The 55,354-nt window shown below is 44.2% G+C and overlaps 2 protein-coding genes across 2 annotated transcripts; both read right to left on the bottom strand.

Moving 5' to 3' along the window:
* Nucleotides 1–18,711: 18,711 nt before the first annotated feature.
* LOC130869255 (uncharacterized protein C2orf78 homolog) lies at nt 18,712–25,032 on the bottom strand. Its single transcript, XM_057761262.1, has 3 exons — nt 25,026–25,032; nt 22,312–22,587; nt 18,712–20,585 (listed from the first exon to the last, which is right to left on the bottom strand). Exons 1-3 carry the CDS (start codon nt 25,030–25,032, stop codon nt 18,712–18,714), a joined length of 2,157 nt encoding a protein of 718 aa, XP_057617245.1.
* Nucleotides 25,033–39,671: 14,639 nt separating this feature from the next.
* LOC130870330 (ribonuclease P protein subunit p29-like) lies at nt 39,672–51,346 on the bottom strand. Its single transcript, XM_057763008.1, has 7 exons — nt 51,113–51,346; nt 47,958–48,010; nt 46,151–46,371; nt 45,024–45,101; nt 44,811–44,872; nt 43,224–43,325; nt 39,672–41,429 (listed from the first exon to the last, which is right to left on the bottom strand). The coding sequence occupies exons 1-7, from the start codon at nt 51,117–51,119 to the stop codon at nt 41,293–41,295; spliced, it is 660 nt and encodes a 219-aa protein (XP_057618991.1). The 5' UTR covers nt 51,120–51,346; the 3' UTR covers nt 39,672–41,292.
* Nucleotides 51,347–55,354: the final 4,008 nt, after the last annotated feature.

Here is a 55,354-nt window from a genome sequence, read left to right as displayed (position 1 = left end):
CCCTCTCCTTAGTTGCCCAAGGTACCAGCTGGGGACATATTCCTGGACACCTGCGAACCCCTCAAGAGTTAAGTCTCTTGCCAACCCTAAGATGGCTCCCTTAGATAGGGTATATACTTCGCTGCTCCCGTATCAATCCTTCCTATATCCCAACCATCCCAATCCCCCGAGCTCCTCCCATCCTCCCCTTCTCATGTTTCTCATCCCATTTCCCCTTTGCCCCATGCCACCTCACCCGCAAGTTCCCAGTTTTTGCCCTGCAATCTTGTCTACTTCCCCCTCTCCATGCGGATGACTATATGATTTTCTTTGGGTTCACTTTCTTATTTAACTTCTATAGGATCACAAATTATATGCTTAATGTCTTTTATTTATGGCTAGAAACCGATTATGAGTGAGTACATCCCATGTTCCTCTTTTTGGGTCTGGGATACCTCACTCAGGATAGTGTTTTCTATTTCCATCCATTTGGATGCAAAATTCGAGAAGTCATTGTTTTTTACTGCTGAGTAGTACTCTAATATGTATATATTCCACACTTTCTTCATCCATTCCTCCATTGAAGGGCATCTAGGTTGTTTCCAGGTTTTGGCTATTACAAACAATGCTGCTATGAACATAGTTGAACAGATACTTTTATCATTTGATGGGGCATCTCTTGGGTATATTCCCAATAGTGGTATTACTGGATCTTGGGGTAGGTTGATCCCAAATTTCCTGAGAAATCGCCACACTGATTTCCAGAGTGGTTGCACAAGTTTGCATTCCCACCAGCAATGAATGAGTGTGCCTCTTTCTCCACAACCTCGCCAGCAAAGGCTATCATTGGTGTTTTTGATTTTAGCCATTCTGACAGGTGTAAGATGGTATCTCAAAGTTGTTTTAATTTGCATTTCCCTTATCGCTAAGGAGGTTGAGCATGACCTTAAGTGTCTTTTGGCCATTAGAATTTCTTCTGTTGAGAATTCTCTGTTCAGATCAGTGCCCCATTTTTTTATTGGGTTCATTAGCATTTTAAAGTTTAGTTTCTTGAGTTCTTTATATATTTTGGTGATCAGACCTTTGTCTGTTGTAGGGTTGGTGAAGATCTTCTCCCAGTCAGTGGGTTGCCTTTTTGTCTTAGTGACAGTGTCCTTTGCTTTACAGAAGCTACTCAGTTTCAGGAGGTCCCATTTATTCAATGTTGTCCTTAATGTCTGTGCTGCTGGGGATAAACGTAGGAAGTGATCTCCTGTACCCATATGTTGTAGAGTACTTCCAACTTTTTCTTCTATCAGGTTCAGTGTGTTCAGACTAATATTGAGGTCTTTAATCCATTTGGACTTGAGTTTTGTGCATGGTGATAGATATGGATCTATTTTCATTCTTCTACATGTTGACAACCAGTTCTGCCAGCACCATTTGTTGAAGATGCTCTCTTTTTTCCATTGAATACTTTTAGCTCCTTTATCAAAAATTAGGTGTTCATAAGTTTGTGGGTTAAAATCAGGGTCTTCTACTCGGTTCCATTGATCGACTTCTCTGTTTTTATGCCAATACCAAGCTGTTTTCAATACTGAGGCTCTGTAATAGAGTTTGAGGTCAGGGATGGTAATGCCTCCAGACGATCCTTTATTATATAAGATTGTTTTGGCTATCCTGGGTTTTTTGTTTCTCCATATAAAGTTGATTATTGTCCTCTCAAGATCTGTGAAGAATTTTGATGGGATTTTAATGGGGATTGCATTGAATCTATAAATTGCCCTTGGTAGAATTGCCATTTTTACTATGTTGATCCTCCCTATCCAAGAGCAAGGGAGATCCTTCCATTTTCTGGTATCCTCCTCAATTTCTTTCTTCATTGACTTAAAGTTCTTGTCAAATAGATCCTTTACTTCCTTGGTTAGGGTTACCCCAAGATATTTTATGCTATTTGTGGCTATCGTGAATGGTGATGCTTCTCTGATTTCCATCTCTGCTTCCTTATCCTTTGTGTATAGGAGGGCAACTGATTTTTTGGAATTGATCTTGTATCCTGCAACGCTACTAAAGGTGTTTATCAGCTGAAGGAGTTCTTTGCTGGAGTTTTGGGGGTCGCTTATGTACACTATCATATCGTCTGCAAATAATGAAAGTTTAACTTCTTCCTTTCCGATTTGAATCCCTTTGATCCCCTTATGTTGTCTTATTGCTATTGCTAGAATTTCAAGCACTATATTAAAGAGGTATGGAGAGAGTGGACAACCTTGTCGTGTTCCTGATTTTAGTGGAATAGCTTTGAGTTTCTCTCCATTTAATTTGATGTTAGCTGACGGCTTGCTATAAATAGCTTTTATTATAGTCAGGAGCGACCCTTGTATTCCTAATCTCTCTAAGACCTTTATCATAAAGGGATGTTGAATTTTGTCAAATGCTTTTTCAGCATCTAATGAAATGATCATATGGTTTTTTACTTTCAGTTTATTTATATGATGGATTACATTGATAGATTTTCGTATGTTGAACCAGCCCTGCATCTCTGGGATGAAGCCTACTTGATCATAATGGATAATTTTTCTAATGTGTTCTTGGATTCGGTTTGCCAGTATTTTATTGAGTATTTTTGCGTCGATGTTCATGAGTGAGATTGGCCTGTAGTTCTCTTTCTTGGTTGTGTCTTTGTGTGGTTTTGGTATCAGAGTAACTTCAGCTTCATAAAAGGAATTTGGCAATGACTTCTCTGTTTCAATATTGTGAAATACATTAAGGAGTATAGGTATTAGGTCTTCTTGGAAGTTCTGGTAGAATTCTGCATTGAAGCCGTCTGGACCTGGGCTTTTTTTGGTGGGGAGGTTTTTTATAACAACTTCTAATTCTTCGCGACTAACAGGTCTATTTAGATTGTTCACCTGGTCCTGGTTTAACTTTGGTATATGGTACTTATCTAAAAAAGTGTCCATTTCTATAACATTTTCCAATTTTGTGGCATACAGGTTTTTGTAGTAAGATCTAATGATTCTCTGAATTTCCTCTGAGTCTGTGGTTATGTCTCCCTTTTCATTTCTAATTTTGTTAATTTGCGTATTCTCTCTCCGCCGTTTGATTAGTTTGGATAGGGGTTTATCAATCTTATTGATTTTCTCCAAGAACCAGCTTTTTGTTTCATTGATTCTTTGGATTGTTTTCTGTGTTTCTATTTTGTTGATTTCAGCCCTCAATTTGATTATTTCCAGTCTTCTACTTCTCCTAGGTGAGTCTGCTTCTTTTTTTTCTAAAGCTTTCAGGTGGGCTATTAAGTCTCCAATGTGTGCTTTCTCCGTTTTCTTTAAGTGGGCACTTAATGCTATGAATTTTCCTCTTAGCACTGCTTTCATAGTGTCCCATAGGTTTGAGTATGTTGAGTCTTCGTTTTCATTGAATTCAAGAAAGACTTTAATTTCTTTCTTTATTTCTTCCTTGATCCAGGTGTGGTTCAGTAGTTGACTGTCCAGTTTCCATGAGTTCATAGGCTTTCTGGGGATAGCATTGTTGTTGAATTCTAACTTTAATCCATGGTGATCTGATAAGACACAGGTGGTTACCGATATTTTTTGTAACTGTGTAAGTTTGCTTTGTTACCGAGTATGTGGTCTATTTTCGAGAAGGTTCCATGAGCTGCAGAGAAGAAGGTATATTCTTTCCTATTTGGGTGGAATGTTCTATAGATGTCTGTTAAGTCCATTTGATTCATTGCCTCCCTTAATCCTCTTATTTCTCTGTTAGGTTTCTGTCTGATTGACCTGTCCATTGGTGAGAGAGGAGTGTTGAAATCTCCTACTATTAGTGTGTGTGGTTTGATGACTGCCTTGAGTTTTAGTAACGTTTCTTTTACATAAGTGGGTGCTTTTATATTAGGGGCATATATATTCAGGATTGAGATTTCATCCTGGTGAATTGTTCCTGTTATGAGTAAAAAATGTCCATCTCCATCTCTTTTGATTGATTTTAGTTTGAAGTCAACTTTCTTAGAAATTAGTATGGCCACACCTGCTTGTTTCTTAGGTCCGTTTGCTTGATAAACCTTTTCCCAGCCCTTTACTCTGAGTAGATGTCTGTCTTTGTGGTTGAGGTGTGTTTCTTGTAAGCAGCAGAATGTTGGATCCTGTTTTCGTATCCAATCTCTTAGCCTGTGCCTCTTTATAGGTGAGTTGAGTCCATTGATGTTAAGTGATATTAATGACCAGTGGTTGTTAACTCCGGTCATTTTTCCTTTCTTTCTTTCTTTCTTTCCTTTGGTAGTAGAGTTTGTGTGTTTTCCTTCTTCAAGTTGTGCTGGTGAAGGGTCATTAGATGTCTGAGTTATTGTGGGCATTGTTGGACTCCTTGGTTTGTGATTTTCCTTCAATTACTTTCTGAAGGGCTGGATTTGTAGCTACGTATTGTTTAAATTTGTTTTTATCCTGGAAAACTTTGTTTTCTCCATTTATAGTGAACGAAAGCTTGGCTGGGTATAGTAGTCTGGGCTTGCATCCATGGTCTCGTAGTTTCTGCAGTACATCTATCCAGGACCTTCTGGCTTTCATGGTTTCCATAGAGAAATCAGGTGTAAGTCTGATAGGTTTACCTTTATAGGTAACTTGACCTTTTTCCTTTGCGGCTCTTAATATTCTTTCTTTATTCTGTATGTTTTGTGTTTTGATTATTATATGACGAGGAGATGTTTTTTTTTGATCCAGTCGATTTGGTGTTCTGTATGCTTCTTGGACCTTCAAAGGAATATCTTTCTTAAGGTTGGGAAAGTTTTCTTCTATAATTTTATTAAATATATTTTCTGGACCATTGAGTTGTACTTCTTCTCCTTCTTCTATCCCTATTATTCTTAGGTTTGGTCTTTTTATTGTGTCCCAGATTTCCTGAATGTTTTGTGATGAGAATTTGTTGGTTATGCTGTTTTCTTTGATGAGAGTGTTTATTTTCTCTATGGTATCTTCAGTGTCTGAGATTCTTTCTTCTATCTCTTGTAATCTGTTGGTGGTACTTGTCTCTGTAGTTCCTGTTCGTTTATTCAAATTTTCCATCTCCATCCTTCCCTCGGTTTGTGTTTTCTTTATTACTTCCACTTCATTCTTCAAGTCTTGAACCGTTTCCCTTACCTGTTTGATTACTTTTTCTTGTTTCTCTTGGTTTTCTTGGGTATCTTTGAGATATTTATTCATTTCCTCTACCTTTTTGTTTGTAATCTCTAATTGGTTGTGGCAGTTTTTCACCTCCTGTTTAAGGTCCTCTATTATTTTCATAAAATTCACTTTTGAGTCGAATTCTTCTAATTCTTCTGAATTAGGGTGTAGACTTCTCATTTCGGGATTCCTGGATCCTGGTGGTGTCACGTTGCCTTTCAAGTTGTTGGGGGAATTCTTGCATTGGCGCCTGCCCATCTTTTCCTTCAAATGGAGCCAGGAGAGGCCTGATGTCTTGGACCAGTCTTTGCTGTGACTAACTCTCTAGGTGTATCTCCTCAGTGTAGTGGCAGGAACCGTTCCCTTCCAGATGAACTCCTCAACACCAAAACATGGATGCGTGGTATTCCAATGACCCGCGTAAAGAAGGCCGGATGCAAGGGGTCGGGCGGGGTCCAGTAGAACACAGGCGACACTGCAGTACAAGCTGGAGGTGCCTGTGCTCCCTTTCGAGGGTTGCTGAGGCCTGCCCGCTAGGCAGGCACTCACCGCTCTGGTTGGGTAGCCTTAGTGTAGGGGCGTTTGTGCTCTCTACCGGGACAGTCCGCCCCAGGATAGCACACACTCACCCGTCCCGATGAAACTTCTCGGCACCTACACAGGAACTCCTGGATGCCCCAATGAGCCAGGGACTAAGGGAAGTAGGGCGCAGGCAGAGCAGGTCCAGCAGATCACAGCAGAGACTGCAGCCCCAGCAGCGGGGGGGCCGCTTTCCCTGGCGGGGACCTTGAGGCCTGCCCTCTAGTCAGGGACTCACTGCTCTGGGTTGGTAGCCTTAGTGAAATGGCAGGAAACTGTTCCACAGCTAAGGACCTTGCAGACAAGGCAGGCTTGGGGGTGGGGGTGGGTGCGGGTGTGTAGGAGAGAAAGCCCTACAGCAGGTGCTGGGGGAGGGGCGTTTGTGCTCTCTACCGGGACAGTCCGCCCCAGGATAGCACACACTCACCCGTCCCGATGAAAGATGAAACTTCTCGGCACCTACACAGGAACTCCTGGATGCCCCAACGAGCCAGGGACTAAGGGAAGTAGGGCGCAGGCAGAGCAGGTTCAGCAGATCACAGCAGAGACTGCAGACCCAGCAGCAGGGGCCCGCTTTCCCTGGCGGGGACCTTGAGGCCTGCCCTCTAGTCAGGGACTCACTGCTCTGGGTTGGTAGCCTTAGTGAAATGGCAGGAAACTGTTCCACAGCTAAGGACCTTGCAGATAAGGCAGGCTTGGGGGTGGGGGTGGGGGCGGGTGTGTAGGAGAGAAAGCCCTACAGCAGGTGCTGGGGGAGGGGCGTTTGTGCTCTCTACCGGGACAGTCCGCCCCAGGATAGCACACACTCACCCGTCCCGATGAAAGATGAAACTTCTCGGCACCTACACAGGAACTCCTGGATGCCCCAATGAGCCAGGGACTAAGGGAAGTCAAAGGGTGAGATTCTTCACACAGTCGGAGAGGCACTGGGGATCCCTTTGTGACCTGGAAAAGGGAAAGGAAGAAGGGCGAGAGTGATGACTCCAGCTTTGTTGGGGACTTCTGGAACTCACTTTTCTTCTCACTTAGATGAGAAGACACTTAAGAAGGAGATAGTGTTCTGGCTCGGACGTTGATGGCACAGTACTTCATGGTGGGGAAAGCAGGGACAAGGAGTGGGAGCAACTGGTAGCGTTGTGTCCACAGTCACACATCCTGGACTGAATGTTGATGCCCCCATTGTTTTCTCAGTTTCAAAGCTGGCAATGCTTTGAATCATCGCACACATCACCTCCAGGATGGGTCTTACTAACTCAGAGACACCTCTTCCAGAAAGACCCTCAGAGCATGCCCAGATATCTGCCTCTTAAGCAAACCTAGAGCCTGCTATAGTACCCAGAGCAGGTTCAGGTCTGGGAATCCAAGGTGCACTTAAAGAGAAGAAATAAAGGACGAAAAAAATCACTTCAGGTTAAGACACAGGAGGGCTTACAGAGGGTAGGGGAGGGCACAAAAGGTAGATTTGGAAAAACTCCAGAGGAATTGAGTCCGGTCCCACCAGGGAAGATGTTGCTGAGAGATACACTGTGGATAATAAGTACATCTTGATGCTGGAGCCACCAACTTCTTAGAGCCACTGTTACTTCTCAGTCAGCAGGATGGGAAGGAAGTAGACTGAGAGAGGGCAGGAGTACTCGTTGGTTTCTGTTAACTTGACACAAATGAGTCACAGGGGAGAGGAAACCCAACTAAGAAATTAACTTCCGTCACTTTGTCTTGTGGGCATGTCCATGAGCCGCTTTCTTCATTGTTGGGCAATGCCAGCCCTTGTCAGTGGTCCTGAGTCATATGAGAATGTAAGCTGAGCAAGCCGTGGAGAACAAGCCATGGAGAACAAGTCAGTTATTTTCCCCCAAGGCACTTGCCTCTTCTCCTGCTTGAGTTCTTACCATGACTTTCCTCAGTGATGGGCTTTGACTGGGATTCACAAGCTAAGTAAACCATTTCCCCCTTAGCTGCTTTTGGTCATGGTGTAAGACAACAAGCAGCTGAATGGTGGTTCCACCATTGCTGAAACAATGAAGGGCCCTAGTCCATTCCTTCAGGACAAAGTGGTGCAGGAGAAGGCCTCTTGTTCATTCCCGGTGTCCGGCTAACTTAGCCCTGAAATAATCACACAGAAACTGTATTAATTAAATCACTGCTTGGCCCATTAGCTCTAACTTCTTATTGGCTAATTCTTACATATTACTTCAACCCATTTCTATTCATCTTTATATCACCACGAGGTTGTGGCTTACCAGCAAAGTTTCAGCATATCTATCTCCAGCAGTGGATCCTGGCATCTTCTGACTCTGCCCTTCTGTCTCCCATCATTCAGTCCAGTCTTCCCCGCTGACCTAAGTTTTGCTCTATCAACAGGCCAAGGCAGTTTCTTTATTCATTAACGGTAATCACAGCACACAGAGGGGACTCCCACATCAAGGAGGTGAGGTCTGATGGAGAACATGAGCAAGAGAATGGGAAAGATGGATCACGACAGAATGGTCATTTTACTTTGGTCTCTCAGTTCCCACCAGGCATTATGATCTAGTTTATGTTTGTCTCAAAGACAACAAGTTCTCACTTCCTCCTCTCCTCCCAATCCCTTCACACACCCTCCTACCTCACCCCATCCACTCAGAGAGGGTAAAGCACATTGCTTTGGGGGAGGTCCAAGGCCCTTCCTACAGTATCCAGGCTGAGCAAGGTATCCATCCAAAGAGAATGGGTTCCCAACAAGCCAGTACAAGCAGTAGGGATAAATCCTGGTGCTACTGTCAGTGGCCCCTCAGTCTGTCCCAGCCATGCAACTGTCAACCACATTCAGAGGGACTAGTTGGTCCTATTCTCGTTCTTTCCCAGTATGGCTGGAGTTGGTGAGCTCCTATTAGCTCAGGTAGACTGTTTCAGTGGGTGTCCCCATCATGGTATTGACCTCTTTGCTCATATTCTCACTCCTCCCATTCTTCAACTGGACTTTGGGAGCTTAGTCCAGTGTTCTGATGCAGGTCTCTGCCTCTATTTCCATCAATTTCTGGATGAAGGTTCTATGGTGATAGTTAAGATATTCATCAGTTTGTCTACAGGGTGAGGCCATTTCGGGCACTCTCTCCTCTATTGCTTAGAGTTTTAGCTGGGGTCATCCTTTTGGATTCCTGGGAATTTCTCTAGAGCCAAGGTTTCATACTGGTCCCAGAATGGCTACCTCAATCAAAATATCTCTTTCCTTGCTCTCATCTCTGACTTTCCTCCATCTAGACTATCCTATTCCCTTAAGTTCTCCTCACCCCTCCCCTTCTACTTTTCTCTTCTCCTTCCATCCTTCATTCTCCCCTCTACCCCTATATTCCCAATTTTGTCAGGTGATCTTGTCTTTTTCCCCTTCCCAGGTGAATCTATGTTTTTCGTAGGGTTCACCTTGTTACTTAGCTTCACTAGGATTATGATATATAGGCTCAATATCCTTTGGTTATTGCTAGTATCCACTTATTTACATATATACATAGTGAGTACATACCATATTCATCTGTTTGGGTCTGGGTTACCTCACTCAGGATGGTGTTTTCTAGTTCCACCCTTTGGCATGGAAATTTCAAGATGTCATTCATTGGTTGAGGTTGTTTCCAGGTTCTGGCTGTTACGAATAATGCTGCTATAAACATAGTCAAACAAATGTCTTTAGGGTATGATTGGACATCTTTTGGGAATATGTCTAAGAGTGGAATTTCTGGATTCTGAGGTAGGTTGATTGCCAATTTTCTGAGAAACCACCATACTGATTTCCAAAGTGGTTGTACAAGTTTTCATTCCCACCAGCAATGGATGAGTGTTCTCCTTATTCCACATCCTCTCCAGCATAAGCAATCATTGGTGTTTTTGATCTTAGTCATTCTGACAGGTGTAAGATGGTATCTCAGAGTTATTTTGATTTTCATTTCCCTGACTGCTAAGGATGTTGAACATTCATATTTATCCCCATGCACAAAACTCAAGTCTAAATGGATCAAAGACCTTAATATAAATCTGACCACACAGAACCTAATAGAAGAGAAAGTGGGAAGTAGTCTTCAATGCATGGGCACAGGAGACCACTTCCTAAATATTATCCCAGTAGCACAGACCCTGAGAACAACAATAAATAAATGGAACCTCCTGAAACTGAGAAACTTCTGTAAAGCAAAGGACACAGTCAATAAGAGAAAAAGCAACCTACTGAATGGGAAAAGATCTTCACCAACCCCACATCAGACAAAGGACTGATCTCCAAAATATATAAAAAACTCAAGAAATTAGACTTCAAAATTTCAAATAACCCAATTAAAAAATGAGATACAGACCTAAATAGAGAAATCTCAGCTAAGTTGGTACAGGATCAAGTGTCTTCCATGTTATCCTTTACAGACCATTGTCTAAGCAATCCAGAACAGGAGACCAAGGCAGTACATTGAGATTAAAGGTAAATCAGAGACCACAGGGGATTTCTCCTTACTGGCACTCTTTAGATTTTCTCAGCCAACATTCTTACATATTCCAAGTCCAACTGTGTTTGTATAGTATTGCCGAGCATAGGCTAGGTCCTTCTGTGTCATTTGTTAATAAAGATCATTTTCCACAATGAGTCCTAGAGACTACTTCAGGGCAGCAACCACTGAATTGAGCTATCCTCTTTCCTTAGGATCCTGGTTTGTTTTATGCTATATAAGCTAAATAGGAGTGTGTGCATTGGTACTTGAAGTCGTCACTATTGCCCCTTTGTTGTATCTCAGTTGTGTTCTAAGTAGCGTCACAAAGGAAGCATTTTTCTGGCCAATTTGTTCATTATTATTATTCAGTTTTGGGGTTCCCATTAATAACATGGTCTGATAAGATAACAAGGGCCAGAGGTGTCAATGGAATAGTGCATTGTGGGTGATCTCTGATGTCTTTCTTGTGCTTTGCCTATAAATGGATGGGCCTGTGTTCCTGATGGTTTTAGGAATGAGATTAATTCACCAGGGACTATGGGAGAATTATAGGGCTTTAGAAACATTGCTCTTCCTGTTGGATTGTTATGGTCATTGTAAGCGGTGGGGGGCCTTGATAGTAATGAGTGACTCAATCCAACATGCACATTGGTGATGTAAAGGAAAAGCAACCAAGAGAAGCAGAGGAAGCCAAGGAAGCAGGCCCATCCCTGTTTGTGGAGCAGCATCTCTTCCACAGTGAATCTTTCTTTGTGAAGGAGGAGGAGAATTATGAGACTCAAAGCAGATACATTCACAGTTCTAGGGAAACTGAAGTACAAAGTGCACAGGACTCCTCCCCAAGCTCATAGACATTTCATTCATTCCTAGGGGAGACTTTACATAGCTGTGTTGCTGGCTTCCATTAATGAAAGAGCCCTAAGGACTTTGATTTCCTGTCCTATATACCATATCCATGTGAGTTTTTGCTTTATTTTATGCATCTACATCTAAAAATGATGTCCAGTGTATGTAACCCAACATAGGTCATTACTGTTGACTTGGGTGGAATTATTTCTTTTCTCTATCACTCGTGCTCGTTTGTTCTCCCCTTCTGTAGGAATGTACGTTGTTAGGGAGACACACATGTGACATTACTTATTCTGACTGCATTTTATGAAAGAAATTGACTGAATTCCACATACCCTGTCAATGAACTCCTGAAGTCTTTAACTCAGAAATGACAAAAATCTTAATTGTGCCAAGTGTATAGGTGAGCGCAAACTAAAACATAGACCATGCTGTGTTCAGTAATACACTAAAGTAAATTCAATAATACATTCAAGTGGATGGGTATATGATGGCCATGTTCTGGTCTTTGAGTCAGTGTAAAAAGATTGGTTTGATATTACCAGATGCGTAAGAGCTGTTATAATGTGCAATGGCCCCTTGAGAATCCTGAAAACTAGGAGCTGAAGGGACTTGTTGTATTATCTACAATACAAAATTCCAAGTGAGGGGATCTTTGCAAGCTGCAGTGGAACAGACTGCCCTCCCTATCTACAGAATCTGCTTAGTGTGTGACTTTGCACAAAGGCCATCCCCTGATAGAATTGGCATTGGCAGGTCTGCACAGAGCCTGCTCACATGTGTACAAAACATTTCTTATCGTTGGTGGTACCATGGTATCGTCACAGTGCCTGAAAATTATGGATAGCGTCTCCAAGGAGAGCAAAAGTAAGTTAGAGAAGTTGAGAAATGGGACCCTGAATAAGTGGAATATGGCACTCACTGAAGCCATATGCCTGCTATATTCTACGTCCCAGAAGTGGTCTTAAGACTCAGGAGATGTTGGTCAAGAAACTCTTCAAGACCTCCCAAAAGATGAAGGCTCTTTGGATCCTTTTATTTGGTATGAGTAAGAAGTTGACGATTGTCCCTCTGTTTCAGTTGTAGGATATCCAGCAGTCAGACTTGCACTGAACTGTAATCTCCCTTTCTGCTAGCAGGCTGGCTTTCATAGAAGGGATTTTTTTTTTTTAGTTTAAATGAAAAGAAATCTCTTTAATGTTATGACAACATACTCCCAAGAATCTCGTCTTCAGTTAGTATACATTTCAATAAAATAAAGGGTAATGAATTAAGTGGAAGTCAGCTTGTGAAATCTTTTTTTTTTTAATATTTATTTATTTATTATGTATACAATATTCTGTCTGTGTATATGCCTGCTGGCCAGAAGAGAGCACCAGACCCCATTACAGATGGTTATGAGCCACCATGTGGTTGCTGGGAATTGAACTCAGGACCTTTGGAAGAGCAGGCAATGCTCTTAACCTCTGAGCCATCTCTCCAGCCCAGCTTGTGAAATCTTAAAAATAAAACTCTGACTCTATTAATCCATGCCAGTTAAACAATGTAACTAAATTTCCAAGTGCAAAGGAGATGAAGCAGTCAGTGATCCCTTTTGTTTAACCAGCCAAAAAGAATGCTTCCTAGGACACAGCAGGCAGACTGATCTAGAACACAGTGTAGTAAGTTCACCTCAAATTGTGCTAAACGCTCATCATTAGTGTGGCACATTTGGTCCATGACGTAGTTTAATGTCAAGACATACCACAATTTGTTACAGAAACACTTAGTGAGCCCAATTACTGCTACCGCTGTGGAAATCAGGCTGCTATCATGGAATTAGATGACACTTTAAAATATTCTTTTCTTCAGTTTGACCCAGCACCTCGTCGTGGAGAGCCTCATGTGACCCGGCGGAACCCAGACTACTTCCTATAAATTCCTCCCCAGGACCTTTCTTTGTATGTGGAAGTATACCTGGCTTTTTTAAAATATATATATATATATATATATATATATATATATATATATATATATATATATAACAGTTATCTATGTGTTTCTGTAACATAGAAGGGAATTTTTATGTTGTACCGTGATTCACAACAAAATCTCCTGTGACTCAGAGGATCACAGGTCACAGGATCACAGGAGTAGGGAACTCCTACTGTTTTATTGAAGGGAATGGATGGGCCTCTGCATTTCCCTTCTAAATCTTTGTGCTTCTGCTGAGATTAGTGTAGCTGCAGGTGTAGATGGAACTGCTCCAGTCTGCCTCCTTTCTCGACTTCCTTTTCTGTGTGCTTTGATGCTGATGGAAAAATTGTAAAAGTTTTGGCTGTTGATACTCAGTGGCTGTGGCTGCTGTTGGGGTGAGATGCCAAAATGGATCATGCACAATGCAGTTCATCCAAATATCAGGGACTGTCATGGAAGCAGGAGTGCAATGGTTTGTGTGTAAGAGCTAATGCACTCAGGTAGAGTAGTGTAGCCTGTTTTTTTTTTTTTCCCCCATAATAAAATGACTATCCCATTGAGATATTTTAGCTAAGATCACTTGGACTTGATCTTTCTAGATGGTACAGAATATAAGAAGTGGAGAGTTATCTGAAAATTGGGGACTTCCAAGTATTGCTTCCATAGGAGCAACAAATCAGTTGGTGGGTGTAGTGTGAAGTGTTGTACCTTCTGTGTATTTCAATATATAGTGTCTTTAAACACCAAACCAGGTCTACCACTCCTCCTGTTCATAGTGTTCCAAGGTGTTGGATGGATTATTGCTCTGCACATTACTGTATATTGCAGCCTTTTCAGGATTAGGATACCTGTGTTAGGGCCTGAACTTGGTGTCCAGTAGCAGAACAAATGATAAGAAATATGTGATGTCTGCACACAGTGGAACTCGTTACAGTAAAAACAATGAATGCAGTCAAGGTGATTGCAGGAGAATTCTTGGAACTCGAGATAATTATGTTGTACCAAATGTATCCAGACCCACAGAAATATCTTCTTATCCTGTCTCACTATGTGGATCCTTGGTGACACATTTCTACATATATACATTCATGAAATTGTAAGCAATACTATAAAGCAGAAGAACATTGCCTAAGATTTTTGGTGAGAGCTAAAAAATGGCTAGGTAGTGGGAACTGAGTGCTGTGGTCAGTATACAATATACAGAATAATCTGTTCATTGAATAAATAGTACAATGAGAATGAAAGTCCATGAGAAGAATTCATTACAAATACATCATTTTGTTAATTGCTTTAATATGTAAAATAATTCCTGAGCTTTGTTTAACAAGTGTTATTCTACAAGACACTTAATTTGAAAACATAAAGATTAAAATAATAATCTTAACATTAATGTATATCCATTCAAATGCCTTTCTGTTTTTCTGAGGAGTACAGTGAAGCACAGTAGACTCATGGAGTCCCAAATTCTGTAGTTAAAAAACACAGAGAGAGTGATCAAACCAGAGACCTCCCTAAACTATTGCTTTCCATTGTTCTCTTGTAGTCAATCATGCCACTGTCAGGATGTTTGGATACAGGTGGTGGGATCCTTTCTTGCTGGCCTTGTTATATTTATCTAGACCAGTGACTCTGGACAGCAACTAGGCCTTGTTAGAATGGACAGTATTGTGTCTACACAGTAGTTGGGGATTACATAGTGAGAAAATAGAAACACCATAAATATCTAAGGACAGGTTGAATACATTCCTTGAGTCAAATCCAGATGCTGTACTATCTGGAAGTAGACAGGCATTGTCCGAAGTTCAGCCTACAAGTGAAACAAAGGTACTGTCACACAAAAAGAATCTGAGTTGAGTTGCCATTGTAAATACATGCAGCTAAGTCAATACATTCAGTTAAGTCTCTTGTTATTTTAGGTCAGTAGCAAGAATCGCCTTGGCCTACACATGGACTCTTCATTAAATCATGCTGGGAAACCTGGTGATCCACATGTACAGAAAGAATCTTGATTCTATCTGGATTGTTGAAGCATATCTTTAGTCCCAGCACTCTTGAGGCAGGGACTCAAAAGACAGAGGTAGCAGCAGAGGCAGAGGCTGGCAGATCACTGAGTTCAAGGCTAGCCTGGTCTATGATGTTAGTACTAGGACATATAGGGCTTTGCTCTCTCAAGGAACTAAAAGAAAGTGAATAAATAAATGAATCCTATTTTCTATGTGTCACCCTGCAGTTATTCAATGCCACTTCCCCAGAGCTCAAATTCAATAACTCTTGTAATAATAGAGCAGAGAGTAGCAGAAAAAGTTGACAAAGTTCAGGGGAGTCCAGTTTTCTTCTCTCTTCCCCCACAAGAGGTGAAAGCCCTTCCCGGACTCCCGCGTGTGCATGCTGGGGTGGGTTCGAGGCTTTTTAAAGCTGTGGTGGCTGAGCACAGGTGGATTCCTCCTCCTTTTGGTCCTGGGATGTTGGGCTTCTCCTCTGACTTGACTCTCCCTACACTGCTCCAGCTCCTCTGTTTTCTTGAAGCTGTTTTCTCTGGTCCTCTTGGTTTTGTCTTGCTCATGAGCCCCAGCTGATTCCCTCCTGATGACTATGGAGTCTTTGGATAAGGATGCTGTGCATCTCTGCATATGTTTAATACATTGAGTTATTTGAAAAATTGCAGGTGAATATCTGGCCTTGGTGTAGTCTTGTCAGCAAAGTCTATGCTGGAGCCCATCACTTCTGCTTTCCCCAGGCTCATGATGACCAAAAAGGTGCTGCTTAGCAAGGAGACATGATCAAAAGCAAGCTTCTGCCTCAGGGTGTTAGTGTCAGTAAAGCACAGTGTGTGCTGCAAGTTGGGGTGTGCTAAAGGGACAAGCGATGGGACTAGGTTTCCTGTGTGCCCTTAGGGGGTCCTTAAGCACTGATAGATTGGCTGCCATCTCATTCACATTGTTTTCCTTTTTTCCCCCCTAGCAAGAGAGCTGTTGGCAAGGCCAGGAATTTGGGAGACCTTTGGATGGGGGCAGTCAATGACCTGTCCTTATCAACAGGTGGCATCCTCATCTGTGAATCCAGGGTGGAATACTAGCAATATTGTGGACTGCAACTGATGGAGTGTCTGTCCTGAGGTGTCAGTCCCAGGGACTTCTCCCTTTCCACCACTGAAAAAGAGTCAAGGAAGAAGTTAGTGACTTGTAAGTGAGATGCTCCCCTCCTTCTGTGCCCTCTGCACTTAGGCCCTTATAGTAATGGGGAAGGTGTTCCTATGATCTCTGTTTCAGTAGCAATTTTTCAGAACAATGAATCTGTATTGAATTACAGTTGTAAACGCAAGCAGTTCAGCCTCTGTGACTTTTGGTAGCTATCAAAAATGTACTGTTACTAACATACATCCTCACATAATCATGGTGGGGAAACCCACGATCCATATATACAAAAAGAACGGTGTTTTCACCTGGAATATTGGTGCATTCCTTTAGTCCCAGCACTCTTGAGGCAGGGACACAGGCAAAGGCATTACAAAGGCAGTGTCAGGCAGATCTTTGTGATTTCAAGGCTAGCCTGATTAGTGAGGTCAGTTCCCGAATATTCAGTGATATGGAAAGAGATACTGTCTCGAGAAACAATATTCATATATAAATTAATTCTATTTCTTATGTGTCACCCCATAAAAGGTTAATGCCATATGCCTCAGGACAGTCTGTAACAAACCCTGAAATGATTAGACCACAGAATAGTGCAAAGAGTTGAAGATTCAGGGACAGGTCAGGCTGGAGGAAAATATCAGGCAATCAAATATCAGTTGATCAGTGGTTGCTCAGGGAAGTAAAGGACTCTTTGCCAGCAAGAGAAGCCATTCTTTGAGGGGTTGTTCTTGAAAACCAAGTGAAATCTTTGCTACTGGTACCTCAGTTAGAAGATTAATATCTAGATGATTTAGACTTAAATGTGTAAATCATAAGAAAGAAGACAACACAGGTATTCAAGGGGAAAGAAAGAGACTGTTCTCCCAGACTTTGGAAAAACTGAGGGTGAGCACATCCAAATGTTCTGATTCAGGAGAAATCAGGGAAATGCATAGGTAACCTCCACTGGATGCCATTCAAGGCCGACTAGAACAAAGTGACAAATGCTGCCAATGGAATTCACAGAGAGGAATGCTATCCACTGCTGCTGGGGATTGGACGTTTTCCACCCTGATTGGCTGTCAGTGTTCCGGGACCACCAAAGCCTGCATCTGGCCCACCGCATGATTCATGTGTACCTTCCCAAAGAACTTGGTATATTAGAGAGGCACTTGCCCATCAATGTTGATTGCAGCACTGTCTACAGTACATCAGGGAACCTAGCGTGGTATCCAACAGCAGCGTTTCCCTGGGTGAAGAAAATGCGATGTACGTAGACAGTCAAGTCTTTGCAGCCATAGAGAGGCTAAGGTTATGTTGTTTCCATTATGTGTACTCAACTCGGGTTCAATGAGATGGCTCAGTAGACAAGAACACTTGATTTTCTCTCAGAGTCCCCAGGTCGAATTCAGAGCACCTCATGATGGTTTTCAATCTCTCTTAATTCCAGACTCCAGAGACCTGATGCCTTGGCCTCTGTGAGCACTCCACACATTTGATACGCGGTAGTTCATGTGGACAACACAGACACACACACACACACAAGAGAAATGAACATGTTAAATGGATAATTTCAAAGAATGATACAATTTGGGATAAACCCAGTAATCCAAATCAACCCATCTCAGAAAGATACTCTGCCTTGTAGAATTTCTTTCAAGGGAGGATCTTGATTATGCATACATGGACCCTATGTTTCATATCATGAAAATGCAGGCAGATCTCTATCGCAGAGTACTGATGTTTAAAGGGCTTGTGTTTGAGGTTCATAACTGGAGGAAGTGTGGTGACAGCAGGAGTGTGTTCACTTTACAGTATACAATCTAGAAAACCTACCATGTTCAGTAACTCTGACCCGAATAATCACACAGAAACCACACTAATTACAGTACTGTTTGGCCAATGACCCCCGCATATTCCTGGCTAACTCTAACATCTTAATAAAGCCTATTAATATTAATCTGTTATCACCATGAGTTATCACATGACCTATTGGCAATGTTCTGGCATTCAGGCATCTTTCTCCTTCAGCAGCTACATGGCATCTCTTTGAGTTTGCCTGCTTTCTCTCTATATCTCAGTTCGAATTTCCTACCTGGCTTTGACCTGCTCAGTCATTGGCTGGAACAGATTTACTCATTAATGACCAATAGTAATAAAACATATTCACATCATACAGAGGGGACTCCCACATCATCCTAGAATCCTGAAAATTAAAGTCCAGGAAAATAATCTTATTGCCACTAGAGCTTTTTGCTAACAGCTTTAACATTAAATAAGAAGTACCGCTGACTTATAGCATATGATGTATCTATATAACATATATTATTACATAATTTGGAAACATAAATTAATAATAGTAAAGTTCTAAGGAAGACATCAAAGCCCTCTCTATATACTCATAGATGAAATAGCAGTCTTAAGTTTCTACAGTCAATTATAGTGTCTTCAAATATTTATAAATTTATAAACTATGTCTGTCCATTCAAAAAATATATATGCTTATATCTAGATATTAATCTGCATCCCTATATATGTACCTATATGTCTAGACATTCAGCTAAGTCTTTAAACTTCACATATGCATGAATATCTGTATCTACATTTTACCTGTGTATGTTGAATAGCATTGTGTTCCAAATGTTTGGGGAGCACTTACACTGCATAGCCATAATATCTCGAAATTTCCATATCCTTCTCCCTTTGAAGGAAAAGCTGTGGTTTGCCCCAAGAGGTACACTTGGCAGCATTCTCTCGCTCCTGTTGGGCCCTCCTCTTCATGGCCTCCCTCTCTGGCCTCTGCTCTTCAGTGATGGGCTGTGAGAAGACTGGCTCTGGAATGTCCACTTTCCTCCATGGAACTGGTTGGTGGCTGAAGTCTTGCCTGAGGTATTGGGATTGAGGCTGGTGAGGATCTAGGGTCTTGTTTGTGGCAAAAGAAAGAGGCTCCCTGTGGAGTGAAGTGTGAGATGATGCTCTGTAGAGTGCAGGCAAAGAGGCAGGCGGTTGAGGCCCAGTGCAAGACTGGATGGGCTTGCTTACATTTGGACGTGTGGTACTGGTGGCAGTTGACAGAGCTGACTTGTCAGAGGCCATCAGTGATGTGCTGGCAGGAGCTGGTTGGGATGGCTTGAGTTTGGGTTGCCTAGCAGAGTGGGAATGAGACCTCACTGGGTAAGCTGTAGTGGGCCTGTGTGAAGCCAGGCCGTGAAGCTTTCTGGAAACAGGTCTGTCTTGAGGTTTGTCCATGGCTAGGAAAGGCAGAGGTACTAATTTGACCTTCCCATGTGGGGGCAACTCATCCAGGGACAGAGATGGACACCACTTGTGAGCACTGCTCTCTGTTCTCTGAGCATTGCCTGGGGCTTTACCAGGGCCTCGACCCTCACGGGGCACATCTCCCAGGGATGTGGTGGTTGGGCCTGTCTGGGGATCATTGTTGCTGCTGAAGTTTAGCAGAGCCCGGGAGGAGGAGATGCCAGTTTTCTTCTCACTCTTCTTCCCCAGTGGGTGAAAGACCTGCACGGACTCCAGCATGTGCATGCCAAGGTGAGTTCGAGGCTTCTTAAAGCTGTCATGGCTGAGCTCAGGTGGATTCCTCTTCCTCTTGGTCTTGGGGATGGCGGGCTTCTCTTCTGCCTTGACTCTGTGTCTTGAAGGCTTCAGCTCCTCTGTTTTCTTGGAGTTCTTTTCTCTAGTCTCCTTAGCTTTTTCTTTCCCCTGTGCCCTTGCTATGCTGGGCCTCTTGGGTACAAATATCTGAGATTTGCCCTGGTTGGCCATGTTGTCTATAGCCCCTTTAATGGTTCCAGGATCATCTTCCTTCAGCATATCCTCGTGATGGTTTCTAGCCTGAAGAGCTCCATGAAGCACATCAGAGACTTTCTGGTTTTTCTTGATCCCTAGTTCAGATCGTCCAATAAAGATGCTGGTGCGTGACTGAGCCTGATCCCTCTTGATGTCTTTGGAGTCCTTGATTTGGCTTGCTGTGCAATCTTCCATTTGGTCAAGGCCAGTGTTGAAGTTTAAGAGTTGGGGAAGGTGAATATCTGCCACCAGTGTGGTCATGTCTGCAAAATCAGTGCTAGACTCCATGGCACTCTTCAGAGTCTCAGTGTCTTCCAGACCAAGGCTACTGTTTCCCAAAGTGGCATTATGAGAAGTTTGCTTCTGCCTCAGGATCCCAGCATCACTGTAGTTCAAGGGCTGCTGCATGCCGGGGTGTGCTAAAGGGAGGGGTAATGCATCTTGGTTAGATTCTGTGCCCTCATAGGAATCCAGAGGTGTTGATTGCTCAGCATTCATCTCATCTGCACTGTTCTTCTGTGTCTTTTCTAGGCTTGGGGCTGGAAGCAAGGTCAGGAATTCAGAAGGACTGTGCATGAGGGCAATTAATAACCTGTCCCCATTGGCAGGTGCTGTCTTCATCTGGGCATCCTGGGTGCAGGCATTGCCGAGGTCTGGACTCTGCAGCAGACACAGTGTCTGCCCTGAAGGTGTCAATCCCAGAGTCATCTCCCTCTCCACCACTGAAAAAGAGGAAGTTCGAAGTCAGTGCCTGGTAAGTGAGATGCTACCCCCCTTTCAGTGCACCTGAGCACTGAGGCTCCTGCAGCAGTGTTGCAGGCATTGCTATGAGTTCTGCTGGAGGAGCAGGGAAAGCAGCCCTCTTTGGAGACACATAGTAACTACTCATTTGGTTTTCATGACCGTGTGAGATCACGTTTTCTCTCGTGTTTGTGTGGTGTGTACATGCTTAGTGATCATGGGAAGTTGGCAGAATTCCTTGGTGTGCACTCTTCCCTTTCTCCCCCATTTTCCTTTGAAACAGTGCCTCTCATTGTCTTGGAAGTTTGCTCTGAGACAGGTTGTGTTGCTCACTATTTACTAATCTTGCTCATCTCTGACAGTTTCTTCTGTTCATTGTATTACTTATATGCCCCCTGAAGCCTGGATTTTTATATGGGTTTAGGTATCCATATCAGTTCCTCAATCCTGAAAGGCAAGCAGTTCAAAAGCCCTGACATTCCTTAAGCTCCACATTTCACAGAATTTTTGTTAGTGATACGAAAATGTAAGACTGTGAAAGCTTTGAGCTTCAACTTTGTAATAGAGAACATGTCTACATAGTCTTGACCTTGGGTCACTGCTGAAGATTCAGAAAGAAAGAGTAAAAGAAAAAGAGAAAGAGAAAGTGGAAGAGAGATCTAGAGGAAGAAAAGAGACAGAGACAAAGACAGAGAGAGGTTGAGCGAGACAGATAGGGTGAGATGCTTCAACCCTGCTTATCAATATTACACAGGTCAAAGCAAACTGTCACTACAGCTTAAGTGTTAGAGAATGTCACAGCAGACACTTGGAGTGTGGGAGAAGACTTCCTCCAGGTCACATTCAGGGTTCCATTTCTCTGGATACTAGTTTCAACTCAGGGGAAACTTAGTGGTACAAAAACAGAAAACATTCTTGATGTCATCTAGAATCTGGAGACACAGATTAGGAAGGAGATGATTTTAGTGAGCTGGTGCATGGGGCCGATTAGCCTTGGCAGTGAAATGCGTTCCTGTAGTGTGGTCCTTGGACATGTCTGAATAAAGGTTGGATGTCACTCACTTTCCTGTATTCTCTCTCATTATAGAGACTGAATTTAGGGGTAATGAGCCTGAGCCACAGCCAACATGTCAGGACTCCCATTCTTCCTCTGTGTGGATATCCACTTCTGAAAGGTAGAGCTGTGTCTCCTCTGAGGGCTGATGTCACACCTCCCCTCCTGGCTTTACTCACCTTGAAGACTGGTTTGAGCAGATGTGGGCCAGTAGATGGGAGAGGTGGAGAAAGGTGTTTGGACATTCATTGCCTGAATCTCCTGTAGTGCCATCACCATCTCTGGGTGCAGAGAGGAAGCCTGGTTCCCAGAGCAGGACACAGAGCCATAGGCCTGCTGGCACTGCCAGAATTCTTCAGCCATCCCAGGACCCAGGCTGTTCTGGTCATTGTAATAGACCTGACTTCCATCCAGGTAGCAAGGTGCCAGGATATATCGTTGATCTGGTCCATTTGATGGTGTTGCCTGTACAAGGCAGGCAGACAGTATTGGATAGGATGGCGGTAAGGCATTGATATGGAAAGTATTATCACACTGGGCTGTTGTAGACCGAGACAAGGGGGTGATATTCTGATCAATGACAGTTAAAAGGGCATCCAGGAATGGAGCTTCCCTTCTGGTGGTGCTTTCTCTGAGATCCCAGTGGAGAACACCTGGATAGGAAAATGTCGAAGCAGAGATCTGGTTCTGGTCAGTCGGCTCAGTCAGCATGGTCGTGCCAGCTCGTTGGTAAAGACAGGCACTGTCCGTGAGCTGCTGGCAGCATGTGCTGGAGTCTGATGACAGGAGCCATGCTGAGCTCACAGCTGGGGTGCAGACCCCGTAGAAATTGCACACACTTCCTGCTGAGGGTGTGGCATTCCTCAGCACAGGCACAGGGGACTGCAGAGCACATTCTGTCCCAGCGAAAGGTGCACTTTGGCAATTTTCTGTAGGAAGCAAGAAGAGAGTTGGAAAAATTTGAGATGGAAGCTTTCTGCCCCCGGGAGGGACTGTGTTATCTCCAGGTTGTACTGAGTGAGAGAGTCTAGCACCTTTGTTCCCTTACATATCCCAAACAAATGGGTTAAGATTGATCCGTGGTGCTATGTAGGATGACAATCACTAGATGAACTGTCTGCTTTTTCCTGTGTGGGTATGGAAATCCTAGTTAATCTGCTTTAATCCTCACTCAGATCTAGACATGATGCTTCTTTTTCCTGATTGTAATATAATAATGCCTGTTGGGACACTTCCTCGCAAATATATTCTACAACAGAGGTTATTATGGGGAAGAGACCCATAGGCATATTCCATACCTGGAACTTTGTCCTGTTCTCTGCAGATCTTACAGTATAGAGTGACCTAAACTCACTCTACATTGATCAGTCTAGCTTTGAAATCACACAGACAGACCTGCTTCTGCCTCTAAAGTGCTGGTGCTGGAGCCCCTGCCGTGACCACCAAGCTAATCTCTAATTTATTGAGTTTTTTCTGTAATGATGTTTAACAAATGTATACTGAATTTAGGTAATTATTCCTTCCCCCCTCTCTCTTTTTTCACCTTGCATTTCTTGTATTATTGAGGATCTCTTATAATTTTATAACTTTTAAGCATTATTCAAATATGATTTCAGAAATACAACCTACTGACAAAATTTCTTCTTGTTTGCACCAGTTTAGTGTGTCTTCTTGAGACTGTTAATGTTTTATAGGGTTTATCTCTGAATATGATTGCTTCTCAATTTAATATCTGTTGATTAAATTGTTTTCTTAACAGCTCCTCAGTAACTGTTAATTTTTATATCTCTTCTAAGGGGGAATCCTTGTGAGAATCCCCCTCACAACAGCGTGTCAGTTGCCATGGTCAGACTCTAACTGACTGGACTTCACAGCCCCAGGTGATCCTATCCAATACCACCAGTGCACATGAGACATGGGGAATTGGGCAGAAAGTGGCCTGGATGGAGTGTAAGAGCCAGGGACCAGATCAGGATATTCTTTCTATATGTGCCAGGGAACCTTTGTACGGACTAATCTGAACAGTACGTTTGGTTAAACATGGCTTGGGAAATGACAATGCCTTGTCTGTTTTCATTATAATCTGTGGTCGTCTTCAACATTGTGTTCTAAACTACCATTGTGGACCACCAGGGTCCTCTCTACAGTGTGCCTTCTTATATTTATATACTTTCTAGACCTGTACTGTGTTTGCCCCCTTCCCTGACTTCCTGTGGGTCTGTCCTTCCAGCAACACTGTCAATATTTCTTTCAGTACAATAACTGCCTTCTCAGATTCCACAGTCCTCTTATTCTCGTCGACTCTCCATGTTTAATCCAGGGAAGCCCAAGTAACTGCACAACATGGCAGTCACCATTTTGTCCACAGTCAATATTCATTTGGTGAGTAGGGAGAGAGGCCAGTGCAGAACATGTTAGACTTGAACTCACCTCCACCCCATCCAGTTCTATGTTGTGATTATAGTTGTGTGCCACCATCCGTGGTGTGACCAATACTGTTAGAGTAGCCCTGAATTTTATTTTATTTTATTTTTTTTTTTATTCTTTTTTAATTAAAATTTCCACCTGCTCCCCGTTTCCCATTTCCCTCCCCTCCTCCCAAATATTGCCCCCTCCCCCCACTTCCCTCCCCCTATCCCCACTCCTCTTCTCCTCCCCCCACACCATTCCCCCTCCCTCTTGATACTGAAGAGCAGTCCAAATTCTCTGCCCTGCGGGAAGACGAAGGTCTTCTGTCTACTTCCAGGAAGGTGAGCATCTAAACAGGCTAAGCTCCCACAAAGCCGGTTCATGTATTAGGATCGAAACCTAGTGCCATTGTCCTTGGCTTCTCATCTGCCTTCATTGTCCGCCATGCTCAGAGAGTCCGGAATCAACCCATGCTTATTCAGTCCCAGACCAGCTGGCCTTGGTGGGCTCCCAATAAATCAGTTCCACTGTCACAGTGGGTGGGTGCACCCCTCGTGGTCCTGATTTTTAAACTGAGATTGGAAACAGTAGTGGGGGGAGACTTTCTCATCAGTGGTGTGGAGTGCTAGATCTCTGCGTCCCTTGTTCATGTTCCTGTGTCTCTGTAGTTTAATACCATCCAAAAGGGCCTGATTTTATTCCCTGTTCACTTTCCTCTGAAAACTCAACAGTACAGAACCCAAGCATAGTGACACTGTTTACTCCTTGAGGTGGATGGAAAACACTTGAGAATAAACTGTCTGTCTAAAATCACCTACTTAGTAAGAACCAAAGCTAAATGTGACATTCAAATCTAGATATCTATATCAACATCAATAGTATCCACATTCAGTAAAGATTTAATAGTATAGTAAAAGTCAATGGAGAAGATCACATATTTTAAAGTCTCTATCCTTACCTGACATGGTCAAGGGGAGAGGATCAACAATCCAAAGTATAATGGAGCAAGATAATTGGTCGGCTTTGTCTGATCAGCTGACCTTAGTGGCAAGTGTGTCCAGTACCAGACAGCACTCACTGGTCACTGGTCACCTGTGACTTGTGATGATCCAAATTTGTTTACAGTCATCACCACGGAAACACCAAGATTCTACCAGGTGCTGGTAGGGTTGGAGGGAGAATGATGTCATAAATGAGGCAACAGCCAATGGGAAGGTTCAATTCCTAACTAGAAGATGGGATTGGTTGGAGAAGATGCCAGGAGACCCACAGTAGCCATGGAGGCTGAGGTGTGGGCTACTGAAAGAGGCAATCATGGCATGGAAGTGCCACTTCTCATGGCGTTTAGCCTAGGCTATCATGGCAGTGCTCTTGTAAGGTTCACTGATGAAGCGGTGTATAATGTACATATAATGGGTCACTTTCCAACAGAAAGTGTCCCATCAGCCTACACTTACATACAGTGAGTAGTCTCAGGCAGGAGGGAGAATCGCTGTTGAGGGAACTCAGTAATAGGCCATTCCAGTCCGTCTGGCTTTTGTGCCATCAGCATCTGTCTATGACCCAAGGAAGAGATCAAAGTGTTCCTTTGTGACTATGTGCAAGGTCAGGGCTCGGTGTGCTGCATGCATGTTGATGAACTCTAAGACACTTGTCTTCTTGTTGCTTCTCCTACAGTCCTTCCTTATTCTGTGCTGCCCCATGCTGGATGGACAAGTCTCTTATATACTTTCATCCCTTCTTTGTATGTTTTTACTCTTGGACCAGCCTGACCCTTCATCATTACACTCATGGGTGATGCCACTTTGAACTTCCAAATCAGTGGTCCACTGTGTATCATGAAGATGCTTTTATTTGGATACTGCTGGTAGGAACAAGCAACATAACGGCTGAAGGTGGGCATGGATACAACTGTTCCCTTTTTCAATCTCTTGTTGCCGTTGTGCTGCCTAGATTCAGCTACTCTGAATGGTTTTTAATTGATTAGGTTTTAAAAAATTACCAATCCAAGTTACCACTTCTTCCCTACTCCCAATCCCTCCTCACATCCTCCCACACAACCCTTATCCAATCCTCATAGAGGGTAATGCACATTGGTTTGTGGAAGGTCCAAGGCCCTCCCTACTATATCTAGGCTGAGCAAGGTATACATCCAAAGAGAATAGGATCCAAAAAATCCAGGACATGCAGTTGGGATAAATCCTGGTGCCATTGCCAGTGACCCCCAAGTCTGCCCCAGCAAGTCAACTCTCAACCACATTCAGAGGGACTATTTTGGTCCCATGCTTGTTCCTTCCCAGTTTGGTTAGAGTTGGTGATCTTCCATCGGTTCATGTAAACTGTTTTAGTGGATGAACCCATCATGGTCCTGACCTCCTTGGTCATATTCTCATTCTTTCCACTCTTCAACTGGACTTTGGGAGCTCAGCTCAGTTTTCCGATGGTGTCTTCCTCTATTTCCATCAGTTGGTAGATGAAGTTTCTATGGTGATATTTAAGATATTCATCATTCTTACTACAAGACAAGTGAAGATCAGGCCCCCTTTCTATTGCTTAGGGTCTTAGCTGGGGTCATCCTTGTGGATTCCTGGGAATTTCTCTAGAGCTAAGTTTCTGCTAACCCCAATGTCTGTCTCAATCATGATATCTCTTTCCTTGCTCCTTTTTGACTACCCCATTTTCTCTAGTTTTTCTCAACCCTCCCTTCCTTCCCTTCTTTTCCACTTCTACCCAACCTTTATGCTCCCAGTTTAGTCATGTGATCTTGTCTGTTTCCAGTTTCCAAGTGGATCTATATATGTTTTTCCTTGGGTTCACCTTATTACTTAGCTTCTCTAGGATCATGAACTATAGGTCAATGTCCTCTGTTTATGGCTGGAGTCCACCTATGAGTGTGTACATACCATATTCATCTCTTTGGGTTTGGTTACCTCAGTCAGGACAGTGTTTTCTAATTCCAACCATTTGCATGCAAAATTAAAAATGTCATTGTTTTTTACTGCTGACTAGTACTTTAATGTGTAAATGTGCTACATTTTCTTCATTCTTCACTTCAGGGGCATCTAGATTGTTTCCAGGTTCCTGCTATTACAAATAATGTTGCTATGAACATAGTTGAACAGATTCTTTTGTAGTATGATTGAGCATCTCTTGGATATATGCCCAAGAGTGGCAATGGTTGGTCCTCAGGTAGTTTGATCATAATTTTCTGAGAAACCACCATACCTTTAACTATATTGCAGTCTTATTTAATATGTGACAGATATGAAAACTTTTCTGACTTTAATATTTTAAAATGTAGGGTTCTTTCTTTTGTATGCATTTTAAAATTATTGTGTTCAAAGAAAGTTTGGATTTATTCCTATCTAGACTTTTCACTAGGAATACACATTTTTGTTGTTAAAAAAAAGCAAGATGCATAGTCAGAGAGAGAGAGAGACAGACAGACAGACAGAGAGAGAGACAGACAGAGAGATAGGTTGAGCATTTAAGCCTTAAATATGCATTTTATTTAGGAAAAATTACAAGAATATGAAATATGGTATTTCATAAATTATTTGATACTAGGGTAACTGTGACTCATACACTAAGAATCCCTTTCTACTTGCATATGTATATCAATATTCTATTTCTAGATTTCACAGTATTCATACAGTTTCCATGAATGGTTCCAGGAAAGGAATTGGCACCCCCTGCTTTGATGTGGTAGTAAAGAATTCTGTGTGTGGATTACTAAGGAAGACAGGTGTGTGCAGTCTGACTCTAGGGATGATCTCCTAGGATTACTAGCTTGGCCTGTGTTGTGTCCCTTTTCTTCTTTCTTGCTGTTGCTAATTTTTTTATTGAAAAAATTTCTGCCTCCTCCCCGCCTCCCATTTCCCTCTCCCTCCCCTCACTCCTCTCCCCCTCCCTCTCCAGTCCAAAGAGCAGTCAGGGTTCCCTCCCCTGTGGGAAGTCCAAGGTCCTCCCCACTCCATCCAGGTTTAGGAAGTTGAACATCCAAACAGGCTAGGCTCCCTCAAAGCCAGTTCATGCAGTGGGATCAAAACCCAGTGCCATTGTCCTTGGCTTCTCATCAGCCCTCATTGTCCGCCATGTTCAGAGAGTCTGGTTTTATCCCATGCTTTTTCATTCCCAGTCACGCTGGCCTTGGCGAGCTCCCAATAGATCAGCCCCACTGTCTCAGTGGGTGGATGCATCAATCGCGGTCCTGACTTCCTTGCTCATGTTCTCCCTCCTTCTGTTCCTCATTTGGACCTTGGGAGCTCAGTCCAGTGCTCCAATGTGGGTCTCTGTCTCTATCCCCATCTATCGCCAGATGAGGTTCTATGGTGATATGCAAGATATTCATCAGTATGGCTATAGGAAAAGGCCAGTTCAGGTTCCCTCTCCTCAGCTGCCCAAGGAACTAACTGGGGACATCTCCCTGGACACCTGGGAGCCCCTCTAGAGTCAGGTCTCTTGCCAACCCTAAGATGGCTCCCTTAATTAAGATATATACTTCCCTGCTCCCATATCCACTCTTCCATTATCCCAACCATCCCATTCCCCCAAGCTCTCCCCATCCTCCCCTTCTTACTTTTCTCTCCCCATTTCCCCTTACCCCCATCCCACCCCACCCCCAAGTTCCCAATTTTTGCCCAGCAATCTTGTCTACTCCCAATATCCAGGAGGATAACTATGTTTTTCTTTGGGTTCACCTTCTTATTTAGCTTCTCTAGGATCACAAATTATAGTCTCAATATCCTTTATTTATGGCTAGAAACCAATTATGAGTGAGTACATCCCATATTCATCTTTTTGGGTCTGGGATACCTCACTCAGGATAGTGTTTTCTATTTCCATCCATTTGCACGCAAAATTCAAGATGTCATTGTTTTTTATCGCTGAGTAGTACTCTAATATGTATATATTCCACACTTTCTTCATCCATTCTTCCATTGAAGGCCATCTAGGTTGTTTCCAGGTTCTGGCTATTACAAATAATGCTGCTATGAACATAGTTGAACAAATGCTTTTGTAATATGATAGGGCATCTCTTGGGTATATTCCCAAGAGTGGTATTGCTGGGTCCTGGGGTAGGTTGATCCCGAATTTCCTGAGAAAACACCACACTGATTTCCAAAGTGGTTGCACAAGTTTGCATTCCCACCAGCAATGGATGAGTGTACCCCTTACTTCACATCCTCTCCAGCAAAGGCTATCATTGGTGTTTTTGATTTTAGTCATTCTGACAGGTGTAAGATGGTATCTCAAAGTTGTTTTGATTTGCATTTCCCTGATCCCTAAGGAGGTTGAGCATGATCTTAAGTGTCTTTTGACCATTTGAACTTCTTCTGTTGAGAATTCTCTGTTCAGATCAGTGCCCTATTTTTTAATTGGGTTAATTAGCATTTTAAAGTCTAGTTTCTTGAATTCTTTATATATTTTGGAGATCAGACCTTTGTCTGTTGCAGGGTTGGTGAAGATCTTCTCCTAGTCAGTAGGTTGCCTTTTTATCTTAGTGACAGTGTCCTTTGCTTTACAGAAGCTTCTCAGTTTCAGGAGGTCCCATTTATTCAATATTGCCCTTAATGTCTGTGCTGCTGGGGTTATACGTAGGAAGTGATCTCCTGTGCCCATATGTTGTAGGGTACTTCCCATTTTCTCTTCTATCAGGTTCAGTGTGTTCAGATTGATATTGAGGTCTTTAATCCATTTGGACTTAAGTTTTGTGCATAGTCATAGATATGGGTCTATTTTCATTCTTCTACAGGTTAACATCCCGTCATGCCAGCACCATTTATTGAAGATGCTTTCTTTCTTCCATTGTATACTTTTAGCTCCTTTATCAAAAATCAGGTGTTCATAGGATTGTGGGTTAAAATCCGGGTCTTCTATTTGATTCCATTGGTCGACTTCTCTGTTTTTATGCCAATACCAAGCTGTTTTCAATACTGTTTCTCTGTAATAGAGTTTGAAGTCAGGGATGGTAATGCCTCCAGAAGTTCCTTTATTGTATAAGATTGTTTTGGCTATCCTGGGTTTTTTGTTTTTCCATATAAAGTTGATTATTGTCCTCTCAAGATCTGTGAATAATTTTGATGGGACCTGGATGGGGATTGCATTGAATCTATAGATTCCCTTTGGTAGAATTGCCATTTTTACTATGTTGATCCTCCCAATCCAAGAGCAAGGGAGATCCTTCCATTTTCTGGTATCCTCTTCAATTTCTTTCTTCAAAGACTTAAAGTTCTTGTCAAATAGATCTTTCACTTCCTTGGTTAGAGTTACCCCAAGATATTTTATGCTGTTTGTGGCTATGGTGAAAGATGGTGCTTCTCTGATTTCCCTCTCTGCTGCCTTATCCTTAGTGTATAGGAGGGCAACTGATTTTTTTGGAGTTGATCTTGTATCCTGCCACATTACTAAAGGTGTTTATCAGCTGTAGGAGTTCTTTGGTAGAGTTTTTGGGGTCGCTTATGTACATTATCATATCATCTGCAAATAAAGAAAGTTTAACTTCTTCCTTTCCAATTCGAATCCCCTTGATCCCCTTATGTTGTCTTATTGCTATTGCTAGAACTTCAAGCACTATATTGAAGAGGTATGGAGAGAGTGGACAGCCTTGTCGTGTTCCTGATTTTAGTGGGATGGCTTTGAATTTCTCTCCGTTTAATTTGATGTTAGCTGTCGGCTTGCTGTAATCTTTTATTATATTTAGGTATGATCCTTGTATCCCTAATCTCTCCAAGACCTTTATCATAAAGGGATGTTGAATTTTGTCAAATGCTTTTTCAGCATCTAATGAAATGATCATATGATTTTTTTCTTTCAGTTTATTTATATGATGAATTACATTGATAGATTTACATATGTTGAACAAGCCCTGCATCTCTGGGATGAAGCCTACTTGATCATAATGGATAATTTTTTTGATGTGTTCTTGGATTCAGTTTGCCAATATTTTATTGAGAATTTTTGTGTCGATGTTCATGAGTGAGACTGGTCTGTAATTCTCTTTCTTAGTTGAGTCTTTGTGTGGTTTTGGTATCAGGGTAACTGGTAGATTTCTTTGAGTTCAAAGTCTATAACATACCACAGCATGACTCTGGATGCTGGCATGTCCAAGGTCAAAGTTTCAAAAGATTTGATGTTAAGTAAGGCCCCATTCTTTAAGATAGCTGTCTGGCTGAGACCTCACTTGGCCAATGGTCAATGAGGTCTCTTGGGACTCTTTCAAAAAGACACAATATTCTCCAATCATGTGCTCACCAATCTTTCAATAAGACACAGTGCTCACCAATCCTGACCCAATCTCCCCTAAAGGCCCTACCCCCTCCATCCTTTGTTGTTGTTGTTGTTTGTTTTTGAGACAGGATTTTGCAATGGACCTCTGACTGAATTACCAAGCAATCCAAGATGACCCCACACTCCTGTCAAACCTCCTGCATCAGCTGGGATTCCAGGCAGTAAATTACCACAAACAACAAAGTCTCTTAACACCATCTGTTAGTCTGGGTCTTAAAAGCCCCCCATGGACTCATGGGTTTGATTACCTAGTACCCAGGCAGAGGTGTCATTTTGGGAGATCTGAGATCTGAGCTTTATAGCCTGACTTTGGTTCCATCTTGTGCTGTCTGCACCCAGATCTGTACCATGTGAAGAAACAGCCATAAGCTCCCACCACACAGACCACGCTGCCCCATTGCCCTACATTGCTCTGGAATACTTCAACTCGCGAGCTAAAGCAATGCGTCCCTCCCTTTAAGCGTTTCTGTCAGGTATCTTGTCACAATCATGTAACCAGTCAATTGTCACATTTGGGGATTGGCTTTGGCATGTGACTTTTGAGGGAATACAAGTATTCAGTGTTCAGCAGTCTGTCTAGCTTCTGCTGGTGCCTCAAAGGGATGGATGTTGGGTGTCACCTTTTAGAGAACCCTTTCCATCCCTTCTCAGTTAGCTAGCCTGTCTGGATTTTCTCTCCAAAGATCATCATAGCTGGCCTGTTGGCTGTTGATGTTTCCTCTTAGAAGGAGGGGCTAAGGATGCTCATGGAGCCCTCATCTGACTATTCATATCGTTAGTTGTCTAATTCTGCCCTATTTCATGTGGCCTCTGGGTCTCTAGAAAGGGCTAGAGGACCCAAGCCCTCTAGGATATCCCTATAGGGAGGGAAGGAGTCAGGAAAAAGACTGTCCTGGTTGGTTTTTGTCAACTCAACACAATATATAATTATCTGGGAGGAGCAACCTCAGGTAAAAAACATGCCCCCATTGGACTGTCTGTAGGGCATTCTCTTGCTTAAAGATTGATGCAGGAGGGTCCAGTTTACTGAGGGTTTTACCAGCCCCGGGCAGGAGGTCCAGGATGGTATAAGAAAGCAGAGTAAGCAACCCATGAGGAATAAGCCTCTAAGGAACATTCTCTCTGCTTCCCGGCTTCTGTTCCTGCCTTGAGTTCCTGCCCTGACTTCTCTTCATGATGGACCACAGCTTAATGTGGGCTGTCTTAGCTTTCTATTTCTGCAACAAAACACCATACCCAAAGCAAGTTGGGGAGGTAAGGGTTTAATTGGCTTATACTTCCATAATTCTGTTTGTCACTGAAGGAATTCAGGACAGGAACTCAGGCACCTGGAGTAAGGAGCTGATACAGAGGCCATGGAGGAGTGTTGTTTACTGGCTTCCTTCCCATGGTTTGCTCAGCCTGGTTTCTTATAGAATTCAGGACCACCAGCCAAGGGATGGCACCACCCACAATGGGTTGGGCTCTCTCCCTTCATTTACTAATTAAAATGCATTATACCCTAGGGAAATTTCCAGGAATCCACAAGGATGACCTCAGGTAAGAATCTAAGCAATAGTGGAGAAGGTACCTAAGCTGTCCTTCCCCTGTAATAGATTGATGACTACCATAATTGTTGTCATAGAACCTTCATACACTAACTGATGGAAGCTGATGCTAAGATCCACAGCTAAGCACTGGGATAAACTCCTAGATTCCAATCGTAGAAAGGAAGGAGCAATATTATAAGCAAAGGGGCCAAGACCATTATGGGGAAACCCACAGAAATAGCTGACCCAAGCAGGTACGAGCTCACTGACTCCAGACTGACAGTTGGGGAACCTGCATAATGTAAGAGGGAGGCCGCTTGTTTATCCCAGCCTCCCAGAACCAAAATAATCACATAGAAACTGTATTAATTAAATCCCTACTTGGCCCATTAGCTATAGCTTCTTATTGGTTAACTCTTACATATTAATTAAACCCATTTTTATTAATCTATGTATCTCCATGTGGCTTACCAGCTAAAATTCTGTCTGGCTCCCGCGAAGCTCCATGGCTTCTCTCTGACTCTGCCCTTCTTCCTCCCAGCATTCAGTTTAGTTTTCCCTGCCTAGTTCTGTTCCCCTATATCGCTGCTAACAGCCCAACGCAGTTTCTTTATTAACCAATGGTAATATAGGGAAACAGAGGGAAATCCCACATCAGCATAATACAAAACTAGGCCCTCTGAATGTGGGTGAGTGTTGTGGGGCCGCTAGCAATGGAACCAGTGTTTATCCCTACTGTGCAAACTGTCTCTTTAGAGCCCATTCCCTATGGAGGGATACCTTGCTCAGCCTAGATACAGGGATGAGGGTCTTGGTCCTGCCTCAAGTGATGCAACAGACTTTGTTGGCTCCCCATGGGAAGCAATACCCTCTCTGATGAGTGTATGGGGGGTGGGGAGGGGAGAAGGTGGGGAAGCTGAGGATGGGAGGAAGAGGAAACTGGGATTGGTATGTAAAATAAGATTGTTTTAAAAATAAAAAGAATTTAAAAATATGCTGACAGTTCTGTAAAAAAAAGTACCTTATAGCTAAATCTTATGGAGGCATTTTCTCAATTGATGCTTCCTCTTTTCAAATGACTCTAGCTTGTATCAAGTTGACATAAGACTAGCCAGAAAGTACAAAAGTGAAATTAAACTCTTTCTTTCTCATGTCGTTTTTGGCCACAGTGCTTTATCACAGCAATAGAAACCTACCTAAGACACCATGCCCATAGCTGTGGGGGAGGGATTAGCCATACTGGATGCAGAACTTTCAGTGTGGCTGCTTTCCAGTCTCCCATGGCTCTGTAAGTAGGTCTAACAATTCACTGGTTCCCCAGAGCAAGCTTTGGTTGATTCACCTCTTGGTTTGTTGTTGGCACCTTAGGAGGAGGAGGTAGACATTCTTTATATCTCCTAAAGGGAAGAAATCGTAGCAGCAAACCCCAGCATCCTTTTTCCTTTAACAGAACAGTGTCTAAGTCTTCCAGGTTGACTTCGAGTCTTAGCGGTATCATAGGCAGGCCTTTCCCTTGTGATCCTTCTGCCCAAGCCTCCTCCCGTTGTGAACTACCTCACCTGGCTAACACTTTTTCATTCACGTATGTATACATTTCCCTGTGATCACAAAATACTTGACAGAAGCAATGTAACTAGAAAGGATTTGGTTTGTCTCAGTTTCAGAGGACTCTGTCCATCATGGCAGGGAAGGCTTGCTGTTTGTTCCAGTGGAGAAGGGCGGGAGTCAGAGAAAGCACAAATGCTAAGTTTATAATTCTCTCCATTTCCCACCAGTTTCAGAGGACTCTGTCCATCATGGCAGGGAAGGCTTGCTGTTTGTTCCAGTGGAGAAGGGCGGGAGTCAGAGAAAGCACAAATGCTAAGTTTATAATTCTCTCCATTTCCCACCAGTTTCAGAGGACTCTGTCCATCATGGCAGGGAAGGCTTGCTGTTTGTTCCAGTGGAGAAGGGCGGGTGTCAGAGAAAGCACAAATACTAAGTTTATAATTCTCTCCATTTCCCACCAGCATATAACCTGCATTTTCAGTCCCTGGACTGTAGCATTGGGCTGTCTGTGGGGCTAAGTCTAAAGGCAACCTTTCAGGTCCAAGCAGGAAGGGCATGGCAGTAGTTGACCCTGGGGCTTCAGGGCTCCTGCTCTTGGCTTGGCCTTGTCACAACCTCTGCTGAGGGCAGGGATACAACTCAATTTCCAAACAGTAACATCTGGAAGGAACCCCATTTGTTCTTGTATAATTTATAATGTTGAAAGTCCTGCCATGTCAGTTCCATGCTGTCACCACAAACATGTGTCAGGAAGAGAGGCACACACCTGTAGAATATGTTTGTGTGCACTGTGTGGTCATGGAACACAGTATAATACACTGGAGGAGGAAACTGAGGCAGCCAAGGGCTCTCCACCTTATGATCCTTGCAAGGCAAGCTTTCTGTGGAGAGAGGGCCCGTGGAAGCATTCAATAAGACATTTCTCTCCGACTGAAGGTACAATTTAATGTGTGCGTATTAAATGCTTCAGTAGTAGACACTGCTCCTTATTCCTCATCTTCTGTTGTTGAAACTGAGGGTGGATAGTGAGTTGGGCCTTGACCTCTGATTTCCTGACTATCAAAGATGACAGCACAGAGGCTCACACTCTGCTTCAATGGGTGGAGCTAAGGCATATAATGCTGGACTGCTACATGGTCCTGCTGTTTGTGGAGTGTGTGTGTTGGGGGCAGGCTCTGATGACACAGGGCAGTTGTGGCATCTGGGGACTCTTGCTGGATGCAGTGCCTTCTTGTATGGGAGGGTAGCATATGGACCTGCTGTGGACAAGTCACAAGGATGGAGTCACTGCTGTCATCGTAGCAGCTGTGAGAACCAATGCCCACTCATCATAGTCCACCCTTGGCTCCCTCTCTCTAACAAGACAACACACATATAAGTCTTGTGTGTGTGTGTGTGTGTGTGTGTGTGTGTGTTTGAGACAGGGTCTCATACTGTGTAGTCCAGGCTGGCTTAGAACTCACTATTGACTTTGAACTCATGGTTCTCCTTCTGTCTCAGTTTCCTAAGTGATTAGATTACTCATATGAGCCACTACGACTAGATAAACAACAAATACTTATGAACATGTTTTTTCCTGTGCTGAGAGTGGGTGCTAGGGCTTTGACCATGTTAGGCAAGGCTCTCTACCACTGGACTACACTTTGAGGTCTTCCTTGTGGTTTTTGAGACAGGATTTTCTATGTAGCTCAGGCTGGCCTGGAACTCATGATCCTTTTGCTTCAGAGGCTTCCTGAGCACTGAGATTACAGGTGTGTGCCACCATGCCCAGTGACTGCTAAACACATTCTATGCAAAGCAGTGTCATCACCATATGGGGATGTTTGATGACTCTAATGACAAATAGGTAGGTCAAGTCCCAGCTGACAAGGGTTGTAGTACACACAAGAAGTGATAGGTTGGTGGAGGAGGGCTGCAGAGCTAGGAAGGTGGGAGTGATCTAGGAAGGTCATGAGAGAACCTTCCAGTAGAACAGAGACAAATGCAGAAGATAAGGCTGACATGGGTTGAGGGACAACAGAAAGAAAATCCCACAAAGAACTCAAGAGCAAACACTGAGAGTGGAGCAGTGCACACTTGAGGGTTCCAGAGCGGACAGGACAGGTGCTGGGAAGGGGGAGCATAGGGCCATCAGGGAGGGACTTGGGAATTCTGGTCAGGAGCATGACTTAACATCAAGTTTGGGGAAAGTTACTTGTGGGTTTTAAATCGAAGGATGGCACAGTCTGAGTCCTGTTCCCATGGCCACCTTGTTTACACATGACTGAGTATTGAGTCAGGGAAGCCATCCATGGGGGAGCTGGGGTGGCGCTGGCTGGGCAGTTGCTGTGGGAGGATGAGGTCAAGAGATAGGAAGTGAGCAGAGCTTGGAGGAGACTTCAGTTCTTATTAAGTTGACGTCCAGTAGGACTTCAAGAAAGGTCGGATGTGGTTGTGGACACAAGAGAAGAAGCAAGGCATAACTGGATCTTGTACCTGAGTTTCGGAGGCAATGAGACAATTCCATGAGGTGGGGGTAGATGTACTTACATAGAGAGGTCAAAGGGCAGTGTTTTCACACCAGCACTCAATGAGACTCTACCATGGGTCAGGTTCCCTCTAGATAACTGGGGATCCAGAATGATCAAAACACAGGCTTTATTGTTACCAAGCTTTTAATCTAACTTGGGGGAGGAAGACAATGAAATCATACTTCCTCTCTGCTTGAAAATATGATTGTGAGAACTTTAGGTGTACCTGGGATTGTGGCCATGTGACCAGATAGGGAGGGAAGTTGGAGAGAAGTCCAACAATTGGAATGAGGGCAGTCAACATTTATACGTCTGGAATATAAGGTCCATTGAAGGACTCTAAGAGGGAGTGGCCAAGGTGGTGAAAGTTAGGAGGGTGGGAATAAAGAGGAGTGCCCGGGTGAGGAATGGTTACTCCTGCTAAGTGCTGACTGGAAGGAGGTCAAAGGAGATGAATATGGGGAGACAGCCTTAGGCTTTGCAAAGATGCATCACTGGGTCAGCTGGTGAGTGGACGGTGGAGGTAAAAGCAATGGAGTGTTCTACATCTCATCCCATTCCGCACTCCGTCCCAACCAACCTGCCTTATCCTAGTCAGTCCCAGTTTCCCTGCTCTATCATACAAGGTCATGACCCTCCCTCTCTAACACTTCTTTCTCTGTTCGCTTCATGCTCCCCATCTCCTTCCACTCTTCCCTACCTGGAGCTCAGTCTAAGGGAACACAGACAGAGAATATTTTCTGTAAATGCATATGAAAGCTGAAGCCTTTGCTCCTGAGTATGATCTTGGTGGCCAGGAAACATCTTTGCTGAAATCTCCTGGAACACGGAATGGTGAAACCTCGGGGTCCTGTCCATTCTGGATTTCCTGCCACTGTAACACTTTTTCTTTTGCAGTCGTCTCTGCCTACTTAGCAATGCTTGTCCTTCACAACTCATGAGAAATTACCAAGAAAGTTATTGACTCTAATTTTCATTTGTCTAGCACTCTTGTTAATGTCTATTTAAGATGTCCATTAAAGGCCTACGAGGTTAATTAAATGGACAATTCCAATACAGTTCTATCAGAACTCTTCTATTAAATTAATATTATACACATTTAACAGATGTCTTAATGAGGCATTATAGATAAGAAATTAATGCAAAAGCCATTGTCCAGAAAGTGAGCCTTTTATTACAGTTGATGTATTTGGGGAAAAATCTTCATGTTTATTTATTCAGAATCTGAGAGCCTGGTCACTGGATGATCCTTTTCAGCATCTAGAAAAGACTGGCCCAAGAATCTATGGTCAAATCAGATGACAGGACTGAGAGACTTAGATGCCATCTGGAATGTACCATCTTCAAATACTGGTGACTGGAGGAAGTCAGTGGTGTTACATAAACACATAGACATGTGAGTTCCACTCCTGGGTCCTGACTCAGTATGGCTGACGTGCAGCATAGGACAGCTGCTGCAGACATGTGCCTGCTTATGCTGCTGCAGGAATCCCAGCAGCCTGATCGAGGAGGCCTTCATGCAGTCAAGTTGTCTCACTTGACAGACGGGAGCGTGGAGACCCTGAAAGATTTCAGGTGTTGATGAAAAGATCAGAATTTTGGAACCTGCCCCTTGGTTTACAAAGCTAGTTCCTGCCGTGTCTTCCCCACCATTAGAGAGTTGGGTGCAACCTGAGGCATCACCATTGAGACTAGTGGTCACATGTCCCCTTCCCATTTCTCCTCCCCTAGGGAGACCTTCCCAAGCCTTGCTCTGATTTCCTGGGTTCTTCATGTTTCTGACCTGGGTGTGATTTAATTCTTCATATTCCACAGCTCCCCTCAGGGGCCAACTCTGCCCATCTCCCATGTTGGACTTTTTGTCCCTGTGATAAAATCCCTGACACACGTGACATGAGGAAGGCATTATTTTGCTACAGCGTCAGCCATTATGGCAGAGAAGGCACAGTGGACAGGGCACGTGATAGAGAAGTGGAGAGCAAGGATGCCTGTGTTGTAGCAAGCTTCCTTCTACTGTGTCCAGCTCCTGACTCTAGGGAATGAAACTTCCCATGTATAGGGTGGATCTTCCACCTCAGTTAATCCTCTCTGGAAGCCCTCAGAAACACACCAAGTGCCCTTTTCAAAGCATTTCCCAATCCAGCCGTGTAGACATTAACCATCCCCTCCCTCTCCACATTTCCCTCCTGACTGCTGGCTCCAGTGGAACAAGGAGGGAGGAGTTTGGCTGCTGACAACTCCGGGACTCTGGATACTGTGCGTGCACCTTAAGTCAAAGCCCATGAAATTCAGGAAAATGTGAGCTCGTAGCCTAGCAGTTAGGCTGAGCTGCCTGGTGTCCCAAGCATAGCATACAGCAAAGAAACCAAGGCCATTGTGTGTGGATGGGGTCCAGACTGGACATTGGCACCGTCCTGGGGGGTAAAGCCAACTTTTCTAATTAGGAACATTTCACAGTCATTACTAACTACCCTCAAATTCCTGTGTTGAAGCTCTAACCTCCAACACGACTGTTTGGAGATAGGATCTTTATGAGGTGACGAAGGATAAACGGGTCATAGATGAGGTGTTATCATCTCTTCTCATCACACCATCATAAGAGGCACAGTAGAGCTCCCTCTTGAGGACAGACCATACGCACAGAGAGGTGGCTGTTGACCAGTCAGGAGGAAGCCTTAGCAGAAACCAATTTCGACAGCAGCCTGAGCTCTTTATTGAGGTGCCAACTGTTCTTCCCATTGGCTTCTTCAGCACTCTGCATGGTGCTCATGTTTCTGTAGTGCATGGTTTACATTCAACAGAGTTGTCATGTGACTCTGTACACCCCAAATCTCATTTCTACCACAGTCCTATTCCTTGGAGACAGTCACAAGTGCCAGTATCATACCCCTCTCCATGAAGTTGTGGGGACTTGGATAGTCATGCTGTATGTAATACCAAGTGCACTTTCCTCAGGACCAGTATCTGGGAGGATGCTGGGGACCTTGGTCCCCTGGGGAGGTCAGGGAGATAACAGCAACACATCCCAGACAAGGTGAAGAGCAGAGACTCTATGGCAGGTGAGCATTACATTGTCTCCCTTGAGAGAGAATGTCCTTAGCTAGTCAATGGACACTTGAGTTGGGGCAGCAGTAACATGCTTCACTTGGCAAGTGGCACCAGCAGCTTTTCTGGGAAGCAACCGTGTTTATGCAACATAGTGCGCCCCTTGCATCACAGAGGGTGGGGCTGAACAGGTCTGCTCTGAAGGTGCAGCACCTGCGCACTTTCAGCCAGCTAGAACAGCAGTCACTCTACACAGGAGAGTTCCTTGGTAGAGCGCTGGGTAAATAAGGAACATACACACACTCTTAGCAGTCTCTCTCACCCCCCTGTGACTGTCCTCCTGGGAAGAACTTGACTCTGGAGCCAGCTCTTCTGGTTCAGATCTTAGCCTTTCTTTACCAGTCCCTAAGACCTCGGACAATGATCATTTTCAGGCTGAGAGGTCATGTGTGCCCTGAACCTGGGTGGTGATAACACGGGGGCCAGGTGGGCCGGGGCAGGGCCATGAGGAATGTCTAGATGATGTTGACAGAACCAGGGTCTAGATAATCTCTGGGATTTGGGCTTGCACTTTGGTTTCTGAGAGGGAGTAGGTTTTCTGTTTTTCTGTCATATAAAGACCATCAGGGTCACTCATTCCTCTTCCATCCAGTGCAGTCTGAGTGGGAGGCATCGAGCACTGACCCCCCAGCGCCACTGCTGACCTGGGGTGAGTGCTGGATGTGCTGTCACCTACCATTGCCAGGGCAGTTTCTGAGCCGGCCAGCAGTCACACACCTCTTACAAACAAGGGGCAACTGGCCCCTCTGAACCAGGTGTCAATGACAAGGCCTTCTTAATACTGGCACAGAGTAGCTGGATCCCAGCCATTTTTAATGCTGGTCTTGACCTGTAGTTCCAATGGCCATGTGCAGAAAGACCTCATCTGGTCTTACACAGTAGAAAGGTTACAAATATAGCAGCTAAAATAGAACTAAGATATCCAAATATATCATTATTAACTGAACTCATTCACCACAGAATGCTCCAGAAACATAGGAATGTATTGAAGACAGAACCCAATGGCCGCCTTCTTCAAATCACCCAAGGTTAGTCCTGGTGTATTTTCTGCTAGTCTTTCCTCCCTGGAGAGACAAATCTCTACCCCCGACTTCCTCCTGTGTTGTTCAATGTTCTTCAGTCACTCTTTTTTTCCCTGGAGTCGAGACGGGCCACAGCCAGAAAGTGCTTCATGGAAAAGTGGGTATTTAAGGTGTTTCCAGTTCTCAGCTGCCAGGAACATCTGTCACCAGTGGCAAAGAATTCACAGGTCAATTGTTCCCTTTACTTTGAACTTCTTGGCAGATCTCTCACTTGACCGAAGCTGGAAGTTGCTTCCATAAATGTAGGAAATGAAGCCATCAATTTCTACGGTGAACACACAATTTAGCTTGGGGATAACTGAATGGAAAAGAAGAAAGGAAAAAGGATGAGGAACAATATAGACAGTGCGTTCATGTTCATGGAGAGCATGATTCATGCATGCTTACATTTAAATTGTATTAAAGTAGTCGGAGGCTGCTTGTTCATTTCCCAGCTGCCAAGACCCAAAATAATCACACAGAAACTATATTAATTGCAATACTGCTTGGCCAATAGCTTAGGCTTCTTACTAAGTAACTCTTACATCTTAAATTAACCCATTTCTATTAATCTATTAATTCTATTATTGTCATGAGGCTCGTGATTTACCGGTAAGGTTCTGGCATCTGTCTCCTTCGGCAGCTATACGACATCTCTCTGACTCTGCCTTTTCTATTTCTGCTTGGAATTCCTGCCTTGTTCTATTTTGCTCTGTCATAGGCCCAAGTAGCTTCTTTATTCATTAACCAATAAAAGCAGCACATATACAGAAGGACTTCCCACACCATTATTAAGGTGATGGCCACACCTTTATTGCCAGCACTTAGGAGACAAAGGCAGGCAGATCTGAGAGTTCAAGGCCAGCCTGGTCTACATAGCAAGTTCCAAGCTAGCCAGGACTGCATATAAGACTGTCTTTAAAAAAGTCTACAGCAATGAGGAGACCCATGCCAGAAGTACCCAAAAAGACCTGGGCTATTTGATTCACAGTCTAAATATAACTCACTGCCTAACTTCCAGGTTCGGAGTTGATTAACTTAATTCCCAGAACTGAGGGCTCCCATACTACCAAACCCAGTTTCCCACACAGTCTTGAACTGGTTCTTAGATTTGTGCAGAGTGGGCAAACTTCTACATTACTTCCTTAGACTTATAAAGTGAGCAGAAGAACATACAGGAAAATGGAAAAACAATGAAGCAGGGCTGTGGGTGTAGCTCAGGTGTAGAGCCCAGGATTAGCTGACAGAGGTCTTGGTCTTGATTTCTAACATCAACAGAAATGAGTACAAACCCCTCAACTGTTGTTTGAACTTTGGATTTGTGGGCAAGGTCAGGTACTGGGGTATTGGAAGATTCAAAAGTACCTGCTGGAGCGGCAATAGCCATGCTATGATGTGGAATTTCCCCTGTATGCTATGATTTCCATTAATGAATAGAAAAACTGCTTTGGACCTACAGCAGGGCAGAACTTAGCTAGGTGGGGAAAACTAAACTGAATGCTGGGAGAAAGAAGGGATGAGTCAGAGAAGCCATGGAGCCTCTGCCAGAGACAAACTCTGGGAACTTTACCCAGTAAGCCACAGCCTTGTGGCAATACACAGATTAAGAGAAATGGGTTAAATTAATATGTAAGAATTAGCCAATAAGAAGCTAGAGCTAGTGGGCCAAACAGTGATTTAAATAATATAGTTTCTGTGTGATTATTTCAGGGCTAAGTGGCCAGGGATGAACAAGTGCCTCTCTCCTCCCAACAATGCTAAAACTCAAGAGTGTCTCCATCAAGGGCACAGTTTTCAGAACTCCAGTGGCAGGCTGTTTTGGTTCCTTCTGCCTTTTAGTTATTCATTTGAGAGGTGGTGACCTTAGCAAATAGAAACCTCAAATAGATGAGTGCCAAAGACCCAGATAAGCAGTTCTTCTGTCCTGTCTATGGACAGGTTGCTGACTGTGTTCATTATGTCTCTTGGTAGCCATAGGGGCAGGGGCCTCTCTCTGCAGTTCATAACATAGCAAGCACCTGCAGACTGACTCCATAGTCAAGTAGAACCTGAAAGCCTCAAGGAAAGGATAAGGCTCTCTCTCTCTCTCATACCCTAAGGACACAGCACACACCTTTCAGTCGGTCTTCTTTGGTGATTATCTTGAAGACATGCTTGGTCTCCTGCAGGAGGATTCCTGTGACCCCCACATAGGAGGGGCACTTGGATTTCATCACTGCAAAGGAGAAAAGCTGATGAGGGTAAGGCCTGGGTAGTGCCAGCAGTCACAGCTTGGTCTCAGAGACTAGGAGCCTGGCCCTTCTAAGCTGAGGAAGAGAAGGCCCAGAGCATAGTGGCTCTGTAGCTGGGCAATGACCAAACCAGCAAGAGTCCAGGATCTCCCAACTCTTTGTCCTGGGCTTTGCAATCTCTGGGCTGTTCTCAGGTATCCTTTGGGTTTTATGCAGGGTTCTGGAGCCAAGAGGCCATACACAGAAAGAACTAAGTCCAGTCGTGTTGCTTTGATGGAGCAAGTGCCATGGGCAGGACATCCATCATTCACTTTTGACTCTCCTGAACATTTCCTTGAATGCAGTCCTACAGAGCTGCCCAGAAGTGACAGGTAAGTCACCTCACTGGCAGGGCACTGCCTCCTCCATGTAATCAGCATTTGGAGCTATGTGCTTAGTGTGCTAGGTCAGTGCTGGGACAGGACACTGAACGTGATGGCCTGTATCTTGCTCCTGTGTGCTGAAGCTCTCATGGAGGACAGTGATAGACAGCACGGGCTATTCTATTTCTTGATACTGATAACGGCTATGAGGAAAATAAGAACAGCACAATGAGAGTGGAGGGGAAGCCTTAGTGGTGGTAGACTCTCAGGAAGTGACATCAGGAGAGGGGCCTGAGTTACAGCAGGAGTCAATGCATGAACCTTCAGAGCCCCCTTGTCGAGAGAAGGACCCAAGCAAAGGCACCAGGTGTGCAAGTCACTCAGAGGGCAGCCAAAGGACACTGTAGATTTTTACTCTGACTGGATGGGAAGCTGCTGGAGGCTTAGGACAGGCAAACAGCAGTCAGGAGTCTGATGTCCGATGACAGCCTTCATTCTGTGTATCTGATCTGGTGTGTATGTGGGAATAAAACAGTATTTGAGATGGGGGAGGGTGAGAGAAGCTTCCACAGCAGCTTGAGGGAGTTAGAGGTAGGTCAGATTCAGGAACTAGGTGTGTTAATCGACCTGAGGTGCAGAATTAGGAAAGAGGTAATGTAATGTGTATGTACTTCTAGGTCTCTAGCCTGAACAAACTGGATATGGAGATGTGTCATAATCAGAGAGCTGACCTCAGGGGAGACCAAGGGCTCTGTGTTAGGTACTTTGAGGCCCCTCCTGGCTGTCCAAGTAGCTGTTGGGTGCCATGGGGTGAATGAGTCTGGCAATCATGGGAAAAGTCTGCACTGGTGATGGCACCCTGGAAACATGAAGGGGGATCTGTCCCCCAGAGTCTGCACTAGAGGCGAGGTGACAACAGTGTGAGCTGATGGGTGCAGACACCACTTGTGTGTTTAACAAGTCCCAGCATGGGTCACGTCACAACCAGCTTAGAGCCTCACTGCCTGTAACTTAGAGAAACCTCAGGATGCCAAGTGACAGATGCCAGGCTGAGTACCGCCACTGAGTAACAGTCTCCAGACGACCACATGCTCTCACAGAAATTACCTGAAATAATAGCACCGTGAAGATCCGCCTTCAGGAGCTTCGCTTGAATCATCTGCGGCTGCCTAGGACGTCAAGAGAGCCCACAAAGAAGAGCTGGTAACAAAGCAAACAGGATCACAAACGCCCACAGCCAGCTGGTTTCCCAGGCTGCGTCTCTAGTGCACGTAAGACTTGGGATCTAATCCCATGGCAGGTGTCAAAAATAAAACTCACGTGTCTGGCTTGAGCCCGTTGCACAGGTCACGGATGTACTGCTTCCAGAGTTCATGCAGAGGGAGGAAGAGACTGTATCTGTCAGAGTCAGAAACACAAGCTTGGGATTTCCAGTGTTCGGCAAACCCGAGCTGGGCTCAAGGCCGAGAGTAAGCACGAGGGAACACCCTAGGTGCCCTGACAACAATGTGACCAAGGCCAAGTGCACTCCCCTCCTTGAACCTCAATTTCTTCTCTGGCAGAACCTTTTCAGGGCTAAATTTCTGCTTTCGAGAAGGGAAGAGGGGCCTTTTGCCTTGATGCCTTTCCTCTTGGCCAGTTGTGGGCATGATGGAGGAGCGCCTGGCTCAGAGCAGGAGAGCATCTGAAGGTGGTGATGTAGCCTCAGCCATAACAACCCAGGTACAGGTTGCCAGGCAGGGTCTTGTGTAAGGTGGCAGGATCATTTGGAAGGGAGGGTAAAGGACCAAGAGCTTTTCTCTGGCGTTATCATTTGTCTTGGTGCCCATTCATACCAAGCCAGGATCAGAGTCAAGAACACCAGGCTCGAATCTGAAACAGGCACTTCCCGCAAGGACTCCAGGGAGGCAGCCCCAGTGCAAAGCGACACTCTCTTGCCTTCTGGGACAAGAAAGGCTGCGTGCCTATGGAGTGTTATACAAAGCCTAAACATAGTGGCTCTAAACACAAACTCAGAACCATCTCAAGGGAGACATCCTTCCACAAAACAGTGACACATTCCTTTCAGAAACTTCTGAAATACGAAGGCAGGACCTCTTCTTGGTAGCAACCTTTGAGTGGGTGATTCTGTCCAGCGATGTTAAAGGCATAGGAAAGCACATATTAAAGAATATCAGCCTGTTGCTATGGGCAATGGAGACACTTAGTGAGGCTAGGAGAGAAGGTAAATGATGAAAAGTCCTCAGTCTGACCAATGCCTTTTAGAGGCCAAGCCATGACGTAAGAAAATTGGTAGAGGGACGCTGCCCCCTTGTGGTAGATGGCAGAGAAGCCCCTGAGACTAAAGGGGCAGAGCTGTCCAGGGAATCCCTGGAATCCCCAGTCCAGAGCCCTCCCAGGAAGGCTAGGCAATGGCGAGTGGCAAGACCATGGAAAGACTGGCGTACCTCTGTTGCTCTGGGCTAATGTCAAAGAGCCTCATGTCTCTCCTCTGTTTGGAAGAGAGGCCTTTGGATTTCTTCTTCTGCTTTGGCTTCTGGCGAGTGAAGTATTCCAAGACCACAGCCTTGCGCTGCAGATGGCTCTCACAGTCTTGCTGGCTCAAGTGCGGGATGGTCCGCTTCAGGAAGGCCCTCACAAAGGCCTCAGCCCGTTGGGTTCCCAGCTCCTGCTCAGAGACATGGTGGCGTGGTTCACCATTCTGCTCTCAGACACCAGGGCACTCATCCCGTTCCTGAGAGCCACCATTTCTGCTGAGCTAGGCTCACACATCTCCTGTCTGCCAAGTGTTTTCTACACACAACTACCTAGATGTAAAAGTCACACTCATATGCTAACTGTGACACCGCCCCACACTGCAGCCAGGTCAAACGCTGACCAGTCCTGCTTCCTTGAGGTTACTCTACTGAGCATTCAAAATCCTTTGTAATGCAAACCTTCTCTAATCCTTGTGGGGAAGGAAGCTTGAGAAATGAACTACACAGGTTATTTAATAAGTCATGACCACAGACTAGCTTGAAGTGGAAGAGAACTGGGGTTGTTAGGGAAATGAGCCATTTCAGTATTAGGGAAAACTGCCTGGGGGTTGCAGACAGGTCAAGGAGGAGGAATTCTGACAGCGAGCAGCACAGTCCTCTTCCCTTGCTTTCAGCCTTGTGGACTCCATGTGGCTGCCCTTGGAGAGGTCTGCTGCAGTCCCACTTTGAGGCAGAAAGTGTGAAGTGCATCTCGGGCACACTCACTCTCAACCACAGGACATATACAGAGTTACATGGACTCCTGGGGAAGGCTGGGTGAGACTGTTTCACAGCTGCATCAGTCCTGAAGCACGCTAGTTTCCCACCTCTCAGGCTGGGGCAGCAACAGTCTACTCTACATTGGCCGGCAGGTACCTCACTGGGCCTTCACCTGCTGCAGCTCTGGGCAGTGCTCTTTCCTGAGCACCTACCTCTTGGCTGGGCCATTTGCTGCGTTCTTTTTGCATCACCAGACAGTAAAAACAAGTCTGAGGTTAACTGCCAGCTTTAGGTTAACACATCAATAGTAAATGATACCCTCTTTGTGCTAATGCAGGAGGTGAAAAGACAGAATACATAATCTTTGAGGTAGTTCAAGTCAGGGCTGGCTAAACAATTCATCATCAATAGCAGGACAATTTGGTTCTTTTAAATACATACGTGGTCTCTCTTTCATGGGGAAATACAATTAAAGGTTAACTGGCCTTTTAACATCTTGATTTAAAGGATATTCTCTCTCTCCCTCTCTCTCTGAGACAGGATTTCTGTGTAGCTCTGGTTGTCCTTGAACTCAGAGAGCTGCTTGCCACTGCGTCCAAGTGCTGGGATTAAAGGCGTGTCCCACCCAACCTGGCAGGATATGAGCCACAGGTGAAGCTTCTGCCCAATTGACAAAGCCTGTGAAGCATCCAGACAGAATCTGTAACATCCACTTATGGAATGGGCTGAGCACTGATTGGGGCACAGAAGCAAGATCAAGACAGGTTTCTGGTAGGCACAGGCTGTCTGTCGCTCCCTACAGAGCGGGAGAGGACATGAAATTAAGAGCTGACTCTGGTACCCTAAGAAAGGAGCCTGGAACATGAAGACACCAACCAAAAAGACCTTGATTTGGCCTAAAGTACGACCTGTGCAGATGAGTAATCCATGGGAAAGAACAGCTAGATCAGTCTAAGAAGACAGTGAGCCTGCTCTGCTGTCAAGTCTACTGCTCCCAGCCACCTCTGAACGACTGTACCTGCACATCGTGCTCTCTGGCTTCTTTGTGAGGAAATGCACGGTAAATCACAGCTGGGGGACAAACACAAAAATAGACGATTACTTCTGTTAGGAATGAGTATAATACCCAAGGCTTTTCTAACTCTGACAATAACTACACTTATTTAGAGAAGGAATACTGAGTTAGTATGAAAAGGCAAAGCATTCTTGGATGCTCCTCCTGTTTTACTCTGCAGTGTTGGGGGGTTAAACTCAGTGGCGTTTTATGCATGTCAGGCAAGTGCTTCACCTTGGATCCAAGACCTGGCCCTACTGAACGCTGCTTAGTTACACATTACTTAAAGACAAGGCCTCATTTTGTATCCTAGGCTGGCTTAGAAATTGCTATGGAGCCCACAGTGGCCTTAAACCCCCAACACTCCTGTCTCAGGCTCCCAGTGCTAGTTGCTGGGATAATAGACATACTTCTTCCTCTGGCCGGATTTGTCCTAGAAATTTCCAGGATGAGGTTTAAAAAGAACACTTCTCAAAGCTTAACGTGTTTAAGAATCACTGGTATCTTATTAAAGCATGGGTTTAGTTCCTACTCCAGATTCTGCCTGTACAGAAGAAGTCCTCACTGGAGCACTCTAGAGTTGTTCACACTTAAAATAAGAGTCATAATTACGCGTGGGCAGTGCTCACTAAATAGTGAGGACTCTAAAGGTGAGGTGACATTGATGGCTAGGGCGTGTGGTTGGTTGAAACACTACAATTTGCTGACTACAAGAAGTTCGAAACAGATTTTTCACAGTTCAGAATCCTGACAAGATAAAATACAACAGTCTTTCTTCAAATTCTAAATATGTCCAGCATGATGCTGAAATCCCTTTAACCATCCATGCTCCTGTTTCTTATTTGTTTGGAGGAAACCATCATGGTGGCACTGGGGGACAGAGTACAGGAGTAAATGGGATAAGAAAGAGCAAATGACCAGAAAATGTAGCTCACACGACCCCCTATACATTTATCTCTAAGGTGAGTGTAGTGACACACATGGTTAATCCTGTCACTTCAGAGGGAGAGGCCAGCCTAGTTTACACTGTGAGTTCCACTACATAGCTGATCTTATCCCAATAGCAACAATAAAACAAACAAAGAAACAAAAACCCATCTCTGTTCTCTTGGGCTTCCCTGAGTGCATGTTTGCCCAAGTAAACAAACCAAGGTAGTTACCAGTTTTACATGTAGAATCTGGTTCTCCCTTGAACTGCAGATTGAGTTTGTTTACTAAGAAAAGTGTGCAGGGCCTGGGACTCTAGGAATAACTTTGTTTTACCTATGCCAGATGCCTATCATCAGGACTGGAAGTCTTTCTGCATCAGTACACATGTAACAGCTCTGGTATACTCATTGCTTGTCAAGCAGTTGATTTAAAGGGCCATAAATACACTCAGAAGTGTGTGTACACATTTACTTTAGTCTCATTAATTCTTCTAAGCAATTTTAGTTATTCCTATGTGAAAGACCTCCGGAGTGGGGAGACTCTCACTCAAGTCTTGGGATAACATGACCCCCAGGAACTCACGAGAGACTGTCCTTGCTGCAATCACACGAGGTTTATCGACAGGACAGGAATCAGTGCACTGGGGCCGAAACTCATTTCCCATGCAGGGGTAGAAAGTTTGACCCCGAGTAGCTGGGGGAAGGGGTATTTAAGGGAAGAAACCAGAACCCAGTAATCCAAAGGGGGTAGGGAGGGCATCATTGGAAAATTCTGAAAATACCAGTGATCATTGAAAAATTCCGAAAATACCAGTGATAATCATGAGGGTAACTCCCTGTTTCTCAAGATTATTCTCAAGATTATAATCTAACTTTATCTTTAGCTAGTTCCTGAAGAAGTCACCGAACTGGCTAACCTAGATTTTTGGCTCTATTTTTCCTGCTAGAGGGGTCTGGATTTATCTGGGTTTTTCATATGCACATATTTTTAAAAATTATCTTTTTTTAAAAAACCCATCTCTTCATATTTTATATACCAATCCCAGCTCCTATTCCCTCCCCTCCTCCCGTTCGCTTCACCTTCTCCCCCACCCTACCCCCATCCACTCCTCAGAGAGGGGGAAGACTTCCCACGTGAAGTCCACCAAAGTCTAGCAAGACCAAGGCTCTCCCCACTACATCTAGACTGAGCAAGGTATCCCTCCAAAGAGAATGGGTTCCAAGAAGCCAGTACAAGCAGTAGGGACACATCCTGGTCTCACTGCCAGTGGCCCCAGTCTGCCCAGTCACACAGCTGTCACTATAAACTAGAGGGCCTAGTTTGGTCCGATGCTGGTTCCCTCTCTGTCAGGCTGGAGTCGGTGAGCTCCCATTAGCTCAGGTAAGCTGTTTCAGTGGGTATCCTCACCACGGTCTTGACCCCTTTGCTCATATTATCGCTTTCCCTCCCTTCAACTGGACATTGGGAGCTCAGCCCAGTGCTTCATTGTGGATCTCTGCATCTGCTTCCATAAGTTGCTGGATGAAGGTTCTATGATGACATTTAAGATAGTCATCAATCTGACTACAGGGCAAGGCCAGTTCAGGCATCCTCTCCACTATCGCTCAGGGTCTTAGCTGGGGTCATCCTTGTGGATTCCTGGGAATTTCTCTATGCACATAATAATACTGAAGTCGAGATATGCCAAGGCACGCGATCTCTGATAACAGGACATGGCAGGAGTGTGAATCATCTTGATCGTATCCACTCTCCCCTCTAATAGTGCTCCAGTGCTTGCTTCCCCTTCCTGACACATCTGTGTTCTGATCAAATACCTATACCTTAGGTTTGAGATATTGGGCCTAGGAAGCTTTTTACACGACGAAGCGTGAAAAACCAGGCTGTAGAGGGGAGCAGGCACTTGGCCACAGTTATCAGGGCAGGTAGTGCCTAGTTCTGGCCAAGGCCTTAGCTCCACCTCTTCCAGTTTCCCGGGGGAGAACACACACTCGATCGTGACATCTATTCCTAGCTTAGAGACAAGGTCGGGCCGATTCACACTTTGGGCCTCAATTTCTTTTGTGTGCTGAGTCAATTCCCTGGATATTGCCCTGGGACTCTTTGGGACAGGTATCCCTGATTCATCTTCCAGTCCCGACCCTCTCTATACTGTGATCCGTACCCAATTTCATGTCTCTCATCCCGCTTACCCTTCATCTTCGGACCACTTCCGGAGCGCTCTGATGACGTCTCCTTCGGGCCTCACTCTTCTTTCTTTTTCTTCGTTTTGTTCTGCAGCTTTCAATCACCAGGACTCTTTCTTGTCTAAATTTCCGCTAGAAAAACCCGTTGTGCCCACGAAACAACGTAGGCACAGTACACAAACAGACTTGCTCCAGCGGGCAACAGTGGACTGCGACCAGATTTCGTAGATGGCGCCTTGCGTGACGTCATCAACGCGCGTCGGCGTCTGGCGGTACCTGCGCCTTAGGTTTAGCTCCGCGGCCAAGGGAGGGGCGAGCTAACCGCCCCTTCTGTGCCGGTGGAGTCTGATTTTTGTGCCATCTTTCGTTTGAGTCTCTCACCGGTTGGAAGAGTCGGGTCACGGGTCAGAATTAATGAAGTATAGCGAGGCAAGCTGTCATGGAGGAGGCGCAAGGGAGATTGAGGACAGAGAGGTCGGAAATGAGTCTGAAATAGTGGAGGTAATGGCTGTAGTGAGGTCTTAGGATTCCTTTAGCGTGTTTGAGACAGGGTTTCTCTGTGTAACAGCCCGGGCCGCCCTGGAACTCATCGTAGACCTGGTGCCCTAAGACTTAGACATCTGCCTGCCTCTGCGTGAACCACCGCCAACTGTTTGTTTAGTAAGGGGCTCTTGTGACCTAGCTGGTCTAGAATTCCCTCACAGATACACTCCCGTCTTGTAACGGTGTCCGGGAATTTCCTTCTGTCTCAGCTACTAAGTACTAAGTTTTATGAACCCGTTTAAAGGTCTCTTTTCTATGAGTAAAGAAGGAGAGTAGCTTTATCTGCTTTTGCTCTCAGAACGCGTGCTTTTTAAAATTAATTTTCCCCTATGAAGACAAAAGTCTCCCTGTGGAGCCCAGATACTTGCTATGTAGCCCAGACTGAGGATGGAAGTGTCATAGTCCTGTCTCAGCTCCTGGAGCATTAGAATTTCCCTGCCTCTCTGACTGCCTCTAACCCATACAGCGTTCTTGAGACTGGGAGCATAATTTCTGTCGGTACGATAAAGACAAAAAGTAATCCTCATGGCTAGAGATCTGGGACACAGAGGCCCAGCCCAGCCTTCTCAGGTTGTCTGGGTTCTGTCCAGACACTGCCCTTAACTTCTCATGAGTGCTGCCTCTAACTTGGATGGTGGGTGAGAGAAAGCAGAGTTATTGTCCCTGTACTCTCTTTAGTCAGTGATTTTTGATACTGAGTACTGTGCAACCTCCTTTTAAAGAAGGACAAAGAATTTTCAGAGAAACTTGGGCAAACACCACCACATCCTTGTTTAAGAAACATAGGCTTTGTATCTCTTTGGGTGATAATTGTTGCCCTTTTGATCTAAGCAGTATAGGACATGCTAACACAGTATGGTTTAGAGCTTGAGGCCAGCCTGGCAGCAACAGGGTGGACACCAAATGTGTGGCATTCGCAAAGGCCTGCGACTAGTTTAGCATCTATAAGACTGTGTAGAGAAAGTGCCCTCGGGGACTCAACATGTGAACTCAATATTGTACCACTTGATTTCTTTTTGTGACTGGGTCTTTGTAGGCCTGACTGTCCTGGAACTAGCTATGTAGATCAAACTGGCCACAAACTCTACCTGCTTCAGTCCCAAGAGTGCTGGGATTAAACCATTTTAAAAGATTACTTGACAAAAATTATATATATTTATGACATTTAAAATGACACTTTCAAATTTATATATTGTGAAGAATAGCTAAATCAGACTAATTAACCCAATACCCTCATATAATTGTTTTTGTGATGAGACATTTAAAATTGTAGTGATGTTTTTCAAGCAAATGATGTTGCTATAGTTACTATGATATAATTAGAATATTATATGTGAACTTTTGGTTTTCTTTTCTTTAAAGAGTTAATTAATTATTGATGCTTAGGATCAACCCAGGACCTAACTTAGACTGTGTACCACTAAACTCTTCCCCCTCACAGTTATGAACTTAGAGAAACACAAGACAACAGTGGACTAGGTGTGTAGCTCAGTGGTAGAGCACTTTGTACAATGAGACCCTGAGTTTGATTCCTAGAGCTGTAGGGGTGAGATTGGGTTAGATAACAAAAACAGCATTCATTTTATGGGTCGTATATGACTTCTGTGGACATAGTGACAAAGGCAAAGGTTCTTAGGAGTTTCTATTTTTAAAAGAACTATTTTTATTTTGTGAGTGGTTGATTTTTCTTTTTGGGTTTCCAAGACAGGGTTTCTCTGTGTAACAGCCCTAGCTGTCCTGTAACTCACTTTGTAGACTAAGCTGGTCTGAAACTTGCAGAGATCATCTTGCCTGCCTCTCAAGTGCTGGGATTAGAGGCGTGTACTACCATGCCTGGCTCTATTTTATAGTCTTTTGTCTTTATGTAGCTATGTACACTGTGTGTGTGCAGTGCCTTTAGAGGCCAGAAGAGGGAGCCAGATTCTCTGGAGGTGGACTTAACACAGACAGTTGTAACCCTTTGTGTGTTCCATGTGCATTGACCCCTGATCCTTGGGAAGAATAGCAGGTGCTCTTAGCTGCTGAGCCCTCTCTTTAGCCCATTTATTAGAAATCACTTAATGAACTCTTTCCAGATAACCAGCATAGCTTTGGATATCTGCCAATGTTCCCTGTGATACTCAGATTACAGTAGGGTGGTGAGTTCCCCAGAGCAACAGTGACCACAGTTGTCTGCTTACTAAATATTTGCTCTTTAAGAAGGAGATGCCCCCACTTTATCATCTTCAGAAAACAGTTCATGACAAGAGATACCTATTAGCATTCTTGTGATTATTCTTTATGATAGCAAAATCTCAGAACAATATTTGACAGTGATGGGCTGAGCAAATGAAATATGTGCTGATTTATTTGGTAAATTAAATTTATCACGTGGGTGATAGAGTGCACATCTATAATCCTAGCACACAGAAAGCTGGGCCAGGAAGATAGAGTTTGAGACCCTCTTAGCATACACAGCAGGACCCTGTTTGAAAAAGCAAACAAATGAAAGGCTTCAAAAATTCTGATTCCTAGACGTCTCTTAGGAGAGTTGCCTAGCAGATGAGTGCCTAGAATCTGTTTTTAGAAAGGTTTTAAAAAATTTGCCAGAGAAACCCTGTCTCAAAAGCAAAACAAGTTTGCATGTTTGTGTGTGTGTGGTGTGCATGCATGTGTGTGTGTACACAATGTGCACATGTGTGTTCACTGTACCTGTGCCAGTTCTCACAGAGGCTAGAGGAGAGTTCCACTGGATCTGGAGTTACACGTGGTTTGGAGCCACCCGCTGTGGGTGCTGGGACCTCTGGGTGAGCAGCAAGATATCTTAACCCCGGAGCCATCTCGCGGCCCAGAAATCTGTATTTTTAGAGGATGTTCTCAGGTGAGGTGTTCTTAAAGAACAGCTGTAGTAGGGTCACCTTACAGGTTAGATAGTCACAATGTTTAGGAGGGTTATGAAAAAATAGTAAATGACACCAAATCTACAAAAAAAAATATACAAATACACTGAAAGATTTCATAATGGGTAAGGAAATGTTTTTGCTTATTTAAAAAAATTCATCTTATAGAAGTGACACTTTAATTTTTCCCCTTTATAGCAATGAGTGGTAACCTTTGCCTCATGGATATGCACATATTTTTCCACAAGCGAATCTGAAAATTCTGTGAGAAGTTGCGGTTCAGTGACATGACGGTGACTCCACCCACCTCCAACAACTTAGTATGGAAAAGTTGAAGTAGGATTGGTGAGATGGCTCAGCAGGTAAAGTGTTTACCATCTAAATCTGACCATTGAATTCCATCACCAAATTCCACCAGGAGAGAAAAGAACTGACTCCAGAGAGTGACCTCTGACCTCCACACATGCCCTGACACGCGTGTACCCCCGTTTACACGCACCCTCTCCAGGCTGTGTTTCTATAGCTAGCATTTTGCTGCACGTGTGCAGACTATTTTTCTTGCTGCCCTAAGACCTTCAGCTTGCCATATTGAATACTGAAGAATGTTTTTCATATAGAAAATCAAGAGTAAGTTTCAATTATTAAACACATGAGTATTTGAAAATCAGTGAATGGCTTGGGTTACTTTCTTTTTTCCTTTTATTTTATTATTGTTTTTTATTTTTATTTATGTGCATTGGCTTTTTTCCTGCATGTGTATCTATATGAGGGCATCAGGTACCCTGGAACTGGAGTTAGAATTGTGAGCTGCCGTGTGGGTGCTTGG

This window comes from Chionomys nivalis, chromosome 2 (genome assembly GCF_950005125.1).
Source record: "Chionomys nivalis chromosome 2, mChiNiv1.1, whole genome shotgun sequence".
In the NCBI taxonomy this organism is placed as follows: Eukaryota; Metazoa; Chordata; class Mammalia; order Rodentia; family Cricetidae; genus Chionomys; species Chionomys nivalis.
The sequence above is the reverse complement of the archived record's forward strand: the minus strand, read 5'-3'. Positions and strand labels throughout refer to the sequence as shown.

Bases quoted from the DNA above. Each gene is read 5' to 3' on its own strand.
- LOC130869255 (XM_057761262.1), bottom strand. The intron at 20,586-22,311 runs GTGTTCTCCACT...CCTCTTTTTCAG, and splicing joins TTCGACATTTTCCTATCCAG to TGGTGGAGAGGGAGATGACT.
- LOC130870330 (XM_057763008.1), bottom strand. The intron at 44,873-45,023 runs GTGAGTTTTATT...TTGACGTCCTAG, and splicing joins AACGGGCTCAAGCCAGACAC to GCAGCCGCAGATGATTCAAG. The intron at 43,326-44,810 runs GTAATTTCTGTG...TCTCCTTTGCAG, and splicing joins TCACGGTGCTATTATTTCAG to TGATGAAATCCAAGTGCCCC.